The sequence below is a fragment of the Nuphar pumila genome, chromosome 7 (assembly GCF_984573655.1).
Source record: "Nuphar pumila chromosome 7, dmNupPumi1.hap1.1, whole genome shotgun sequence".
Lineage (NCBI taxonomy): Eukaryota > Viridiplantae > Streptophyta > Magnoliopsida > Nymphaeales > Nymphaeaceae > Nuphar > Nuphar pumila.
This window is the reverse complement of record NC_143255.1, coordinates 91,152,376-91,224,464: the sequence shown is the minus strand read 5'-3', so window position 1 is coordinate 91,224,464 and position 72,089 is coordinate 91,152,376. Positions and strand designations below refer to the sequence as shown.

Sequence of the window (72,089 nt, the reverse complement as noted above, 5' to 3'; positions counted from 1 at the left end):
CTATACTCGTTTGGTGTATCCGCAGGAAATGTAAGTTAAAAAAAAGAAGAACTTAAAAGTTATGTGCATTTAATAGGACATGGATATGAAAAGAGGGAAGCTTAAATGAAAGATAATAAAAGGGTTCATGCATTGCACATAAATTATGCATATTCTTGCTATGCATTAGATTATGCATGTTTATCTGTTCCCTTTGTTGTTATATGTTGATCATTGCATGATGTTGATCTCTTTTGCATTTAATTGCCTTATTGATTAAATTTTGATCAATGTTACTTATTTCGTGTTCCGACAAGCTTAATATTTAGTTTATTTTTGCATGGATGGTTCATTGTCTTATGAATTGGTTATAACTGTATTCCTCAAAAATATTACATGGATCTTATTTATGTTCTTTTTCTTATTTGATTCATTAGGGGAACTTGTACGCAAAATTCTTCGGATTTCTGACCCTCTACTTTTATTGGTTTTTCCGAGACGTAGGTAATCAGTGAAGTCGACTCACTTCTGAGGGGATACGAGGGTCACATTTGCTTTAGACTGCTTCACTTACGGACAACGTGGCACTACTTTCGTTTCTTTTAGTTCTTTTTATTTCTTATAGTTGTTACTTCATTGTTGAGTTGAGTATGAGACTCTTATTGATTCATTAATAAAAGAGTTTAGTTGGTTGATCTTGGATGATAAAGGTAAGTTTGTTTGTGGTGTGTGGTTATCCAACTGAAATTGGAACTGTAAGGACCCCAGGTCTCTACGAAGTTTTCCGCAACTTTTAGAAAAAAAAATTCCGCATTTTTCAAAGGTATGAGTTGGGGTCGTTACAGGTTTGGTATCAGAGCCACCACAAGACTTACACTTTTATCATCTTTTTTTCGTCAAATTTCTAATTTTGGTATGTGAGATTTGTCCAGAAGCGTCAGCAAGTCGTGCCTCGTACTGCAGAGCAGTCTTGTTCACTGGTAAGGCTATGATATACTTTTATGAAAGTATATGAACTTCTTATGTGTTTATGGTTCATTTCTTAGTTTTTTTTAAATATGAATTAAAAAAGTGTAATGTGCTTGTATAAATGTATTTATCGTAATTGTGGTAAACATACGGGACAAATCTTAAGGGGGTAGGATTGATAGAGGGTCTAAATTTTTATGAAAAATATGTGCATTGTAGATATCGTATACACGCAAGGGTGCTTCGTCCTCTACTGCTGCTCCCGCAAACTAGCAGGAGCAAAGAGATTTCATGATGGAGGTCATTCATACCCTGACCGAGATCATGACGGCTCAGACAACATAGACAACACAGGCGATGCAAGCAGCTCAGGCCATACAGGCAGCACAGGCTACACAAGCGACCCAAGCGGCACAGGCAGCTGCGAAGGCAGTGACTCGTGACCCTCCTGTTGATATTGCATCAAGCGCGGGTGACGTTTCCTTTGAAAGGTTTCTGAAGTTGGACTCGCCTACCTTTTCAGGAAAGGTCGACCCAGAGGCAGCCGAGAGCTGGGTCGAAGAGATCGAAAGAGCGTTTGATGTCCTACCTGTCTCTGAGGACAAAAAGACACCTTTTGGCACGTACCGTCTAAAGGGCGATGCCAAGAAGTGGTGGGACACCTTGCGAACGGTGAAGTTCGTCGATATGGACGTAATTCTAATGGAGGTGTTTCAGGAGGAGTTCTTAGACATGTATTTCCCCGCGTACACTGAGGAGCAGATACAACAAAAGTTTCTCGACCTAAACCAGGGGAACTTGAGTTTGGTAGACTACACCACCAAATTTCGGAGCCTCGAGAGTTACTGCCCGAACCTATTCAAGAGTGAGAAGGCGAGGGCAATGAAGTATGTGCATGGGTTAAAGGATGGCCTTCGAGTGCGAGTATTGGGAGGCCGACCCACTAGACTGACGAATGCAATTGAGACTGCAACGATCCTGAACGAGGAATGGGAGAGGTTTCAGGGCGACTCGCATAAGAAGGGGAGCAATGAGGGTAGTTCGGCTGAGGGTGCGAGAAAGAACACACAAGCAAGTGGGAAGGAGCAAGGTGGCAAGAGGCAGCGAACCCAACAGGGGCGTCAGCAGGGTGCGCATCATAGACAACCTCAACAGAGACAGCAACAGGGGAAAGCCTAATCAATGTGTCACAGATGTAATGAAAGTCATCCTCAGGGTTTTTGTCCGATGTTCAAGGGAGTTTGCTACCGATGCCAGCATCCTGGGCACATCGCCCCCTACTATCATAACCCGCCAACAACTCAGGGAGGACAACAACATCAGCTACAACAACAACAACAAAAGAGACCTCAGCAACAACAAGGCCAACAAAAGACCAGCAAGAGAGTTTATGCTGTTACGACCTCTACGCAGAAGGATGAGACTGTTTTGATCGAAGGTATCTTCTTGGTTACCGACCACTGAGCTTGTGATATATTTGATTTCCGTACTACCCACGCTTTTGTAGCCATTTTAATTTCGAGGACGAAATTCTTTTAAGGGGGTAGTGATGTAATAACCAAATTTTTTTAGGCATTTATTTAAATATTTTATAATATAAAATTTCATCATAATGTGATTTGGGCCTAGGATCCAAGTCGCGGATCCGAAACCCATAAAGGGGTCTTTACATATATATTTATCTCCTATAAACTTATATGTAGTTATATAAGTGCACAAATTTTAATTAAGCGAACTATTCAAGTGATAGCTATGTATATAATGCATAAAAGGGCTTGGGATCCACATTCCGGATCCAAGACCCAGATAGGGTCCTTATGGATATAGGTAAAATACCCTATATATACATATAAATGATTAAATATATATAAAAATATATATTATAAGGGTATTTTTAGGGGATCAACAATTGGATCCAATCCGTGGATCCATATCGAGTGGGAGGCATGGGTCCAGAGTCGCGGCCGGGTTTGGATACCGAGTCGCAGGTCGCAGACCCAGACCCGACCCTCTCGTAAAAAAAAAACAAAAAAAAACTCTTAGACCCGGGTCGGACCCGACCCGGATCCGTAACCTGGTAGGGTTTTTAAAACCCGATATCGGGTTGTAGTCTTTAAAAGAGGGGGGGGGGATTACAAGAATCGTGCCTAGCAGAGCATCAAGGGAGAAGGGGGGCAGTTGCAGCAGGAGTAACTGAACCCCGTGCTTCTCGGAGGAGGGGAGGGGGTTTCAGTGAGATAAAAGGAGGGGGTGAAGAGGGTTTCACCCTCCTCACTCGGCCCTCTTTCTCTCCTCCCCTCTCTCTCTCTCTCTCCCTTTCTCTCGTTTGGGCGTGAATCGGAGAGGTGGAGGTCGCCGGAAAGCTGCAGCCACCAGCAGCCACCACAGGCTACGACAGATACCCCTGTCACAGCAGCAACGAGGGACGACTTTAGCCGACCCTTCTCTCGCAACGATTGAACCTGCTGATCGACGGAGATTCGCCAAAGAGGTACAGGGTTCTCTCTTGCTTCGGATGAGGATGAGAACATGAGTTTGATTTTCATGTGGTATTTTTGAGAAAAATTCATGGGAAAAGGGCAAATCTAGTTATTTACCCTCAAATGCATGGATGGAGTTTTTGTAAGGCTTGGGTTCACGATGGTATTTTCCATTTTATGTGCCTACCAACAAAAAAATTTTCTGTGTATGTCATTTTTACTCCAATCAGAATTTTATTACATAGAAAATATGGTTTATTATGTGTTTATTCTTGACTGTTTTGGTTTTCAGAAATATCCTACTGAAGGACACTTGAATGATGTTGTTTTGTTAGTGTAAACGAGAATCTTGGATGAAACTTTGATTATGCTTGTGTTCTTGTTCTGGGCATATGAGTAATACTAATACATGAAGCATACGCATAAAAAAAAACGGTAGGTTCATGCATGATGAATATGCATACTATGTGTGGTTGCAACGTGTTTCAAATTCCAGTATTTCGAATATGTTCAACAACATGTGCTGGCCTGCTGGTAACAGGCCCCCAACTCTTTTTTTTGTGCTACATGGCCCAGTTAAGTGGGGTTGGCTAGCTGACAGGCTGAGACTGGGTATGTTTGAGACTAGCCGACTGGGTCGGCTGGGCATGCGGTGAGGGAATTTTATGCTACATCGGTTGTGTCTGGCTGTACAGTGGACCCAGCCGACTGGGGTCACATATCCTCAAAAGAAGAAAAAGAATTTAGATGTCTATAGATAAGATTTTTGTGTGCTAGCAACTTCTTGAAAGAAATTTTTATGACATATTATGTATATATATATGTTATTACAAGCTCGTTACACAGTTATAAATATATATTGTCAAATTAATATTTTTATGATATTGGGCCCTGTGCTTGCTGAATCTGTTTTTTTTAACAAATGAAACTATTTAGCAGGTCCTTATTTGTCACCACATGTTATGCTTATTTTAGCTTGAATAAAAAATTCAGTCTGGTATGCAAAATTTTAGATTTGCTTATTGTAATAAATATGACATTTATTCATGTTAGGAATGAGACAGTCACATGCTTAGAATGGGTACCTTATGCTTGATCATTGTCCTATAAAGCTACTTCCATGTGCATGTGTAACTCGAAAGAGTTTATGTGTTGTTACTTGTACATGATTTCATGAGTGCTCACACCTGTCAGTTCAAAATGATTCATGAATGGGAACCCAGTTGTGAATGACTACACCTAAGCACTGCGCACCCTAATATGATCTGACTTTTCTGTTATCATGGGAGCAACGATTCTTTTACAAAAAGATATATATATATATATATAATATGCAATTTGGAGTGGATATGTCCAAATTTTCTTTGCTTATGGGAATAAAATATGCCAAGTGTATTAGACTTAATCGTATGCATACAAAGGGGTGATATTTCTTATGTGCTTAAACTTGATAAGTAATACTTGTTCGAAATTATTGTTGTAAGCGAGTGTACTTGTGCATATACACATATGAAATTTAGATGCCTTTGTTGGGTAAGAACAACATGGTTGTTTGCATGTTTTAATTGGAATGATTCATGAATGAACTCTTGCATTTGACATGAGTATGTGCATGGCATAAAAGCATGCATTTAATGTAGGTGTGTGAAATTATGCTTATGCTTATGAAATTATTGTTCCATGCACAACTAGCATACATGAATGTGCATTGAAAAGCGTGTGAAAAAATGCATAAGTGGCATACTCTTTATGATTTTTTTTTGCTTATGAGGGCATTGATGGTAAATTGCATCATCAGAGGCTGGGTGAGCTCCGAGAACCAGTGTTCTCTATTTTAGTCATTTTGATGCATTGCGCAAATCAGAAGTGATATTATGGTTTTTACTGCACTGTTCTTTGTTGCTATGGACTATGGTCCCGTGAAGAGCTAGGCATGTTGTTTTGCAAGCTTATGATATTAAACTTTTGCATTTTGATTTGCAAATGTAAAAGAGATATATTAATAACAAGATAAAAGAAAGTAAAGAACAGTGTAACTCATGCCTCTTTGATGTCCCTGCTTTAGTGTGGGACTCTTGGATGTTGCGGTTTGGGGAAACCGTGAGGATACAAAAACTCCGTGTGTGTTGTTGTTGCCCCTGCACCCGATATTGGGGTTTCTTCTCTTGACCACGTTTTTTGGGAGAGTTCGCCACTTTTTCTGGGGGTGATGTGTTTTGATACATCTGTTGTTGTTTTGGTATACCAATAAAGTGGCACCAGTGGATGCTGTTTTCCAAGGTTTCGATGGATGATGATGTTTCCTGATATCGGTCGAGGGCTAAGTTTGAAACTCAGTAATAAAATACAAATTGTGTATTAAGCTACACCGGAAACCCTACTTGACCTCGAGGACTGTACCCATTTGGTGTATCCGTGGGCAATGAAAATTAAAAAAAAGAGGAACTTAAAACTTGTGTGCATTTAATAGAACATGCATATGGAAAGAGGGAAGCTTAAATGAAAGATAATAAAGGGTTCATGCATTGCACAGAAATTATGCATATTCTTGCTATGCATTAGATCATGCATGTTTATCTGTTCCCTTGGTTGTTATATGTTGATCATTGCATGATGTTGATCATTGCATGATGTTGATCTCTTTTGCATTTAATTGCCTTATTGATTAAATTTTGACCAATGTTACTTATTTCGTGTTGCCTCATGCTTAATGTTTAGTTTATTTTTGCATTGATGGTTCATTGTCTTATGAATTGGTTATAACTGTATTCCTCAAAAATATTACATGGATCTTATTTATGTTCTTTTTCTTATTTGATTCATTAGAGGAACCTGTACGCAAAATTCTTCAGATTTCTAACCCTCTACTTTTATTGGTTTTTCCTAGACGCAGGTGATCAGTGAAGTCGACTCGCTTCTGAGGGGATACGAGGGTCACATTTGCTTCAGACTGCTTCACTTACGGACAGAGTGACTCTACTTTCATTTCTTTTAGTTCTTTTTATTTCTTGCAGTTGTTACTTTACTTTTGAGTTGAGTATGAGACTCTTATTGATTCATTAATAAAAGAGTTTAGTTGGTTGGTTCTGGATGATAAAGGTAAGTTTATTTATGGTGTGTGGTTATCCAACTGAAATTGAAACTGTAAGGAGCCCGGGTCTCTAAGAAGTTTTCCGCAACTCTTAGAAAAAAAAATTCTGCATTTTTGAAAGGTATAAGTTGGCGTCATTACAGGTTTGGTATCAGAGCCACCACAAGACTTACACTTTTATCATCTTTTTTGCGTTAAATTTCTAATTTTGGTATGCGAGCTTTGTCCGGAAGCGTCAACAAGTCGTGCCTCGTACTGCAGAGTAGTCTTGTTCACTGGTAAGGCTATGATATACCTTTATGAAAGTATATGAACTTCTTATTTGTTTATGGTTCATTTCTTAGTTTTTTTTAAATATGAATTAAAAAACTGTAATGTGCTTGTATAAATGTATTTATCGTAATTGTGGTAAACAAACCAGACAAATCTTAAGGGGGTAGGATTGATAGGGTGTCTAATTTTTTATGAAAAAGATGTGCGTTGTAGATATTGTATACACACAGGGGTGCTTCGTCCTCTACTGCTGCTCCCGCAAACTGGCAGGAGCAAAGAGATTTCATGATGGAGGCCATTCATACCCTGACCGAGACCATGACGACTCAGGCAACATAGACAACACAGGCGATGCAAGCAGCTCAGGCCATACTGGCGGCACAAGCTACGCAAGCGACCCAAGCGACACAGGCAGCTGCGAAGGCAGTGACTCGTGACCCTCCTGTTGATATTGCATCAAGCGCGGGTGACGTTTCCTTTGAAAGGTTTCTGAAGTTGGACTCGCCTACCTTTTCAGGAAAGGTCGACCCAGAGGCAGCCGAGAGCTGGGTCGAAGAGATCGAAAGAGCGTTTGATGTCCTATCTGTCTCTGAGGACAAAAAGACACCTTTTGGCACGTACCGTCTAAAGGGCGATGCCAAGAAGTGGTGGGACACCTTGCGAACGGTGAAGTTCGTCGATATGGACGTAATTCTAATGGAGGTGTTTCAGGAGTAGTTCTTAGACACGTATTTCCCCGCGTACACTGAGGAGCAGATACAACAAAAGTTCCTCGACCTAAACCAGGGGAACTTGAGTTTGGTAGACTACACCACCAAATTTCGGAGCCTCGAGAGGTACTGCCCGAACCTATTCAAGAGTGAGAAGGCGAGGGCAATGAAGTATGTGCATGGGTTAAAGGATGGCCTTCGAGTGCGAGTATTGGGAGGCCGACCCACTAGACTGACGAATGCAATTGAGACTGCAACGATCCTGAACGAGGAATGGGAGAGGTTTCAGGGCGACTCGCATAAGAAGGGGAGCAATGAGGGTAGTTCGGCTGAGGGTGCGAGAAAGAACCCACAAGCAAGTGGGAAGGAGCAAGGTGGCAAGAGGCAGCGAACCCAAGAGGGGCGTCAGCAGGGTGCGCATCATAGACAACCTCAACAGAGACAGCAACAGGGGAAAGCCTAATCAATGTGTCACAGATGTAATGAAAGTCATCCTCAGGGTTTTTGTCCGATGTTCAAGGGAGTTTGCTACCGATGCCATCATCCTGGGCACATCGCCCCCTACTATCATAACCCGCCAACAACTCAGGGAGGACAACAACATCAGCTACAACAACAACAACAAAAGAGACCTCAGCAACAACAAGGCCAACAAAAGACCAGCGAGAGAGTTTATGCTGTTACGACCTCTACGCAGAAGGATGAGACTGTTTTGATCGAAGGTATCTTCTTGGTTACCGACCACTGAGCTTGTGATATATTTGATTTCCGTACTACCCACGCTTTTGTAGCCATTTTAATTTCGAGGACGAAATTTTTTTAAGGGGGTAGTGATGTAATAACCAAATTTTTTTAGGCATTTATTTAAATATTTTATAATATAAAATTTCATCATAATGTGATTTGGGCCTAGGATCCAAGTCGCGGATCCGGGACCCATAAAGGGGTCTTTACATATATATTTATCTCCTATAAACTTATATGTAGTTATATAAGTGCACAAATTTTAATTAAGCGAACTATTCAAGTGATAGCTATGTATATAATGCATAAAAGGGCTTGGGATCCACATTCCGGATCCAAGACCCAGATAGGGTCCTTATGGATATAGGTAAAATACCCTATATATACATATAAATGATTAAATATATATAAAAATATATATTATAAGGGTATTTTTAGGGGATCAACAATTGGATCCAATCCGTGGATCCATATCGAGTGGGAGGCATGGGTCCAGAGTCGCGGCCGGGTTTGGATACCGAGTCGCAGGTCGCAGACCCAGACCCGACCCTCTCGTAAAAAAAAAACAAAAAAAAACTCTTAGACCCGGGTCGGACCCGACCCGGATCCGTAACCTGGTAGGGTTTTTAAAACCCGATATCGGGTTGTAGTCTTTAAAAGAGGGGGGGGGGGGGATTACAAGAATCGTGCCTAGGGCACGATTCTTGCAGAGCATCAAGGGAGAAGGGGGGCAGTTGCAGCAGGAGTAACTGAACCCCGTGCTTCTCGGAGGAGGGGAGGGGGTTTCAGTGAGATAAAAGGAGGGGGTGAAGAGGGTTTCACCCTCCTCACTCGGCCCTCTTTCTCTCCTCCCCTCTCTCTCTCTCTCTCCCTTTCTCTCGTTTGGGCGTGAATCGGAGAGGTGGAGGTCGCCGGAAAGCTGCAGCCACCAGCAGCCACCACAGGCTACGACAGATACCCCTGTCACAGCAGCAACGAGGGACGACTTTAGCCGACCCTTCTCTCGCAACGATTGAACCTGCTGATCGACGGAGATTCGCCAAAGAGGTACAGGGTTCTCTCTTGCTTCGGATGAGGATGAGAACATGAGTTTGATTTTCATGTGGTATTTTTGAGAAAAATTCATGGGAAAAGGGCAAATCTAGTTATTTACCCTCAAATGCATGGATGGAGTTTTTGTAAGGCTTGGGTTCACGATGGTATTTTCCATTTTATGTGCCTACCAACAAAAAAATTTTCTGTGTATGTCATTTTTACTCCAATCAGAATTTTATTACATAGAAAATATGGTTTATTATGTGTTTATTCTTGACTGTTTTGGTTTTCAGAAATATCCTACTGAAGGACACTTGAATGATGTTGTTTTGTTAGTGTAAACGAGAATCTTGGATGAAACTTTGATTATGCTTGTGTTCTTGTTCTGGGCATATGAGTAATACTAATACATGAAGCATACGCATAAAAAAAAACGGTAGGTTCATGCATGATGAATATGCATACTATGTGTGGTTGCAACGTGTTTCAAATTCCAGTATTTCGAATATGTTCAACAACATGTGCTGGCCTGCTGGTAACAGGCCCCCAACTCTTTTTTTTGTGCTACATGGCCCAGTTAAGTGGGGTTGGCTAGCTGACAGGCTGAGACTGGGTATGTTTGAGACTAGCCGACTGGGTCGGCTGGGCATGCGGTGAGGGAATTTTATGCTACATCGGTTGTGTCTGGCTGTACAGTGGACCCAGCCGACTGGGGTCACATATCCTCAAAAGAAGAAAAAGAATTTAGATGTCTATAGATAAGATTTTTGTGTGCTAGCAACTTCTTGAAAGAAATTTTTATGACATATTATGTATATATATATGTTATTACAAGCTCGTTACACAGTTATAAATATATATTGTCAAATTAATATTTTTATGATATTGGGCCCTGTGCTTGCTGAATCTGTTTTTTTTAACAAATGAAACTATTTAGCAGGTCCTTATTTGTCACCACATGTTATGCTTATTTTAGCTTGAATAAAAAATTCAGTCTGGTATGCAAAATTTTAGATTTGCTTATTGTAATAAATATGACATTTATTCATGTTAGGAATGAGACAGTCACATGCTTAGAATGGGTACCTTATGCTTGATCATTGTCCTATAAAGCTACTTCCATGTGCATGTGTAACTCGAAAGAGTTTATGTGTTGTTACTTGTACATGATTTCATGAGTGCTCACACCTGTCAGTTCAAAATGATTCATGAATGGGAACCCAGTTGTGAATGACTACACCTAAGCACTGCGCACCCTAATATGATCTGACTTTTCTGTTATCATGGGAGCAACGATTCTTTTACAAAAAGATATATATATATATATATAATATGCAATTTGGAGTGGATATGTCCAAATTTTCTTTGCTTATGGGAATAAAATATGCCAAGTGTATTAGACTTAATCGTATGCATACAAAGGGGTGATATTTCTTATGTGCTTAAACTTGATAAGTAATACTTGTTCGAAATTATTGTTGTAAGCGAGTGTACTTGTGCATATACACATATGAAATTTAGATGCCTTTGTTGGGTAAGAACAACATGGTTGTTTGCATGTTTTAATTGGAATGATTCATGAATGAACTCTTGCATTTGACATGAGTATGTGCATGGCATAAAAGCATGCATTTAATGTAGGTGTGTGAAATTATGCTTATGCTTATGAAATTATTGTTCCATGCACAACTAGCATACATGAATGTGCATTGAAAAGCGTGTGAAAAAATGCATAAGTGGCATACTCTTTATGATTTTTTTTTGCTTATGAGGGCATTGATGGTAAATTGCATCATCAGAGGCTGGGTGAGCTCCGAGAACCAGTGTTCTCTATTTTAGTCATTTTGATGCATTGCGCAAATCAGAAGTGATATTATGGTTTTTACTGCACTGTTCTTTGTTGCTATGGACTATGGTCCCGTGAAGAGCTAGGCATGTTGTTTTGCAAGCTTATGATATTAAACTTTTGCATTTTGATTGGCAAATGTAAAAGAGATATATTAATAACAAGATAAAAGAAAGTAAAGAACAGTGTAACTCATGCCTCTTTGATGTCCCTGCTTTAGTGTGGGACTCTTGGATGTTGCGGTTTGGGGAAACCGTGAGGATACAAAAACTCCGTGTGTGTTGTTGTTGCCCCTGCACCCGATATTGGGGTTTCTTCTCTTGACCACGTTTTTTGGGAGAGTTCGCCACTTTTTCTGGGGGTGATGTGTTTTGATACATCTGTTGTTGTTTTGGTATACCAATAAAGTGGCACCAGTGGATGCTGTTTTCCAAGGTTTCGATGGATGATGATGTTTCCTGATATCGGTCGAGGGCTAAGTTTGAAACTCAGTAATAAAATACAAATTGTGTATTAAGCTACACCGGGAACCCTACTTGACCTCGAGGACTGTACCCATTTGGTGTATCCGCGGGCAATGAAAATTAAAAAAAAGAGGAACTTAAAACTTGTGTGCATTTAATAGAACATGCATATGGAAAGAGGGAAGCTTAAATGAAAGATAATAAAGGGTTCATGCATTGCACAGAAATTATGCATATTCTTGCTATGCATTAGATCATGCATGTTTATCTGTTCCCTTGGTTGTTATATGTTGATCATTGCATGATGTTGATCATTGCATGATGTTGATCTCTTTTGCATTTAATTGCCTTATTGATTAAATTTTGACCAATGTTACTTATTTCGTGTTGCCTCATGCTTAATGTTTAGTTTATTTTTGCATTGATGGTTCATTGTCTTATGAATTGGTTATAACTGTATTCCTCAAAAATATTACATGGATCTTATTTATGTTCTTTTTCTTATTTGATTCATTAGAGGAACCTGTACGCAAAATTCTTCAGATTTCTAACCCTCTACTTTTATTGGTTTTTCCTAGACGCAGGTGATCAGTGAAGTCGACTCGCTTCTGAGGGGATACGAGGGTCACATTTGCTTCAGACTGCTTCACTTACGGACAGAGTGACTCTACTTTCATTTCTTTTAGTTCTTTTTATTTCTTGCAGTTGTTACTTTACTTTTGAGTTGAGTATGAGACTCTTATTGATTCATTAATAAAAGAGTTTAGTTGGTTGGTTCTGGATGATAAAGGTAAGTTTATTTATGGTGTGTGGTTATCCAACTGAAATTGAAACTGTAAGGAGCCCGGGTCTCTAAGAAGTTTTCCGCAACTCTTAGAAAAAAAAATTCTGCATTTTTGAAAGGTATAAGTTGGCGTCATTACAGGTTTGGTATCAGAGCCACCACAAGACTTACACTTTTATCATCTTTTTTGCGTTAAATTTCTAATTTTGGTATGCGAGCTTTGTCCGGAAGCGTCAACAAGTCGTGCCTCGTACTGCAGAGTAGTCTTGTTCACTGGTAAGGCTATGATATACCTTTATGAAAGTATATGAACTTCTTATTTGTTTATGGTTCATTTCTTAGTTTTTTTTAAATATGAATTAAAAAACTGTAATGTGCTTGTATAAATGTATTTATCGTAATTGTGGTAAACAAACCAGACAAATCTTAAGGGGGTAGGATTGATAGGGTGTCTAATTTTTTATGAAAAAGATGTGCGTTGTAGATATTGTATACACACAGGGGTGCTTCGTCCTCTACTGCTGCTCCCGCAAACTGGCAGGAGCAAAGAGATTTCATGATGGAGGCCATTCATACCCTGACCAAGACCATGACGACTCAGGCAACATAGACAACACAGGCGATGCAAGCAGCTCAGGCCATACTGGCGGCACAAGCTACGCAAGCGACCCAAGCGACACAGGCAGCTGCGAAGGCAGTGACTCGTGACCCTCCTGTTGATATTGCATCAAGCGCGGGTGACGTTTCCTTTGAAAGGTTTCTGAAGTTGGACTCGCCTACCTTTTCAGGAAAGGTCGACCCAGAGGCAGCCGAGAGCTGGGTCGAAGAGATCGAAAGAGCGTTTGATGTCCTATCTGTCTCTGAGGACAAAAAGACACCTTTTGGCACGTACCGTCTAAAGGGCGATGCCAAGAAGTGGTGGGACACCTTGCGAACGGTGAAGTTCGTCGATATGGACGTAATTCTAATGGAGGTGTTTCAGGAGTAGTTCTTAGACACGTATTTCCCCGCGTACACTGAGGAGCAGATACAACAAAAGTTCCTCGACCTAAACCAGGGGAACTTGAGTTTGGTAGACTACACCACCAAATTTCGGAGCCTCGAGAGGTACTGCCCGAACCTATTCAAGAGTGAGAAGGCGAGGGCAATGAAGTATGTGCATGGGTTAAAGGATGGCCTTCGAGTGCGAGTATTGGGAGGCCGACCCACTAGACTGACGAATGCAATTGAGACTGCAACGATCCTGAACGAGGAATGGGAGAGGTTTCAGGGCGACTCGCATAAGAAGGGGAGCAATGAGGGTAGTTCGGCTGAGGGTGCGAGAAAGAACCCACAAGCAAGTGGGAAGGAGCAAGGTGGCAAGAGGCAGCGAACCCAAGAGGGGCGTCAGCAGGGTGCGCATCATAGACAACCTCAACAGAGACAGCAACAGGGGAAAGCCTAATCAATGTGTCACAGATGTAATGAAAGTCATCCTCAGGGTTTTTGTCCGATGTTCAAGAGAGTTTGCTACCGATGCCATCATCCTGGGCACATCGCCCCCTACTATCATAACCCGCCAACAACTCAGGGAGGACAACAACATCAGCTACAACAACAACAACAAAAGAGACCTCAGCAACAACAAGGCCAACAAAAGACCAGCGAGAGAGTTTATGCTGTTACGACCTCTACGCAGAAGGATAAGACTGTTTTGATCGAAGGTATCTTCTTGGTTACCGACCACTGAGCTTGTGATATATTTGATTTCCGTACTACCCACGCTTTTGTAGCCATTTTAATTTCGAGGACGAAATTTTTTTAAGGGGGTAGTGATGTAATAACCAAATTTTTTTAGGCATTTATTTAAATATTTTATAATATAAAATTTCATCATAATGTGATTTGGGCCTAGGATCCAAGTCGCGGATCCGGGACCCATAAAGGGGTCTTTACATATATATTTATCTCCTATAAACTTATATGTAGTTATATAAGTGCACAAATTTTAATTAAGCGAACTATTCAAGTGATAGCTATGTATATAATGCATAAAAGGGCTTGGGATCCACATTCCGGATCCAAGACCCAGATAGGGTCCTTATGGATATAGGTAAAATACCCTATATATACATATAAATGATTAAATATATATAAAAATATATATTATAAGGGTATTTTTAGGGGATCAACAATTGGATCAAATCCGTGGATCCATATCGAGTGGGAGGCATGGGTCCAGAGTCGCGGCCGGGTTTGGATACCGAGTCGCAGGTCGCAGACCCAGACCCGACCCTCTCGTAAAAAAAAAACAAAAAAAAACTCTTAGACCCGGGTCGGACCCGACCCGGATCCGTAACCTGGTAGGGTTTTTAAAACCCGATATCGGGTTGTAGTCTTTAAAAGAGGGGGGGGGGGGGGGATTACAAGAATCGTGCCTAGGGCACGATTCTTGCAGAGCATCAAGGGAGAAGGGGGGCAGTTGCAGCAGGAGTAACTGAACCCCGTGCTTCTCGGAGGAGGGGAGGGGGTTTCAGTGAGATAAAAGGAGGGGGTGAAGAGGGTTTCACCCTCCTCACTCGGCCCTCTTTCTCTCCTCCCCTCTCTCTCTCTCTCTCTCCCTTTCTCTCGTTTGGGCGTGAATCGGAGAGGTGGAGGTCGCCGGAAAGCTGCAGCCACCAGCAGCCACCACAGGCTACGACAGATACCCCTGTCACAGCAGCAACGAGGGACGACTTTAGCCGACCCTTCTCTCGCAACGATTGAACCTGCTGATCGACGGAGATTCGCCAAAGAGGTACAGGGTTCTCTCTTGCTTCGGATGAGGATGAGAACATGAGTTTGATTTTCATGTGGTATTTTTGAGAAAAATTCATGGGAAAAGGGCAAATCTAGTTATTTACCCTCAAATGCATGGATGGAGTTTTTGTAAGGCTTGGGTTCACGATGGTATTTTCCATTTTATGTGCCTACCAACAAAAAAATTTTCTGTGTATGTCATTTTTACTCCAATCAGAATTTTATTACATAGAAAATATGGTTTATTATGTGTTTATTCTTGACTGTTTTGGTTTTCAGAAATATCCTACTGAAGGACACTTGAATGATGTTGTTTTGTTAGTGTAAACGAGAATCTTGGATGAAACTTTGATTATGCTTGTGTTCTTGTTCTGGGCATATGAGTAATACTAATACATGAAGCATACGCATAAAAAAAAACGGTAGGTTCATGCATGATGAATATGCATACTATGTGTGGTTGCAACGTGTTTCAAATTCCAGTATTTCGAATATGTTCAACAACATGTGCTGGCCTGCTGGTAACAGGCCCCCAACTCTTTTTTTTGTGCTACATGGCCCAGTTAAGTGGGGTTGGCTAGCTGACAGGCTGAGACTGGGTATGTTTGAGACTAGCCGACTGGGTCGGCTGGGCATGCGGTGAGGGAATTTTATGCTACATCGGTTGTGTCTGGCTGTACAGTGGACCCAGCCGACTGGGGTCACATATCCTCAAAAGAAGAAAAAGAATTTAGATGTCTATAGATAAGATTTTTGTGTGCTAGCAACTTCTTGAAAGAAATTTTTATGACATATTATGTATATATATATGTTATTACAAGCTCGTTACACAGTTATAAATATATATTGTCAAATTAATATTTTTATGATATTGGGCCCTGTGCTTGCTGAATCTGTTTTTTTTAACAAATGAAACTATTTAGCAGGTCCTTATTTGTCACCACATGTTATGCTTATTTTAGCTTGAATAAAAAATTCAGTCTGGTATGCAAAATTTTAGATTTGCTTATTGTAATAAATATGACATTTATTCATGTTAGGAATGAGACAGTCACATGCTTAGAATGGGTACCTTATGCTTGATCATTGTCCTATAAAGCTACTTCCATGTGCATGTGTAACTCGAAAGAGTTTATGTGTTGTTACTTGTACATGATTTCATGAGTGCTCACACCTGTCAGTTCAAAATGATTCATGAATGGGAACCCAGTTGTGAATGACTACACCTAAGCACTGCGCACCCTAATATGATCTGACTTTTCTGTTATCATGGGAGCAACGATTCTTTTACAAAAAGATATATATATATATATATAATATGCAATTTGGAGTGGATATGTCCAAATTTTCTTTGCTTATGGGAATAAAATATGCCAAGTGTATTAGACTTAATCGTATGCATACAAAGGGGTGATATTTCTTATGTGCTTAAACTTGATAAGTAATACTTGTTCGAAATTATTGTTGTAAGCGAGTGTACTTGTGCATATACACATATGAAATTTAGATGCCTTTGTTGGGTAAGAACAACATGGTTGTTTGCATGTTTTAATTGGAATGATTCATGAATGAACTCTTGCATTTGACATGAGTATGTGCATGGCATAAAAGCATGCATTTAATGTAGGTGTGTGAAATTATGCTTATGCTTATGAAATTATTGTTCCATGCACAACTAGCATACATGAATGTGCATTGAAAAGCGTGTGAAAAAATGCATAAGTGGCATACTCTTTATGATTTTTTTTTGCTTATGAGGGCATTGATGGTAAATTGCATCATCAGAGGCTGGGTGAGCTCCGAGAACCAGTGTTCTCTATTTTAGTCATTTTGATGCATTGCGCAAATCAGAAGTGATATTATGGTTTTTACTGCACTGTTCTTTGTTGCTATGGACTATGGTCCCGTGAAGAGCTAGGCATGTTGTTTTGTAAGCTTATGATATTAAACTTTTGCATTTTGATTTGCAAATGTAAAAGAGATATATTAATAACAAGATAAAAGAAAGTAAAGAACAGTGTAACTCATGCCTCTTTGATGTCCCTGCTTTAGTGTGGGACTCTTGGATGTTGCGGTTTGGGGAAACCGTGAGGATACAAAAACTCCGTGTGTGTTGTTGTTGCCCCTGAACCCGATATTGGGGTTTCTTCTCTTGACCACGTTTTTTGGGAGAGTTTGCCACTTTTTCTGGGGGTGATGTGTTTTGATACATCTGTTGTTGTTTTGGTATACCAATAAAGTGGCACCAGTGGATGCTGTTTTCCAAGGTTTCGATGGATGATGATGTTTCCTGATATCGGTCGAGGGCTAAGTTTGAAACTCAGTAATAAAATACAAATTGTGTATTAAGCTACACCGGGAACCCTACTTGACCTCGAGGACTGTACCCATTTGGTGTATCCGCAGGCAATGAAAATTAAAAAAAAGAGGAACTTAAAACTTGTGTGCATTTAATAGAACATGCATATGGAAAGAGGGAAGCTTAAATGAAAGATAATAAAGGGTTCATGCATTGCACAGAAATTATGCATATTCTTGCTATGCATTAGATCATGCATGTTTATCTGTTCCCTTGGTTGTTATATGTTGATCATTGCATGATGTTGATCATTGCATGATGTTGATCTCTTTTGCATTTAATTGCCTTATTGATTAAATTTTGACCAATGTTACTTATTTCGTGTTGCCTCATGCTTAATGTTTAGTTTATTTTTGCATTGATGGTTCATTGTCTTATGAATTGGTTATAACTGTATTCCTCAAAAATATTACATGGATCTTATTTATGTTCTTTTTCTTATTTGATTCATTAGAGGAACCTGTACGCAAAATTCTTCAGATTTCTGACCCTCTACTTTTATTGGTTTTTCCTAGACGCAGGTGATCAGTGAAGTCGACTCGCTTCTGAGGGGATACGAGGGTCACATTTGCTTCAGACTGCTTCACTTACGGACAGAGTGACTCTACTTTCATTTCTTTTAGTTCTTTTTATTTCTTGCAGTTGTTACTTTACTTTTGAGTTGAGTATGAGACTCTTATTGATTCATTAATAAAAGAGTTTAGTTGGTTGGTTCTGGATGATAAAGGTAAGTTTATTTATGGTGTGTGGTTATCCAACTGAAATTGAAACTGTAAGGAGCCCGGGTCTCTAAGAAGTTTTCCGCAACTCTTAGAAAAAAAAATTCTGCATTTTTGAAAGGTATAAGTTGGCGTCATTACAGGTTTGGTATCAGAGCCACCACAAGACTTACACTTTTATCATCTTTTTTGCGTTAAATTTCTAATTTTGGTATGCGAGCTTTGTCCGGAAGCGTCAACAAGTCGTGCCTCGTACTGCAGAGTAGTCTTGTTCACTGGTAAGGCTATGATATACCTTTATGAAAGTATATGAACTTCTTATTTGTTTATGGTTCATTTCTTAGTTTTTTTTAAATATGAATTAAAAAACTGTAATGTGCTTGTATAAATGTATTTATCGTAATTGTGGTAAACAAACCAGACAAATCTTAAGGGGGTAGGATTGATAGGGTGTCTAATTTTTTATGAAAAAGATGTGCGTTGTAGATATTGTATACACACAGGGGTGCTTCGTCCTCTACTGCTGCTCCCGCAAACTGGCAGGAGCAAAGAGATTTCATGATGGAGGCCATTCATACCCTGACCGAGACCATGACGACTCAGGCAACATAGACAACACAGGCGATGCATGCAGCTCAGGCCATACTGGCGGCACAAGCTACGCAAGCGACCCAAGCGATACAAGCTGCACAGGCAGCGACTCATGACCCTCCTGTTGATATTGCATCAAGCGCAGGTGGCGTTTCTTTTGAAAGGTTTCTGAAGTTGGACTCGCCTACCTTTTCAGGAAAGGTCGACCCAGAGGCAGCCGGGAGCTGGGTCGAAGAGATCGAAAGAGCGTTTGATGTCCTACCTGTCTCTGAGGACAAAAAGACACCTTTTGGCACGTACCGTCTAAAGGGCGATGCCAAGAAGTGGTGGGACACCTTGCGAACGGTGAAGTTCGTCGATATGGACGTAATTCTAATGGAGGTGTTTCAGGAGGAGTTCTTAGACACGTATTTCTCCGCGTACGCTGAGGAGCAGATACAACAAAAGTTCCTCGACCTAAACCAGGTTAACTTGAGTTTGGTAGACTACACCACCAAATTTCAGAGCCTCGAGAGGTACTGCCCGAACCTATTCAAGAGTGAGAAGGCGAGGGCAATGAAGTATATGCGTGGGTTAAAGGATGGCCTTCGAGTGCGAGTATTGGGAGGCCGATCCACTACACTGACGAATGCAATTGAGACTACGACGATCCTGAACGAGGAATGGGAGAGGTTTTGGGGCGACTCACATAAGAAGGGGAGCAATGTGGGTAGTTCGGCTGAGGGTGCGAGAAAGAACCCACAAGCAAGTGGGAAGGAGTAGGGTGGCAAGAGGCAGCGAACCCAAGAGGGTCGTCAGCAGGGTGCGCATCATAGACAACCTCAACAGAGACAATAACAGAGGAAAGCCCAATCAATGTGTCGCAGATGTAATGAAAGTCATCCTCAGGGTTTTTGTCCGATGTTCAAGGGAGTTTGCAGCTCAGGGAGGACATCAGCAGCAGCTACAACAACAACAACAAAAGAGACCTCAGCAACAACAAGGCCAACAAAAGACCAACGTGAGAGTTTATGCTATTACGACCTCTACGCAGAAGGATGGGACTGTTTTGATCGAAGGTATCTTCTTGGTTACCGACCTCTATGCTTGTGATATATTTGATTTCCGTACTACCCACGCTTTTGTAGCCGTTTTAATTTCGGGGACGAATTTCTTTTTAGGGGGTAGGGATGTAATAACCAATTTTTTTAGGCATTTATTTAAATATTTTATAATATAAAATTTCATCACAATGTGATTTGGGCCTGGGATCCAAATCGTGGATCCGGGACCCATAAAGGGGTCTTTACATATATATTTATCTTGTATAAACTTATATGTACTTATATAAGTGCAAAAATTTTAATTAAGCGAATTATTCAAGTGATAGCTATGTGTATAAGCATAAATAAGCTTGGGATCCACATTTTGGATCCAAGACCCAGATAGGGTCCTTATGGATATAGGTAAAATACCCTATATATACATATAAATGATTAGATATATATAAAAATATATATTATAAGGGTATTTTTATGGGATCCACGATTGGATCCATATCGAGTGGTAGGCATGGGTCCAGAGTCGCGGTCGGGTTTGGATCCCGAGTCGCAGGTCGCAGACCCAGACCCGACCCTCTTGTTAAAAAAAAAAACTCTTAGACTCGGGTTGGATCCGACCTGGATTCGTAACCTGGTAGGGTTTTTAAAACCCGATATCGGGCTGTAGTCTTTAAAAGAGGGGGGGGGGGGGGTTACAAGAATTGTGCCTAGGGCACGATTCTTGCAGAGCATCAAGGGAGAAGGGGGTCGGTTACAGCAGGCATAACCGAACCTCGTACTTGTGCATATACACATATGGAATTTAGATGCCTTCGTAGGGTCATAACGACATGGTTGTTCGCATGTTTTAATTATAATGATTCATGAATGAACTCTTGCACTTGACATGAGTATGTGCATGGCATAAAAGCATGCATTTAATGTAAGTGTGTGAAATTATGCTTATGCTTATGAAATTATTGTTTCATGCACAACTTGCATACATGAATGTTCATTGAAAAGCGTGTGAAAAGAATGCATAAGTGGCATACTCTTTATGATTTTTTTTGCTTATGAGGGCATTGATGGTCAATTGCATCATCAGAGGCTGGGTGAGCCCCAAGAACCAGTGTTCTCTGTTTTAGTCATTTTGATGCATTGCGCAAATCAGAAGTGATATTATGGTTTTTACTGCACTGTTCTTTGTTGCTACGGACTATGGTCCCGTGAAGAGCTTGGCATGCTGTTTTGCAAGCTTATGATATTAAACTTTTTCATGTTGATTTACAAATGTAAAAGAGATATATTAATAACAAGATAAAAGAATGTAAAGAACAATGTAACTCATGCCTCTTTGATGTCCCTGCTTTAGTGTGAGAATCTTGGATGTTGCGGTTTGGGGAAACCATGAGGATACAAAAACTCCGTGTGCGTTGTTGTTGCTCCTGAACCCGATATTGAGGTTCTTTTCTTGGCCACGGTTTTAGGAAGAGTCCGCCACTTTTTCTGGGGGTGATGTATTTTGACACAGTTGTTGTTGTTTTGGTATACCAATAAATTGGCGCCAGTGGATGCTGTTTTCCATGGTGTCTCCGACTTTGGATGTTGTTTTCCAATGTTTCGATGGATGGTGTTGTTTCCTAATATCGGTTGAGGGCTAAGTTTGAAACCCGGTAATAAAATACTAATTATGTGTTAAGCTACCCCGGGAACCCTACTTGACCTCGGAGACTGTACCCGTTTGGTATATCCATGAGAAATATAAGTTAAAAAAAAGAGGAACTTAAAAGTTCTGTGCATTTAATAGGACATGCGTATGAAAAGATGGAATCTTAATTGAAAGATAATAAAGGGTTCATGCATTGCACATAAATTATGCATATTCTTGCTATGCATTAGACCATGCATGTTTATCTGTTCCCTTGGTTGTTATATGTTGATCATTGCATGATGTTGATCATTGCATGATGTTGATCTCTTTTACATTTAATTGTCTTATTGATTAAATTTTGATCAATGTTACTTATTTTGTGTTCCCTCATGCTTAATGTTTAGTTTAATTTTGCATGGATTGTTCATTGTCTTATGAATTAGTTATAACTGTATTTCTCAAAAATATTACATGGATCTTATTTATGTTTTTTTTTCTTATTTGATTCATTAAGGGAACCTATACGCAGAATTTTTCGGATTTCTGACCCTCTACTTTTATTGGTTTTTTCCAGACGCAAGTGATCAGTGAAATCGACTCGCTTCTTAGGGGATACGAGGGTCACATTTGCTTTAGACTGCTTCACTTACAGAAAGAGTGGCTCTACTTTCGTTTCTTTTAGTTCTTTTTATTTCTTACAGTTGTTACTTCACTTTTGAGTTGAGTATGAGACTCTTATTGATTCATTAATAAAAGAGTTTAGTTGGTCGGTCCTGGATGATAAATGTAAGTTTGTTTGTGGTGTGTGGTTATCCAACTGAAATTGGAACTATAAGGACCCTGGGTCTCTGAGAAGTTTTTTGCAACTCTTAGAAAAAAAAAATTCTGCATTTTTCAAAGGTATGAGTTGGGGTCGTTACACCTGGATACTGGAAGCACTATTCATGTGGCAAACGACAGGAACTTGTTCAAGTCATATGAAGTAGTGGGGGAGGGATGCAATCTCTTTATGGGAAACTCTTCCTCAACTAAAGTGCTCGGAAAAGGGAGTGTGAAAATTAAATTAACCTCCGGGAAAGTCCTAACACTTGAGAATGTCCACTATGCTCCAGAAGCTCAAAAAAATTTAATCTCTGTAGATCTACTGTCACGAAATGGCTTTAAGATTATTATTGAGTCTGGGATTGTAACTGTGACCAAATGAAAAATCTTTGTAGGAAAAGGGTTTGCCACTGGTGGTATGTTCAAGATGAGCATAAATGAAGCTACTACTTCTGTTTATATGGTTGACTCCTATTTTCTTTGGCATTCAAGATTAGGACATATAAATTCTCGTTGCATTCATAATATAAATAACTTTGGTCTTCTTCCTTGTCATGTTAGAATAGAACATAAACATAAGTGTGAGACATGCATTCAAACTAAGCTAACTAGACTCTCGTTTCTTAGTGTAGAAAAGAATTATAAATTGCTTGAATTAGTGCATTCTGATGTATGTACGATGGATAATGTTTTAAGTCGTGGTGACAATAGGTACTTCATTACCTTTATAGATGATTACTCGAAATTCTATTATGTTTATTTGATGAAACATAAATCTAAAGCATTTTCCAAATTTCTTCTTTATCTTGCTGAAGTACAAAATAGGTTTAAAACAAATATTGTATATTTAAGAACAGATAGAGGAGGTGAATACTTAGAAAGAGAATTTTATAAATTTTGTGGAGATAATGGCATTATCCATCAAACTTCAGCACCTAGAACTCCTGAACAAAATGGAGTAGCAGAAAGGAAAAATAGAACACTTGTAGAAATGATGAATGCTATGCTTCTTAATACGGGTTTGCATTCCAACTTATGGGGAGAGGCTATACTTTCTTCTTGTTATATTCTTAACCGAGTTCCTTATTCCAAATCTGAAAAATCACCTTATGAATTGTGTTTTGGTAAGAAACCTAATCTTAGATATTTTCGTGTTTGGGGTTGTTTAGCATATGTTAAAATTTCAAAAAATAAAAGGAAGAAGGTTGAACCTAAAGCATTTAAATGTGCATTTGTTGGGTATGCTGAACATAGTAAAGCATATAGATTTCTGGACATTGTTAATGATGTTATTATAGAATCTAGAGTTGCATCTTTCATAGAACATAAAAATGCATTTGATTCTCTTCTTGATGACAATCACATTACAATAGATGGACATCCTGTTAATGACATGATTGAATATTCTAATGATTGTGCTGATGAACCAGAAACTAAAGTTAGACACAATAAACGCATTAGAAAACCAACTAATTTTGGTTCTGACTTTTATACATTTCTAATTGAGAATGATCCTGTGTCTTTTCAAGAGGCTATGTCTTCTCAAGATGCTGCCTTTTGGAGAGAAGCTATTAATGATGAAATAGAATCAATTATGTCTAATAATGTTTGAAAATTAGCGGATTTACCTGTTGGTTGCAAAACTATTGGCTGCAAATGGATTTTCAAAAAGAAATTAAAAGTTGATGGTACAATCGATAAATTTAAAATGCGTTTGGTTGCAAAAGGCTTTAAATAAAAAGAAGGTATTGATTATTTTGATACTTTTGCTCCTGTAACCAGAATATCTATTATTAGAATTCTGAATGCCATGACTGCCATATATAAGCTTCAAATCCATCAAATGGACGTGAAAACGACCTTTTTGAATGGATAATTAGATGAAGAGATATATATGGAGCAACCTGAAGGTTTTGTGCGCAGAGTTTGCAAACTTGAGAAGTCCTTATATGAATTAAAGCAAGCCCCTAAGCAATGACATAAAAAATTTGATAGTTCTCTGGTACATAATGGTTTTAAAATTCATGATGCTGACAAATGTGTCTACAGTAAAGTAGATAGTAGCTCAATTATTATTATCTGTTTATATGTTGATGATATGCTTATTTTGGGTAACAATAGTGAATGCATAAATCAAACAAAAAGATTTTTATCTTCCTTGTTTTGTATGAAAGACTTGGGTGTTGCAGATGTTATTTTAGGAATCAAAATTATAAGAAATAAAAATGACATTGTATTATGTCAATCACATTATATTGAGAAAATTCTTACAAAGTATGAATATCTTAATAGTTCACCAGCATGTATCCCATATGCTCCAAATATGAAATTGAAATATGCCAGTGTTGGTGCAAGTGTTCAACAATTAAAATATGCCAGTGTTCTAGGTAGCCTTATGTATGCAATGAACTGCACAAGGCCTGATATTGCCTATGCAATGAGTAAAGTGTGTAGAGACACTAATAATCCTGGTCATCAACACTGGAATGCAATGAACATGATTCTTAGATATCTAAAGCATACTTTAGACTATGAAATTCACTATACTGAGTTTCCTATTATTATTAAAGGGTATAGTGATGCAAGTTGGAATACCGACTTTGAAGATTCCAAGTCAACGAGTGGTTGAGTTTTTACCTTTGGTGGGGGAGCAGTTGCATGGGGGTCTAAGAAACAGACATGTATAACTCATTCTATAATGGAATCTGAGTTTATTGCTTTGACATCGGCTTGTAGAGAAGCTGAATGACTTAAGAATATGCTAGTGGATATTCCACTAGGTGAGAAGCCTATACCTGCTATTTCAATGTTTTGTGATAGCCAATCAACTATATGTAAAGCAGGTAATATGAAATACAATGGAAAGTCTAAACATATTAGTCTAAGACACAATTTTATAAGACAAATGATTGATGACAATATTATTTCATTGAAATATGTGAAGTCATGTTAAAATTTGACAGACCCATTTACGAAAGGCCTTTCGAGAGATGTCATCAATAAAACATCGAGGGGAATGAGAATTAAGTCAATTAAGTCATCACCTAAGGATACCCAACCTAGAGCGCTGGAGATCCCACATGCATAGGTTCAATGGAAAACGAATTGGTGAATGACAGATATTGAGCATATTTATGTAAGCCCATTACTGATGTGTGCTCATGAGCTGTAACTAATACGAGGGTTGAGCTAATAGCTCTTAATGAGTTTGTAGGCCTTAAGGCTGGGTTGTGTGTTACAGTACACCTAGACAAACTCACCTATATGAGTGTAGAAATGTGAGTCGTTTCTTATGAGAATTGACAATTCTCTAGAGCACTCGTGAATCCAGAGAAGCACAAGGCTCTAAATGTGCCAACATGAAATCCACACAATCGAACTTTTGGAAACCTATGTATGATTGAAAACTCCGTTAACAATATAAGGAGCTAAGTTCAAGGTAAGTCCACTTAGCACCTTGGTTACTTTAGGTTTTCTTTCAAATAGTGGGGGTTCAAGTCATGCAGACACTCTCACTGATGCATAAGTTTTTATGCAAGCCAAATATATTTTAAAACTAGTGGGGGATTGTTAGGAAAGTTTTTAAAAAAATATTAAATCTTGATGATTTTGTTTACTACCAAAAGTGTTTTGAAAAACGTTTAGTCCCATATCTAAGAGAGAAAAGTTTTTCAAGAGGTTTAAATAGAGAGTTTGTTATCTATTCTTTACTTTGGTAAGCCTTGAGTCTTTAGGTGGATTGTGGACGTTGCTGCGCATCGTGCAGCAACAGACGCGTCGTTCGCGCACGCGCGCACGCAAGGGCGCTTGAGGCGCAATGTGGCATTTTGATGACGCACTTTGCACTTCACACGCTCGCAGCGGTGCGAGGTGAAAATGTCCGTTTTGGATTTTTGGTTTTGAGATATTTGGCCGTTTGAAAGGTTTTAATAGCATTTATATTGAGTTTATGTTGCATTGTGACTGTTGGATGATTTTAAAGGCCTTTGATTGACAGTCAAAGGTGGGTGACCGTTCAAGGACCTTTTCATCCTATTTTCAAACCGTCTAGATTATGGCCATTAATTTCATTTATCTCAAAACGTTTTGGCCTTTCTCACAAGTCTATAAATCTCTTCCTTTTCCGTCTTTTGAATCATCAGAATTTCTGACTCTCCAGTTTTCTCCTTTCTTTCTTCTCAGTTTGGCTTGCAGAGTTCATGTGTGGGAGAGGTCATCTGTTCTTGCGAAGCAGTGACTCTCTTGAGGTTCAAGCCTAGTTGTATCCTGCGAACTCAGTCGTAACAAAACCCTTTTTTGCATCTTCGGAATTTTCAGAGTGGGGTGATTGAAGTTCTAAAGATAGCGATCTTAAGAACGTGCCTCTAGGCTTGAAATCTCTTTTCTGAAATCCATTTTTCACAAGGTTGGAATAACAAAATCATCATGGGTGGTGGTGATGGTGGAGCTTTTTTGACATGGTAGAGGTGGGTGATGATGTGAATAAGATAGATGGTGGTGATAGATGTTGGAAAATCATTGTAGAGGGCATTTTTTAGGAGGTAGTGGTGGTGGAGATTCTTCGGCATTGTTTTTTTGGTTGGGAGGTGGGTGGTGGTGGTGAGATGGATGGTCGTGGTGGTGATCATAGTGAGATGGATAAATAGAATCCACAAATTTTTTTTGGAAACATTACTCCACCCCCTTACATGGAGGAATATTTTATATCAAAAAGAGTACTTTTTCAAAAAACTCAACCAAGAGAAATTTTCTCTTGTTTGAAAGAGTTGAAAAACTCTAAGAATTTTTCATTTTGTATCACTTTTCCTATGTTTTTAACACTTTCAAACGCGCTCTTAGATTTTAACTCACAAGAGGTTACACTTATTTGGTAGGTGCTTCTTGTGAATGTCATCAAATTGACCAGAAGTCACAAGTTAGAAACCCTCAAATGACATTCCTTGTTGCAAGGTTGAAGCTGGGCCTACTTTGAGTGGGCAAGGAGGACCTCAAAGCTTTTGATAATAGGAAGCCAGTCAATGTGCAAATGGGTGATGGGGTTTTTGAAAATTAAAAAAAAAAAACTTTACTCAATTTAGATCATGTCAGATTATAACAATAGCCTTCATAATCAAATGTCCAAAAGTTTTACCTTATTCTTCTTTATGAAAATGAACAAGTATTTTTAATAATTACAAAGAACAACAGAAAACAAAAAAAAAATCACGTTTTTTCTCTTCAGATGACCCGAGGTCCTTTTTGATAGGTTTTAGGAAATCTATGTCTATATCAGTAATTTCACAATAGGGAGAGAGGCTTATTCTTGACATTAGAGGCAAAAAGTTGCCTCTAAATGCAGTTTTCCAATTTCTCGTATTTCATGAATTTGGATCTTCAATCCATATCTGATACATTTGAATATGGATCTTAAAACGAGATCCGAATGTATAATTTGTTTGGATTCAGAATTGTGTGGTCCAACTTTTGGATCCTAATATATAGTTATTGTTGGATATTCTATGCATGCAGTGGGATATGGGGCCTAGGCCTCTAAGCAGCCGGTCTAGGTTAAAATTTCATGGCCCTCGTTCTTTTCACAAGCTAAAGTGTAGCGACTCCTGAGAAGCGGCTCAAGAGAAGTTGAGGCCTTAGGCATATTTGATTGAAGACCCATATTTCTTCATTTTTTTGATTGGAGGCTCTCAGCATGCCATGTTTGATTGAAAGCCCTCAACATGTCAAATATATATATATATATATATATATATATATATATATATATATATATATATATATATATATATATATATATATATGAAATTCCACTAGAGGGGGGGTGAATAGTGAAATACGATAAAGATCGATAAAATAAAATAATCAGGCAATAAGGCACAACACATAAAACACATAATTTATACTGGTTCGGTCAATACCCAGACCTACATCCAGTCCCCAAGCAAACCACTTGAGCTTTCCACTATAACATCCGAGTCACCAGATAAATAGTACAACACCCTCTTCCTCAGAGGTCTTCTTCTCTCAACAGAGAAGGACAACACCCTCTTTCACAGAGGTCTTCTTCTCTCAACAGAGAAGGGCAACACCCTCTTTCATAGAGGTCTACTTCTTTCAACAATGAAGGAAAACAGTGAATAACAGAGTTACAATACTTCCTATAGAACCTTCAGAATGATATGAATGCACGAATGAAGGATTCTCAGAATGTTCTGTTTGTCACTCAGAGGATACTCTTTGTCAAAGAGCTGGACTTGACTTTTTCTCTTTTCTTTCTTTTCTTTTTCTCTTTCTTTTTCAAGGCTCTCTTTTCAAATATAGAATAAGAATTTTTCTCATTGTAAGCTCACATGTCCATTCCATGTTGAATAGTTTGTTTGAGTGTGTTTATATAGCTTTTAAAAAAGTAGTCGTTACATTTTGAAATCGTAGCCTTCTTGAGATGTGAAATGATATGTCATTTCAAAAACATCTTTAGAGAAATTCGAAAAAGTCTTTTTCCATAAAAGTAAAATATAGGGTACACTAGTCGTTGTAATATTTTAGGTAATACATATTTTATGTAAAAAGTCTATTTCTTACAATAGTACATTGAACGTTGGATAGTGGTTTTGTCTTTATTCTAATTAATGATTTGAGGTACATAAGTACTTCTTTACTTTAAATGAGTGTAAGTACAATGAGTGCTTTGAGATATTTATTTGTACATAGTCATGTCAAGTGTTTTCTTTATGTTGTGTTTTTCAAAGTCTTCAGAGAGAATGAGGACTACAAGAAAGTCGACATTCTTGAGAAGGATATTTTAACAAGGATTTCTTACAGGAGGTATTTAATGCTATATAAAGAGAATGATGACTTCAAGTAAGTCGACATTCTATGGGTTTGAAAAAAGGTAACTAGAGTCCTTTATTATATTTGTTTTCTTTGTGTAGTCGATTTTCATGTTTTGCCTTTTTCCTATATTTGAAGACATTTCTTTAAAGATGGTAACTAGAGTCTTTTCAAAACCTTTATTATATTTGTTTTCTTTGTGTAGCCGATTTTCATGTTTTGTCTTTTTCTTATATTTGAAGACATTTCTTTAAAGATGGTAACTAGAGTCTTTTCAAAAACATATTATATTTGTTTTTCTTTATGTAGCCAATTTCATGTTTTGTCTTTTTCCTACATTTCTTTTCATGTTGTCTTGTATATGATGTAAGGTACAATTATTATATTTTGAAATCATGTCAAAATACCTTTTTCATAAAGGGTTGTAAGAAGGTACAATTATTAGTTTTAAAAAAGGAGCTTTTTGAAACTATCTTATACTTTTATGATATAGTTTTTATGAATGAGTATGTAATATGCAATATGCATGTTCCTGAAGGTTCTGTTACATATGACTCTAAAGAAGAAGAAAATCTTCATCTTGAGGTAGCCGATCTCTTCAGTTGATCTTTAGGAATGCATGGCTCATCAAGCTTTTTCTTCAAGGAGTATGATTGCACTAGTTGTACTTGAACAAGAAGTCTCCATCCTTTTTGGGTGAGATATCCTTGCATCAAATACTCGTTAGATTTATGGCAAAAACATATTCAGTCATAATATAACATTTTTCAAGAGGACATATGATCATATCATATAAAATCAAATACGACAGTGTATCATATTATGTGACATCAAAACAGAGTTTCTCAACATTCTCCCCCTTTTTGATAATGACAAAATATGCTCCCCCTGTCAAAAAGACATTATGCATAGAAATAATAATATGATAAAATATTGAAAAATGTTTAAAGAGAGTTATTTCTCCAATAATGGAGACAGTTTTTCTCCCCCTTTGTCATAGACAAAAAGGAATGGATCAGAGTAAGAGAGTTATTACAGACCAATAATAAATATTACAGTAAAAAAAAATAAGTTTATCCCGAAGGTGGAGTAGGGTGATGTGTTCGGTTGACTTGATCCGACTGGAGGGTCTATAGAGTTTGCTGCAACGAGGCTTGACGGCGAAAAATACGATCCTGAGAACGCTGGACATCCATCAGAGCAGAGAAGTAATTGAAGGTGGATGTTGGATCTTCTTTATTAGAGCCGGGCAGGTGCAGGGACCTTAGATTGAAGGTAGTAGCATCGAGGACCTGAGAGGGATGGAGGATAACTTCGTTGTGAAGGGGTACTTTGAAGTATTTTAGGATGGGAGTTATAAAACACCCGAAAAGCAGAGGCTTGAATTTTTGATAACGAATAAAAAGGTCGAAAAGAATGGAGGACCAGTTTATCAGAGTAGAAGAAAAAATTGCGTAGATAAGGAGGGAGATTTTTCATGGAACTAATCCCTTGCGGGGAAGCTTGGGATAGATGTTGTGGAGAAGAATCTGGGCAAGTAATTGAGCATGAGGTTGAAGATTCCTCATGTGCCAGGGAAGTTGGTAGCAGTTGGTGCAGAGAAGAATTTTTCGAAGTACCGATCGTTCAATTGGTACTATGTTGTTGAGGTCTGTGGCGGTGGAAGGTAGGTTTAGAATTCTACCTAGGTCGGAAGCATCGAAAAACATTAGCTTTCCTTGGACTTTACTGGTGATTGTAGTTTGTTCATGATCAGAAGAAAAGTTTGTATAGAATAGTCGAACTAGTTTAGGATAGTAGGCAGCTTGGGATGAAGATCCTAGTAGATGTTTGAGTTCGGGGAGATAGCTGTCTAGGTCGAATAGCATGAAGTCTTCATAGTGAACTAATTTTCCTTCATGAATGGGTCGAGAACAAAGTCAGTTGTAGTCATGAAAAAGACTTGGATACCTAAGATCTGCAACAGTGATTGCAAAGTTTGAAGAGGAAGCCATTGCAAAAGGAAGTTGAGAGAGAAGGAGTTTGAAATTATGTATGAAGATAGTGAGCTACGAGTGGATTGGTGAGGAATGAATCAGTCGATTAAATAGAAGAGAAAAAATAATTGTGACAATAATTGAATGACAATGGAAGTGAATGATTTTTGGATGTAGTTTGAATAAGGAAATACATGAGTTGTAAGTTAAGGGGCTTGTGAATGACAAATCAAATCAATGGTGGAAGATAGTGTATCATATTGGTATGTAACTTAAGAAGGACATAGATTTGAACAAATATACTATGGGAGAGTGTATCAAGTAGTGAGAAATGTCATGAATGGAGTATGGAGTGACATATTGAAGAGAGTGAAGAGAATAATGGCCTAATACAACAAACAACTTTTTCTACATGAGATTACTTGATGTGGAAGCATTCCAAATTCGTGAAGAGTGATTTTGGAATAAGACAAACAAAGACGAGTGAGTGAGAGGCAATAATTTGTTATTTAATAAGTATATATTTTGATATGTGTGGAAAAAGAATGAATAGACATAAAGAAGGGTGATACGAATATGTGGTTTGAAAGATATGACATTTTTGAAAGAAAAGAATGCCTTAAAAAATGTGTCATGATTAATGTGTCTTCACATTTGTATTGTTTTATGAGTATACGTAAAGATGAGAGGGACATACTTTGACTATGAATAGTGATGAGACAAAAAGATATTTATGAAAGAAGAGTAATAATTGCTTGTATAAGAAATATTTTTATGGATATGCGTGGAAGGAGTGAGAGTAGTCATAGAGAAAAGTGAGATGACATATATGGATTTTCGAGTAGGATAAGAAGTAATAAAAAATCATGATTGATAAAAGACATAAAGTTATGATTGACATGAATTATTGTTTATTTGATAAACATATTTTTAAAGAAACTCGATTTGAGGAAGTTCATAGAGAATAAAGTTAAGTTTTAAACTAGTAAAGGAGTCATAAACACGGTTTGACAAGAATGGAGACTCAATTTGTATGAGAGAGAGAAAGTACTAAAGGTACTCATGAGAATAAAAATAAAGGACAAGGTTTTAATGAGTCTCTATTGGAGAGAGATATAAAATGTATGAGAGAGTGATGGTCACGGATGAAAAGGAGCTTCGTATAATATAGAGAGAGAGGAAAAAAAAAAAGGTGATACAAAACGTACTAATGGGTGGAGTACAAATACTTTTTGTAAAAGATGTAAAGCATGAAGAGATGATAATAGATAGTTCTTTAGGCTATGATATAAAAGATGATATAGTAAAAATTTACGTGAGATATAATAGAGTGTACGTAATCTATGATATATTAAATGATATAGTAAAAATTTACGTGAGAACATAGCAACTAGATCTTTTAGAGAAAGGTAAAAGAACCAAAATAAACATTCGATTTTAACTAATAATTTGAAAAGCAAGAGTTCTCATAAACTAATATGTTTTCATGTTGAAGGTGAATCAATTTATCGTAAGAGAAGTTTTCACAAAAGGACAAAAATAATAAAGGAGTTATGAGATGAGTGATGTGAACAATGTTATGATAGCTTTTAATATAATTAGTCTTTATGGATATGAGTGAAAGGAGATAGGACAAGAAGTCATAATGGATGTGTACTTGAAAAGATGACAAGTTGAAAGACATAAAGAATGTGTCTTATAAGAGTTTTAAAGTGTACGTGAATATGAAAATCTAGTTTGACTAACAAAAATCGATAAGAAGAAAAATTTTTAAAATAATATTTTAACAAAACTTATAAGAAGTATTATAATAAGTGTGATTAATTTATAAGTCACTTAGTTTGCATATTCCTAGTTCTCTTCTAATTCGTGTAAAGTCTTCATGTTTCAATGGTTTAGTGAAAATGTCTGCTAACTGTTGATTAGTGGGTATGAATTCCAGTTTAATTATATTGTTTAAGACTTGTTCTCTTAAGAAGTGGTGTCTTATTTGAATGTGCTTAGTTCGTGAGTGTAAAATAGGATTCTTAGATAAGTTTATCGCACTAGTATTATCACAGAAAATAGTTGTATTTTCAAAATTTAAACCAAAATCTTTTAAGGTTTGTTTCATCCAGATAACTTTTGTACAGGCTAGGCTAGCAGCAATGTATTCGGCTTCAGTAGTTGATAAAGATACACAATTTTGTTTCTTACTGAACCATGATACAAGAGAGTGCCCTAGCATATGACATGTTCCACTTGTGCTTTTTCTGTCAGATTTACTTCCAGCAAAGTCAGCATCGCTGTATGAGATTAAATCAAATATAAAGGATTTTGAATAGAATAATCCAAAATCAATTGTGTCTTTTAAATATCTCATTATTCTTTTTACAGCCTTAAGATGTGATTCTTTTGGATTTGACTGAAATCTAGCACACAAGCAAACACTGAACATAATATCTGGACGGCTAGCAGTTAAATAGAGAAGTGATCCTATCATACCTCGGTATACCTTTGTATCAACAGACTTACCATTTTCATCTTTGTCCAAAACAGTAGTAGTGCTCATAGGAGTAGATTTTGAAGCAGTTGAGTTCATGTTGAACCTCTTCAGAAGTTCACGAGCATACTTAGACTGATTGATGAAAACTCCATCCTTGGTTTGCTTAATATGCAGTCCAAGAAAGTAGGTGAGTTCTCCCATCATACTCATTTCAAATTCTTTCTGCATGGACTTAGAAAATTCTTCACAAAGAGTGTTGTTAGATGATCCAAAGATGATATCGTCTACATATATTTGAACAATTAGGGTAAGATTATTCACTATTTTTACAAATAATGTAGAGTCTGCTTTGCCTACAGAAAAGCCAGTTTTTAACAAAAAGGTTTTAAGTCTATCATACCAAGCACGAGGTGCTTGTTTTAAACCATACAAAGCACGTTTGAGTTTGAAAACATGATCTGGATATTGTTCATTTTCAAATCCTGGAGGTTGTTTTACATAAACTTCTTCATTTATAAAACCATTTAGAAAAGCACTTTTAACATCCATTTGATATAATTTGAAATCCATATAGCTTGCATATGCTAAAAACATTCTAATAGATTCAAGTCTAGCAACAGGAGCAAATATTTCATCAAAATCAATACCTTCCTTCTGGTTGTATCCTTGAGCTACTAGTCTTGCCTTATTTCTTATAACATTACCTGTTTCATCTAGCTTGTTTCTGAAGATCCATCTTGTCCCAATGATTGGATGATCCTTTGGTCTTGGTACAAGATCCCAAACTTCATTCCTTTGGAATTGATTCAGTTCTTCAGTCATGGCTAACATCCAGAACTCATCAATGATGGTTTCATCAATCTTCTTTGGTTCAAGTTGAGAAATGAATGTCATATTTGCAATCCGTTCTAGCCGAGCTCTAGTCTGAACCCCCTTTGTTAGTTCTCCCAAAATCTGCTTTTGAGGATGATCTTTGATATCGATAAATGTTCTTTGATGATCATCTTCATTAGACTTAACTGTGTTATATAAAAATAAATCTGTACTTTCAACATCATCATCGTTAGTTTGCTTATGAACAGATTGATCAATAGATTCACAGAAACTAACATGCATAGATTCTTCAATAGACTTAGAACACTTATTGAAAACCCTGTATGCTTTACTATGACTTGAATATCCTAAAAATATGCCTTCAATAGATTTAACATCAAATTTATCTAGGCTATCTTTTGTGTTTAGGATAAAGCATTTACAACCAAAGACTTTGAAATAGTCTATTCTTGGAGTTATGTCATAGAATAGTTCATAGGGAGTTTTATTTAATAAGGGTCTAATGAGAACTCTATTAGTTATGTAGCATGCAGTATTAACAGCTTTTTCCCAAAAAGATTTAGCAAGATTATTGTGTTGGAGCATAGTTCTAGCAGATTCCTGAAGGGTTCTATTCTTTCTTTCTACTACACCATTTTGAGGTGCAGCTCTAGGAAAGGCAAAGTTATGAGAAATACCATGCAAGTTACAAAATTTTTCAAAAAGTTCATTTTCAAATTCTCCTCCATGGTTACTACGGATTTTAACAATAGAACAAGATTTTTTATTTTTGTAATTTTTTACATAAAATTTCAAATTGACAAAACGTATCACTTTTGTTTTTCAAAAATATCACCCAAGTAAATCTTGAGTAGTCATCTACAATGACAAAAACGTATTTATTGTGATTATGACTAGCTATCCTAGAAGGACCAAAAAGATCCAGGTGGAGAAGCTCTAAAGGTCTTTTGCTTGAAATGATATTTTTTGATTTGAAAGAAGATTTTGACAGTTTTCCTAATTGACATGCATCACAAAAATAATCCTTTTTAAAAGATATTTTGGGTAACCCACGTACTAACTTATCTTTAGCTAATTTAGACATGTATTTAGAATTGACATGACCCATTCTCATGTGTCATAAATGTTGAGAGTCATTATTAGCTATGAGGCAATGTTTTGTGATGTTTTCTAGGTATAGTTCATATATATTATTTTTTCTTATACCTTTTAAGATAATATTTTCGTTGGTGTCTGCTATAAGACAAGCATTATGATTAAAGCTAATTTTATAACCTGTATCACACATTTGACTAATACTTAGAAGGTTATGTTTTAAGCCTTTAACCAGGAGAACGTCTTTGATAAGAGGTTTATCTATATTTCCAATATTACCAATACCTATTATCAAACCTTTGTTGTTATCACCAAAGGTGACGGTTCCTCCTTTTTTATGAAGAACAACAAAGAGGTCTGAATGTCCAGTCATGTGTTTTGAACATCCACTGTCTAGAATCCACCTGTTCTTCTTGTTTGGAGCCTGCAAATCATTAAGTAAAATTTCTTTTTGGTACCTAATCGGGTCCCTTTTTGTTAGACCTTGGAACCCATATCCATTTGGATTTGGGTTTGTCTACAACCTTAGAGGAGTTAAAAAAATTAACATTATAATACTCCTTATTTGGTTCAGACGAACTTTTCACAAAAGTGGTCTTTTGATTCATACAAGAAGGCTTGTTGAAATGAGAGTAGCCAATACCATTCTTGTAGAAAGAGACTTTTTGAGAAGATAGGAATTTATCCAAGTTCTCTTTTCCTTTAGTAAACTTGAAAACCGTTTTCATAAGGTTTTCAGTTTTACTTTTTAATTCTGAAATTTCTACTTGCAGATTTTTAGTCTTGAAGCTAATAGATAAGATTTCAGAAGTAATAAGAAGATTTTTCTTTTTCAACTCAGAGTTTTCACTGTTGAGTTTTTCATTTTTCTGGGAAAGCTCTAAATTTTCAGATTTTAAAGTTTTATTTTTGAAGCTTAATTTTCTAGATTCTTCAAATAGTTCTTGAAAAGCATCTAGAAGTTCTTCAAAGGAAAAATCAGAAATTTCACTTACAGAGCTTTCGTTTGCCATGAAGCACATGTTTGCAGTTTCGGCTTCATCATCACTTGACTCTTCACTGGTGAATGGTTCTGAGTCATCCCATTGAGCATGCAGAGCCTTTTTCTTGAAGAACCTCTTCTTTGGTTCCTCGGTCTTGGACTTTCTTTTGAGAAGGGGACAGTCACACCTCAAGTGACCTGGCTTATTACACTGATAGCACATGAGATCTTCCTTAGGATCTTTTCTTTCCTTGTGCTTGTTTAGAAGCCGGTTCCTTCTCATAAAGCGCTGGAATTTTATGGTTAGTAGCGCAATTTCGGATTCTTTATCTCAGCTTTCATTCTCAGATAGAGCTGGAAAAGCTAGAGTTTTCTTTATCGGTTGTTCTTCTTCCCTTCTTTCTTTCATGTGGACTTCATAGGCCATAAGATTGCCTATTAAGTCGTCCAGAGTAAGCTTAGATAAATCTTGAGCTTCTTCAATGGCTGTAGTCTTTTTCTCCCAATCAGTTGTGAGAGATCTCAAGATTTTCTTCACCTTTTCTGTCTGGGAATATGTTACACCCAGAGATTTCAGATCGTTGGTGATGTTGGTGAATCTGGTAAACATCTCTGTGATGGGTTCATCTTTGTTCATTTTGAACAACTCATATTTTCTGACAAGAGATGAGATTTGGCTTCTTTCACTTTGTTGGTTCCTTCATGAATAACCTCCAAAGAATGCCAAATATCATATGCAGATTCACATATCACTACAAGAAAATAGGTTGTTAGCGACGGACGTTAGCGACGGAAAGATTCCGTCGCTAGTTAGCGACGGATTGGCGAGCGACAAATATTCGTCGCTATTATCACTGAATCTTAAGAAAGTAGCGACGGAAGATAGTCCGTCGCTAATTAGCGACGGATGTTGCGACAGATTGTTTTGTCGGTACGATCGCACCATTTACCGACGACGTTAGCGACGGAAACTAGTCCGTCGCTAACTAGCGACGGATGTGGCGACAGAATATAATCCGTCGCTATTTTCGTGAATTTGATTTTACGTTGGCTTAGCGACGGAATTAATCCGTCGCTAAGCCGTCGCTAACTTTCGAATAACCCTAATCCCAACCAGGTTTTCCTTTTCTTCTTTCGCTGCTCCTGCGCCGGTCCCGCTCCCGCCGTTCGCCGGTCCCGCTCCCGCCGTTCGCCGGTCCCGACGTTCGCCGGTCCCACCGTCCGCCGGTCCCACCGTCCGCCGGTCCCACCGTCCGCTGGTCCCACCGTTCGCCGCCCGGAGAAAGGTAACGCCCTCCCCCTCCCGTTTCCGGCAAGGGGTTAACCCCCTGCCGGAAAACGCAGGGGGTTAACCCCCTCCCGGTTCACACAGGGGGTTAACCCCCTCCCGGTTCACACAGGGGGTTAACCCCCTGCCGTTTCCGGCAGGGGGTTAACCCCCGTTTTCACACAGGGGGTTAACCCCCTACCGTTTCTGGCAGGGGGTTAACTCCCTCCCGGTTCACATAGGGGGTTAACCCCCTGCCGTTTCCGGCAGGGGGTTAACCCCCATTTTCATGCAGAGGGTTAACCCCCTGCCGTTTCTGGCAGGGGGTTAACCTCCTCCCGGTTCACACAGGGGGTTAACCCCCTGTCGTTTCCGGCAGGGGGTTAACCCCCGTTTTGACGTAAGGGGTTAACCCCCTGCCGTTTTCGGCAGGGGGTTAACCCCCTTCCGGTTCACGCAGGGGGTTAACCCCCATTTTCACGCAGGGGGTTAACCCCCTGCCATTTCCGGCAGGGGGTTAACCCCCTCCCGGTTCACAGGGGGTTAACCCCCTCCCGTTTCCGGCAGGGGGTTAACCCCCTCCCGGTTCACAGGGGGTTAACCCCCTCCCGTTTCTGGCAGGGGGTTAACCCCCTTCCGGAAAACGGAGGGGGTTAACCCCCGCGTTTTTCGGCAGAGGGTTAACCCCCGCGTTTTCCGGAAGGGGGTTAACCCCCTGCATTTTTCGGCAGAGGACCCTTGCCCCTTGCCTTTCCGGTAGGGGGTCGACCCGGGCAGGGGGTCGACCCCCTGTCGGAACAGCAGGGGAGTCGACCCCTTGTCAGAACAGTTTTTTTTCCGTGGTGACTTCATTTTAAAAAATTGTTTTTTTGTGCAGATTTCTCAACGGAACCAACTCGTGCTCGGCCACCTGTGGTAAGTAAATGACAAAAACAATGCAAATCGGGTAAATACCCGTGGTGAGTAAGTGATGCAAACGTATCACATGTTATTTAATTTATTGAATGCAGCACTTTATTGTTCACACACTCACTTAGTTGTTGATATCTAGGACTGCTTTGTTGGAGTTCGGAGATCATGCTGAGCATGATTTTAATGTAGAAATATGGAAGTGTTCTTATTTTTGGAGTACGGAGTCCATGCTAAGCATGGTAGTAGTTAGTGAGATATTGAAGTGTGTTTGCTGCAGGTACATGTTTGCCATTTATTTGATATGAATGATTATGATGTATTGCAATATTTGATGTAATTGTATCCATGCTTGCATGTAGTTACTTTCAATTTGATTTTGACTTCCATGTTAAATTTTATAATAAAAGCATGCTTCAAATGATTGTATCATGTCATTAATAGTTTGCACATGAAAATATTAAGTTATCAATGCATGCATCAAAATTCTTGTTATTGTTTGACATAGTATATTGCATGATAAATTTGATATTTTCTTCATCGTCGCATTCTGATTGTTTTTTTCTTAATTCGTTAGGATACTATTCGTAACATCATACGACAGAATGACTGCAAACCGTGAATGGATGTACCGTAGGATAGTGGACAATGAGTTATCGCATGAATATATGGATGGTGTCGATAGTTTTATTGAATTTGCAACGGCGAGTGTCAGTACGGTAGATCCCACAGGTCGGATTAGGTGTCCCTGCAAGATTTGTAAGAATAATCGATTTGTAGAACCTCATGGCGTTAGACATCACCTATACAGGAAGGGTTTTGTGAGTGATTATCAGAACTGGGCGTTTCATGGAGAAGAATTTAGAAACGATTTTGATGCACGGGTGAATGTGGTGCACGATAATCCATATACGAATTTGATATTTGATGCTGCAGGAACAGAACTGGGTTCTGCTATGAGTTCTAGTGATGTAAGAACTGTCGTAGATGAAGAATCACCAAACGATGCAGCTAGTAGATTTTATGATTTACTTAAAGATGCTGATGAGCCACTTTGGAACGGTTGTGAGAGTCACACTATCTTGTCTGCAGTTCTTCAACTAATGAATTTGAAGTCCGAGTATAATTTGAGTCAATCATGTTTTGACCGTTTGTGCATGATTGTGAAGAGTATGTTGCCTAAAGATGAGAAATTGCCACAAAATTTCTATCGTGCGAAAGTTATGGTCAACGCTCTAGGTATGGGTTACAAAAAGATTGATGCTTGTCCAAATCACTGCATGTTGTATTTCAAGGAGCAGGAAAACGACATATCATGCCCGTCATGTGGGCATCCTCGGTTCAAGCCAAAGACAAGAGGCAATGGTAGCACGAGATCAAAGGAAGTTTCATACAAGTCGCTCCGCTACTTTCCTATCACTCCTAGATTGCAGCGATTGTATATGTCTTCAAAGAAAGCTAAACACATGAGATGGCATGCAAATAAAGTTCGACACGATGAAAACAAGATCACGCATCCTGTTGACGCTGAAGCTTGGAAGCACTTTGATCGTACTCATCAGAACTTCGCAATGGAAGTGCGAAATGTTAGACTCGGTCTATGTACAGATGGATTTAATCCATTTGGGGGTAGATCAACTCCATACTCATGCTGGCCAGTATTTGTAACTCCATACAACCTTCCACCAAGCTTGTGTATGAAACGTCCAAATCTTTTCTTGTCTCTGTTGATCCCTGGTCCGACCTCACCTGGCCAAAATCTTGATGTATATCTAAGGCCATTGATTGATGAATTAAAAGTACTGTGGGATGACGGTGTTACCACGTATGATGCCCACAAAAAACAAAATTTCAACATGAAGGCCGCTGTTCTATGGACAATCAGTGACTTCCCTGCATATGGTATGTTATCTGGTTGGAGCACACATGGGAGGTTGGCTTGTCCGTACTGCATGGAGGATTCCAAAGCTTTTAGATTGAGGCATGGAAGGAAGCCTTGCTGGTTTGATTGCCATCGTCGATTTCTACCCAGCGATCATCCGTTCCGACGTCAAAAGAATGCATTTACAGCAGACACAACTGAAATGGAAGGTCCATCCTCAAGATTGTCTGGCATAGAGATTTTAAGAAGATTGCGATACATTCCAAATGTATTAACAGATGCCCGCAGTCCTACACCCTTCCGTGGATTTGGGAAGGAACACAATTGGACGAAAAAATCTATTTTTTGGGAACTACCGTATTGGCCGACCCTATTGATACGACATAATTTGGATATGATGCATGTAGAGAAAAATGTGTTTGATAATGTGTTCAATACAGTAATGAATATTAAAGGAAAAACGAAGGATAATCCGAAGGCCCGTATGGATTTAAAATTAATATGTAAAAGACCAGAATTGGAACTCAAAGAGTATAATGGCAAAGTACTGAAACCAAAGGCGAAGTACGTGCTCGGACCTGATCAAATAAAACATGTATGTCAATGGTTGAGACAACTGAGATTTCCAGATGGATATGTCTCTAACATTGCTCGGGCTGTGAAGATTGACGATGGACAGTTATATGGGTTGAAGAGCCATGATTGTCATATCTTTATGCAACGATTGATACCCCTAGCATTCCATGATATGTTAGACAAACCTATATGGGGGGTATTGTCTGAGTTGAGCGGATTTTTCAGAACATTGTGCGCATCGGAGGTCATTGTATCAGATGTAAAGAATCTCGAGGACTCTGTCATCACCACTGTTTGTCTGTTAGAAAAGATATTTACGCCAGCATTTTTCGATGTTATGGAACATTTGATCATACATCTGCCATATGAACTAAGGGTTGGTGGCCCTGTGCAATATCGATGGATGTACCCATTTGAAAGGTATATGTTTTTTTATATTTGTCTCTTTAATGACAGATATTTAAAATTTGAAATGTATATTCTTGTCAGATGCATGTTCGACCTAAAAAAAAAGGTTCGTAATAAAGCAAGAGTAGAAGGCTCTATTTGTGAGGCGTACACTTTAGAAGAGATTTCAAATTTCTCATCTATGTACTTCGAACCTCATATTTCAACACGTTACACATGCCCGCCCCGTAACGATGATGGAGAACAAGTAACTGTAGCTGACAAGCTGTCGATATTTCAACGACTTGGGCATGCATTTGGTAGTTGCCGATCAAGGCTATTGACAGATCGAGAGCAAGATGCAGCACACATCTATATTCTTTTTAATTGTTCAGCGATCGACCCATACATCGAGTAAGTATATGTATATGCAACTCAATTATAAATCCTTTTATGTTCTATATGTGGATACATGGCTCGGTAATATAAGTATTTGTGGTTTGCAGACGATTTGATCTGGAGTTGCAAAGCAAAGTTTCACATCTCACTAATGCAGAAGTACAAAAAGAACGTGAAACTAAGTTTGTGGAGTGGTTGAAACAGTTGGTAAAGAAGCTAACATAAATTTTGTACTTATAAACAACACTAAGTTACTTAATTGATCGTGATCACAATAATTGTTTATGTCTGTGCGTAGGTTCGCCATGGTGATGTTAAAGATCAAGGAATATGTGATTTAGAAAATGGTCCGACCAAAGTTGTGCAATGCTACAACGGGTATATCGTAAATGGTTATCGATTCCATACAAAAGACTACGGTATAAACAAATCAACGATAAATAGTGGCGTGTGTGTCAAGGGTAGCAGCTACGGTGAAAATGAACATGATTACTACGGTGTTATAGAGGAAATAATGGAGTTGACTTACTTAGGCATGAATAACAGGGTTACGGTATTCAAGTGTCATTGGTTTGATCCAACTGCAACAAGACTCGACAAAGCTTCAGGCATTGTGGAGGTGAATCATAAATCCAGGTTTGGAACATATGAACCATTCATATTAGCCTCGCAAGCTCAACAAGTTTATTATACTTCATATCCGAGTATAAAAAAGTCAGATAGAAATGAATGGTGGGCAGTTTGCAAGGTGAAATCCAAACTATACCCCGAGTATGATCAGTTACAAGAAGATGAGTTAGCTGAAGACAGTGATTACTATCAATCAGATGATGTCTGTGACTTCGCTTATGGTCACGATGTTGCGCATGATATGCATGTCATATCTCCATTGGCTGATGAAACATTCATAGAGGAATGTGATCCAAATGATGTACCAAGTGGATGGGCAAACAATGAAGAAGAAGAAGAAGAAGAAGAAGAAGAAGAAGAAGAAGAAGAAGAAGAAAGTCAAACTAGTGACGAGGAAGAATTCTCAAGCTAGTGAAAAAAATCTTATACTACAAACCTCTATTTAAATGCATTGTAATACTTGATGTGAGTTGTATTGCAATACTTGGTGTGAATGATTAAAAATTTTATTTCAATGTATTGTAATACTTGATACGAATGATTCGAATGCATTGTAATTTATCTGAATGTATTATAATTTATGCAATTAACGAATGATTTGAATTAGTGCAATACTTGATGTCAATGATTTGAATTATTTGAATGCATTGCAATGCTTGATGTGAATGACTTGAATGCATTGTAATACTTGATGTGAATTATTTGAATGTATTGTATGACATATGTTATTTGTTAGAATATGGTTCGTGGAGGTTATAGTGGTCGCTCATCCAGTAGTAGCCAGGCTCAACCTTCATCTTCACGGGCTCCTGTGATAGGTATATCATATAACTAATTAGATGCTTGATTAGTTCAAATGCACATTCTGAGAACTTGGTGTGTATTTTTTTACAGATGATGTTGCGCCTGTATACGACCCACCTACACCAGTTGATCGCACAAGTCAACAGCCAACACAGGAAACAGGGTCTTCACAGGCTGGCACAAGAAGACTCATTCGAATAGTGTATATCGATAATCGACCGTAAGTATTTTGTTTTCAATTATTGCATATCTTTTAAATATTTTATATTGATATTTACTGTGTAACAATTCATGTGCAGCACGAGGTTTGAGCCACAAGAAGTAGTACGGGAGATTAGGAATTCACTTCTTCAACATCTACCAGGACCAGTTGCTCAATGGAAAGAGTACCCAAAGGAGGTATTAGACAGATTGTGGTCCTCATTCATGGTATACAGTTGTTCCTCATAGTTAATGTGTTTCATATTTAATTTATTTAAGCAATGTCTACTAACTTTCTGAAAATATTTGTAGGCTTCGAATCGCTTTGCAACTACGGTGGAAGAAAATGATGCAAGGAAGGTGTGGCAGAAGGTGGCTGCCAATCGATTTGCAGACATGCTGCACACTATGAAGACTGCAGCAAAAAAGCATCTGGCGTAGTAGATGATCCATTACTGTGGAAGGGCCATGGTCCTATTACTATCAGGAGAGATTACTGGGATGAAATGTGCGATATGTGGGCGGGAGATGCATTTAAAAATCGCTCTGCGAAGGCTTCACAAAATCGATCGAAGATGCCCGAAGCCCATCTACACACAGGTGGATCTAAGACATTTGGGAGCCACCTAAAGAAAATGGTAACTCATCAATATATAATATTAATTTTATAAGTATAGTTGCAAATTTGTGTACTAAATCTTTTGTCATTTAACTTCGCAGGAAGCAGAAAAAGGAGGCAGTGTACCATATAAGGATGTGTTTGTAGAAACACATAAACGGAAGACCACGGGAGTCTTCGTATCAGAGAAGGCGAGAACGACAACGGTATGTATTAATTCTATTAATAATCATTGCAATATATATGCAAGTCATCATAATGTTATCATTAATTATTAATGAATACTTTAAACATTATTTTGTAGGAGGCATATGAGCAACAAATGGTAGAGCGATATGGTGAAGACGCTACTCAGCATCCATCATTTGATCCTACAGCATGGGTGACTGCAGCAGGTGAACCCAAAAAAGGTCGCGTGTTCGGGTTTGGGAGTAATATGAACACTTCACCAGTTATTGGTTCTTCCAGTTACGGCTCACCAACTTCTTGCGCCGACATAAGCTCCAAGCAGCCGACTATTCTTTCCGGTGATGATGTACGCGAGATCATTAATGAATCACTGAATAACTACTTCCAATACACCGTCGCCCCCTTTCTCCGAAATGAGATCAAGGCCGCTGTTCAGGATAGGGGATCTTCGATTCCAGGTCCCTCTCAGGTATAATCACATATATAGTTTTTTTGACTATCTTAAAGCACATCTGAGCATGGTAGAATCACATATAGAGTTTTTCTAGATGCCTTAGAACACATATGAACATGCTATAATCACATATTCAATTTTTTTACTGCCTTAGCACACATATGAGCATGATAGAATCACATATATATATATTTAACTTTTTGTCTGTCTTAGAGCACATATGAGCATGATAGAATCACATATAAAGTTTTTTTGATTGCATTAGAACACATAAGCATGCTATAATCACATATTCAGTTTTTTTACTGCCTAAGAACACATATGAGCATATTATAATCACATATTCTGTTTTTTGACTGCCTTAGCACACATATGAACATGCTATAATAACATATAGAGTTTTTTAACTGCCTTAGAACACATATGAACATGTTATATATCATTTATGATAGAATCACATATAAAATTTTTTGCTTTGCCTGCCTTAGAGCACATATGAGCATGCTATATTCACATATTCAATTTTTTTACTGCCTTAGCACACATACGAGCATGATCGAATCACATATATAGTTTTTTGCTTGCCTTAAAGCACATCTGAGCATGGTAGAATCACATATAGAGTTTTTTTATATGCCTTAGAACACATATGAACATGCTATAATCACATATTCAATTTTTTGACTGCCTTAGCACACATATGAGCATGATAGAATCACATATAGAGTTTTTTTATTGCCTTAGATCACACATGAGCACATGATAGAATCACATATAGTGTGTAATTTATTTCATTATATTTTGTTTATCAATACTGACTGTTCTTTTCTTGTGTAGGCTGCTAGCGATAATCAGGGTAGTGGAGCTGAAGGGACAGATAAAGACAATGAACAAGAAGACGCACAAAATCTTGGCGATGATTAGAGGACTGTGTTGAAGAAGTTCTATTTTTTTTATTTTTCCTAATTGTAATTGTTGAATTGTAAATAATTAAACTTCTTAGTTTTAAGGTGGAACGATTAATTATTATAGATACTTGTTATATGAATTTTTTTGTGTGGTTTGTTTTTTATTTACAGGAAATATAAATTGTACAGTTCTCCGTAATTAATTTTTAAATAAATTTTTTTTGATTTTTTTTCGTTTTTGCGACGGATTAGCGACGGATGATTCCGTCGCTATTCATATTAATCTAGCGACGGCTTAGCGACGGAATTAAATCCGTCGCCACGCCGTGGTCGCCGTTTAGTACCGGCGGATTGGCGACGGAATACAGCGCTCGTTATTCCGTCGCAATTAGCGACGGACTTGGCGACGGAATAATTCCGTCGCCAGTTAGCGTCGAAATATTCGCGACGTAAGCATACTGTCGCCGCGTTGTCGCTAATCCGTCGCTAACATGGTTAGCGACGGATTAGCGACGAAAGGTGGTCGTCGCTAATCTACTGCTCTGTTGTAGTGTATAGATATTCTATTGAATTCGTTTTGATCAATGGCACAATATAAGGCATTCATAGCCTTAGCATTTAGGTTTGCCATTTTCTTTTCTTCATCAGACCATAAGTTATAGTCTGCGGATAGAGATGTGTATGGATGCTCAACAATTTTCCATACAGCAAAATCTATGGATTTGAGAAATATAGCCATTCTGCACTTCCAGTATCCATAGTTGGAGCCATTGAAGAAAGGAGGACGAGATGCGTGTTGACCTTCAATATCACGAGCATAAGAGGTAGATGCCATTTGTGCTGGAAGACTTGTTATGTCGAAACCAACAAACCTGCTCTGATACCAAATGAAATTCCACTAGAGGGGAGTGAATAGTGAAATATGATAAAGATCGATAAAATAAAATAATCAGGCAATAAGGCACAACACATAAAACACATAATTTATACTGGTTCGGTCAATACCCAGACCTACATCCAGTCCCCAAGCAAACCACTTGAGCTTTCCACTATAACATCCGAGTCATCGGATAAATAGTACAACACCCTCTTCCTCAGAGGTCTTCTTCTCTCAACAGAGAAGGACAACATCCTCTTTCACAGAGGTCTTCTTCTCTCAACAGAGAAGGGCAACACCCTCTTTCACAGAGGTCTACTTCTTTCAACAAAGAAGGAAAACAATGAATAACAGAGTTACAATACTTCCTATAGAACCTTCAGAATGATATGAATGCACGAATGAAGGATTCTCAGAATGTTCTGTTTGTCACTCAGAGGATACTCTTTGTCAAAGAGCTGAACTTGACTTTTTCTCTTTTCTTTCTTTTCTTTTTCTCTTTCTTTTTCAAGGCTCTCTTTTCAAATATAGAATAAGAATTTTTCTCGTTGTAAGTTCACATGTCCATTCAATGTTGAATAGTTTATTTGAGTGTGTTTATATAGCTTTTAAAAAAGTAGTCGTTACATTTTGAAATCGTAGCCTTCTTGAGATGTGAAATGATATGTCATTTCAAAAACATCTTTAGAGAAATTCGAAAAAGTCTTTTTCCATAAAAGTAAAATATAGGGTACACTAGTCGTTGTAATATTTTAGGTAATACATATTTTATGTAAAAAGTCTATTTCTTACAATAGTACATTGAACGTTGGATAGTGGTTTTGTCTTTATTCTAATTAATGATTTGAGGTACATAAGTACTTCTTTACTTTAAATGAGTGTAAGTACAATGAGTGCTTTGAGATATTTATTTGTACATAGTCATGTCAAGTATTTTCTTTATGTTGTGTTTTTCAAAGTCTTCAGAGAGAATGAGGACTACAAGAAAGTCGACATTCTTGAGAAGGATATTTTAACAAGGATTTCTTACAGGAGGTATTTAATGCTATATAAAGAGAATGATGACTTCAAGTAAGTCGACATTCTATGGGTTTGAAAAAAGGTAACTAGAGTCCTTTATTATATTTGTTTTCTTTGTGTAGTCGATTTTCATGTTTTGCCTTTTTCCTATATTTGAAGACATTTCTTTAAAGATGGTAACTAGAGTCTTTTCAAAACCTTTATTATATTTGTTTTCTTTGTGTAGCCGATTTTCATGTTTTGTCTTTTTCTTATATTTGAAGACATTTCTTTAAAGATGGTAACTAGAGTCTTTTCAAAAACATATTATATTTGTTTTTCTTTATGTAGCCAATTTCATGTTTTGTCTTTTTCCTACCTTTCTTTTCATGTTGTCTTGTATATGATGTAAGGTACAATTATTACATTTTGAAATTATGTCAAAATACCTTTTTCATAAAGGGTTGTAAGAAGGTACAATTATTAGTTTTCAAAAATGAGCTTTTTGAAACTATCTTATACTTTTATGATATAGTTTTTATGAATGAGTATGTAATATGCAATATGCATGTTCCTGAAGGTTCTGTTACATATGACTCTAAAGAAGAAAAAAATCTTCATCTTGAGGTAGCCGATCTCTTCAGTTGATCTTTAGGAATGCATGGCTCATCAAGCTTTTTCTTCAAGGAGTATGATTGCACTAGTTGTACTTGAACAAGAAGTCTCCATCCTTTTTGGGTGAGATATCCTTGCATCAAATACTCGTTAGATTTATGGCAAAAACATATTCAGTCATAATATAACATTTTTCAAGAGGACATATGATCATATCATATAAAATCAAATACGACAGTGTATCATATTATGTGACATCAAAACAGAGTTTCTCAACAATATATATATATATATATTTATTTATTTATTCGAGGCACTCAAATATCAAAGAGGCCAGCCGGCCCTGGGGTAAGCCTAAAGAGTATGATGCTATCAAAACAATGATTGTAAGTACAACTGGCAGAGCAACACGACTAGCTTTTTGAACTTAAGAGTGGTTGAACCTAGGAGTGGTTTCTTAGTGTAAATATAAAACAAAAGATGCTTCACTCTAATTCCTAAAATGTTTGTTTTATGGTAAAATCATAACCCCAACTTGGGCCAGACCTGGATCTGATTACAGATTCACAATGGCTCCAACTTGATTTTTGTTGGATATTTGATCTGATCTAGCTTGACCCAAGTATTTTGTACACATTTTAGTGAAAATAAACCTCTTGAATTATATGAATCTGGGTTTGAGATTTCATTTTTTGACCCGACAAAATGCAATCCCGTCGCCACCACCATCTGAAAACTAGTTATTTGGTTAGATTTGGGTACATCCTGATGGATCAGATACCCAACCCATTGGCAGCTCTACCTAGAAGGGTGTGATTTGGCCACAAACTCTAGATCTGGATCCATATTAGTTCAGATTCGAACCGTACCTAAATAAGGGCCTTATCAATTTCAGCCCGAACGGATCAGATCAGTCGGATATTCATCCAATCCATAATCTGGTTCATCTTCAATCCCATCCATTTCTGATCCTACAGAGAGAGAGAGAGAGAGAGAGAGAGAGAGAGAGTGTTCCCCATCAAATCAATACCGGGATGAGTGCAAGCGTGAGCCTCGCGGGGGCGTTGCCCGCCGGGAGCAGAAGCAACCGGCGGCTCTGCTTCTCCGGCCCACCTGCTCAACGCCTTCGCTGTTTCGTCTCTTGTACAACCAGAAACACAAACGTGGTGAGAGCCACGACGGCCGGAGATGGCCCAGGGGAGAGCGCAAACGAAGCCCATCCGGCACCATCGACTTCCGCCGATACAGCTCCCAAGCGGGAGAGCGCCGGAGGGGTTGGATTCGGCGGTGGCAAAGGAAGCAGGAAGAGCAAGGTCGTCCGCTGGGCGCCTGTGCAGAAGCCGTTGATTCAGCCGGTGGCGACGGGGAAGGATGAAGGTGGTGGTGCTTTGCCGGAGCAGGAGAGGGCCTTCCTCCTTGGGTGGCTCGCTCTCGGGTTTCTCATCCTCGTCGAGGGCATTGCTTTGGCAGCATCAGGTATTGGCTGAATTTTGATGCCAGGGCTGGGAAACGAAACGAGCAGCTCGCCGATCGGCTCGTCGAGCCGAGCCGATATACGAGCCAGCTCGTTTAGGCAAATGAGCCAAGCACAAACATGGCAAGCTCGGTTCGGTTTGGCTTGTTTTACACATTATATATTTATATATTATAAATTGTATGCATATGTTATATATAATATGCATATTATGTATGTTTTGCACGTATTTTGCATATATTATATACGTTTTATACATTATCAAGCTTAAAAAAATACTTAATTTTTAAAAAACGAGCTAGCTTGTGACCAGCTCTCAACTAGATAGGGCTCAGGATCGTCTCGGCTCGGCTCCTGACAACCTGTGTACCCGTAACGAGCCGAGCCCGTACAGCCCAAACTCGGCTCGTTTACCGTGGCCTTGCTGGAGGTTCCGTAAAAAAAATCAGAAGATCGCTTCCTAGGAAGCGAGGGAAGCTCGCTTCGAAAGCACGAACCTACAAGTTTCTTTCGCGCTTCCGAAGCTTTATAAGTTTTGGGAAAAATGGAAAGATTTTTCTATCGAAAAATTGAACTTCCTTGATATCATTTTTTTTCATGTTAGACGATTTTTTTATTCACCTTCTTATTATTCTAAAATATGCATATACAGTTATTGTTTTTAAAGCCTTAAAATCCATTTCAAGCAAGAGACATCATATCTCCTTCCATGCTTTTACATGCTAAGTTGGCGTTTGGATGCACCCGTTCATGTCCGAATCTGGAATAAGTTGTGAAACTGCATTATAAGGCATAATCTAGCATCCCAACTTATCCAATTACCTAGATAAGTTGGTAAACTGCATTATGAAGCATAATGTAGAATTCCAACTTATCCAGTTATCTAGATAACTTCGGACATTGCATTATTGTGCTACCATCGACGCCCTTCTATCTCTAGTAAGAAAACCAGGCACGGAGGACGGGCCTAAGTGTGCTGTAGTCATCCTCTACAGGAAGCCGGCCTTCTTGGCTTCCAGAACTCACCGAGTGATGGAGTTGTTTATCACAGGTTCTAGAGTATAACGACCTTAAAAAAAAAAAGGGACAGTCTCTCTGCTTTCTCCTTTCTCCTTTCTCTTCATGCTTATCTTTTTATAGCCTGTTGCTGTTTCTTCACTTATCTCCCGGATTTACTTTTCCTAGTTCTATGACTATTAATAGGATCTATGAATCAAATTGATGCAAATTGTTCTATCCTACGCTGACCGGAATTGTCAACTTCTTTGTGCTGCATAATATGATACAGCTGCAAGTTGTGCAGATTTTCTTGTTTGATGGATTTGTTGATATATGTTAGCAGAAAACTAACACTACAAATTAAATGTGTTCTTGTACTCCTGCCTTTCGACTGGTGATAGCCAATTCTCCGCTCACAACTGAGGAACTTGGTCATGTTTCTTTTTTGTCATTGAGGAACTTTGTGATGTTTCTGTTGACAATGGAACAAATCTTTAGAAATATTGGTCCATGGATTTACTCTGCCTATGTGCTTGTAACTTTTCTTGTCTTACTGTTTACAAGCATATATTGCAATCTAATAAAACTTCTCATTCCCCAACTATAATTGTGAAAGATACTATATTATAATCAAGGTGTCATACTAAACTATATAATTCATGCTTTGATAAGTCTGTGCCCTGACTCCTGGGCATGGAAAACTCTCCTCTCTCGGCCATTGTGTTAAGGAAACCATAGCACATATCGATGTCATTTTGGAGAAGGTAGACAGGTCACCCTCTTTCAGTCCTTTGTAAACATATCTATGGCCTCATAAGCAGATGTCCTTCCCATATGGCCATCCTTGAGAATTTCATAGGCAGAACAAAGTTGATCTCTCTCTCTTTTCTGCAGAAAAAGGATGGGTTTCTTCGGACATATCTATCAAAGAGAGTTTCCCCATGTTTCTTGTATGTAAAAGAAGCATGGCAGCCCACACTTTGTCCAGTAAAATTTTCCTTTTTCCACTTGAATCAAATCCACATGGCAACTGTTATTCTTCTTCTTCTTTGAGAGAACAAGAGAGAACTGGCTTCAGGAGTCTCATGTCTTTTTTCCCCTCAATAAAAATGTCTATCCACACTGTTTAAAACTCTTTCCATTTTATGTGAAACAAAACTGGGCCATAACCTGGCAGTCAGGCCTCCTACCAGCCTAAAATGAACATAAAGGCAAAAGGAAATTGCGAAACACATGGTAGCATAGATGTCGACTGGCAGACCCAAGGGGTTTGGCATAGTGGGATGGGGCCTAGACTGTTTGACGGGCAGTCTAGGTTCAAATCCCATGGGCATCACCCCACTGCGTAGGCTGAAGCTTGGTGACTCCCTGGGGTCGAGGGGTAAGCCCTCAGAGTTCTACGCCAACATGGACAGAGACCGCAAGTACGGCAGGCTGAGCCAGCACGGCTAGGTCTCTGTGCCTGGGGCTGTTTCTCCCAGTAAAAAGAAAAATAAAAATAAAAATAAAAGAGATGTCGACTGACATTAATGTGCATGTCCTCACTTGCACCAGTTATGCATCTTTTTCATCTGTATCTCTTCCTGAGCTAAGTATCCAGTGCCATCCAGATTGTGTGTTAAAGGAATTGATAAGCATGGACATGCAAGATTAGCAGTGTATTTTGATGTAATGTGCACTTCAGATTTCAAGTAATGAACCAGCTTCTAGAATTTATGTTGCAGTTTACCAGATTGTATTCTTTACATCGTTCCACCAGTCTTGGTCTTCAGTGGGATCTTTTGCTTCACTTGTGATTTGGCTCCATTAAGTCTTGAAGCTCTTTTACAGGATTCCAGTACTGCAGTTTCCTTTTTCAGTTTGTTTGAATGTAGAACTGCTCAAATATGTGGTACTGCATATCCAGCTACTGTAGAATGTGATGGGATTGACACTCTTAAGTTCTTCCCCCAAAATGACAAGCTCAGTTGTTCAGGCCAATTATGGGTTACTTCCTAGATTGCAATCCTGTTATTTACTACTGGTTTCTTCTCATCCACCCTTTGCAAAACAGGTTCAACCATAGTCACCAGAAGCACCCTCTTAGGAGGGGGAGCACACTTGCCAGGTAGTGCACTTCCAAAGCAGGAAGCGCATGCGTCCCCTGGAAGGAAAAAGTGTTGGGGAAACTCACTTCCCATTTTTAGGAAGCACACTTCCTATATTATAGGAAACATGCTTCCCACTCGCTTCCCCCTCGTTTCCTTCTTGTTTTGCATGTTTTTCATATTAAATTTATTATTTTTTGCTTCTCCCTTGACTCTTGCTTCCCATTTTCTCCCCCCTTGCTTTCCTTTTGTTCCTCCATCGGCTCTTGCATGTTTTCTTTTTGGTTTCTCACTCGCTTACATAATCATTTTCAAAACACATTCTACTTCATGCTTCATACTACTTTTTAACACTCTGGTGCTACTTCCCACATCGCTTCCTGTGTCCATTTTCCATCCTGGTAACTATGGGTTCCACATACCAACGGGGGCTCTGCTTGTCTGGTAGGAGAAGCTAGTTGCAGGTTCAAAACCCAATGGTATAGTTGTATAACTGGTAGGGGTCTGCCTAACCCTAGCTTGCCTTTCAAATAACAAAAAAAACTATAGGTTCCACACACATGCACTGAAAAAATAAATGCTTGTGCCATTCTTTATGTTCAAATTATACCTAGCAAGGTAGCTGATGGTTTTCAATTTAACCAAGGTATTAGGGAATCAAGTCAACCATCATCACATGCTAAAGTATAAATATTCGTGTCTTAGATGACCCCTTTTCCACTGAAATGCCCAGCAGTGAATCAGCACCTCATGGATTTATTTCCAGGCTGGTGGGCTGAGATCTTACAAATGTCAGCACCAATAGCCTCCTTTTATGGTATATAGCAGATAGAACGAATGTTTAATCATGATTAGTCTAAATCTGTTAGAAGTAAAAGAAGAAAATAAAAATCTTAGGCTGAGTGCTTGATCATGACTGCTCTAAAACTTTCAGAAGAAAAAACATTGCTTTGTGCTGAGCATTCTATCTTAATCACTTCCCCAAAACTCTAAGAAGAAAAAACATTATCTTAAACCAAGTGTGCTCTTTTGCAGGTTTCTTACCTGAGGAATGGGATAGCTTGTTTGTAAAGTATTTGTATCCATCGTTTACGCCAACAGTCGTCCTGTTTTTAGGCGGCACGGTTGCATATGGAGTGTTTAAGTATGCAAAGGCAGGGCAGAAAGAAAGCTAAAAAGAGTGAGTTGTAATTTGAAAAGTCTTGCCTAGTTTAACTATGTCCAAGTGAAAGTATATGGAGTAATCTGTGACTGCTACAACTAACGATGGAAGGCACCAACATTGCTTCTGCTGTTTCGATCTGCTCCCTATCGTCAAGATTGTATTGTTAAGGCCAAGCAGCAAAATATGTGAAGCTTAAGTTTAAGAAATCCCCCTGAAATTTTAGTGAATTGTGTCCATCCCGTATTTAACAAAAGCTGTTGTAAGGTATGCTTGTGTATTATTGCATACAGTAGCTTGCACTGTTCTGATGTAGGTCCATGTTTTTGGTGGTTGTGCAAGATCATGCCATACAAGCTGCATTCTCAACTTTCAGATGCTTTTGTATACTTCACACCAATAAGGTACACAAGTTGGATCTTGTCTCAGCATTTAAACCCACAAGGGCCTTCAGTCCTCAAATTATAATCAGTTTATAGTTAATACACATGGAGCAACTAAATAATTTGTCCGAGAGAATGATATCACAGAGAACCAAAAAAGGAAAAAAAAAAAGACTAATATCATCGATCACCCATATACATATGCTACAAAGAGCATGCAGTCAAAATTTTCGTAAGGAATGTTCGTCCTCCATTTGGTCCTCTACCTTCAAAAGTTGTATAGCACTTCTCTGTTTCAAGCCATTTAAAGTTGAGACAGGTGGAGATAAATATGCCTACCACAGCCAAGTTCTCTCCTAACCCAAAATAGCTAAATAAAGCAATTTGAAAACGTTTTCTTTCAATAATTTCTGACCATATTGGCGAAAGTAAAGTATTAGTAAGATTTAAGTTATAAATTTACTCTTAAAGACAAGAAACATTACCCCCAAAAATAGAAGAGGTCAAGTTCTGTAAATCATAATAGCCATGAATGTTCTCACCTTCGTACCCATGTTGAACGCACAAAAGTTTTCATCAGAGTAATACTTAGCATATTTCATGTTACACTAATTGGCAACCATGCCACTAAAAATTGCAACTCAAATAGGTTCTCCTAAGAAGCCTCATCTCAAATAATCTAACTGCTACTAACCAGATAAAAAGAAAATGAGACTAATGTTCCTTTAACAAAATCACATATAAATTACATTATTGCAAAAATTCCTCTAACTCAACATTAAGTGTAGACAGCGTGGTTTCCTTTCTGCAAAATCTAGATTATAAATTTTCATTTGCTTCACCACCTATTGCTTGGTGGCTTAACTTTGTAAATCCTCACGATCCAGTTTGATGTTGTGAAAGCCTCCTCAAGATGTTCAAGCTTCACGTCTTTATTTCCAATTTCTACCCCCCGGGCCCGATCCCAACTGCATGCCAGTGCAAAATAAGATTGAAAATTTTGTATCGAACAGGTATGGGCATCAAATACTATTGTATACTTGGGCTGCTAGAATGATAGAAGAGGAAGCTATAATATGGTAAGTAATTACCCTGGAGGTCTTCCATACTCTGTGTGCAGCTCCCCAAACCGATAGTAGGAAAGCTTATACCTATTGAGTAATTCAAATGCAGATGATTAGAGAACTGAATTGAGTTGTGAGATATAAAGCAGTAGGGCTAATTTCACTGGAAGCAATATTCTTATGTTATGAAAGTGGAAAATTGCAGTCAAAATGCTTATATACAGCATCAGAATGCCAAATGGATGCGTCAATACCTTCATGATCCTCCACAAATGCTAGCAAACTTCGGCATATGAGATAACTAAAACCATAGTATCTATGCACAGAAGCATTTACTTGAGATACACATCTTAAAAATTGCACTAAATGGGATATGATGCATTTGTAAGGTGACAGGTTAGCAAACCCACTATAGTTGACATCAAGCAGCAATTTGGTTTACATCATTCGAGTTGAATGCCCTTGGTACTTTGACCTCATACACAAAAAGATAAATAATCCCTAAAGCTCAGAAGAATGTATAAGCATTTAGAGGCAAGAATAGGTCAAACAAAACATAATTTAGTAAAGAAACAGTAACATTGTGCCTAAAAAACGCACAGCATCCTATCCTCAGACTAAAGTATAATAAACATCCAAAGAACAAAGATATCCAGGCCAGAAACTTATAAAACATCCTAAGCATGGTCAGAAATCAATAATGTTGCATAGACATGAAAGTGGTCCAGGCCAGAAACTTATAAAACATCCTAAGCATGGTCAGAAATCAATAATGTTACATAAGACATGAAAGTGGTCCAAAAATGCCAGAATGATGGTACAAATAGAACCAGGCTCCTAAATGAATAAAGCTCATTAAGGTCTACGTCATTAGATGAGACAACAAAACTTTTCTCAACAGCAAAAATACATGCACCAGCACCATAAATCTGCTTGAAACCAAATAGTTGGACTCCTAGATGGTAATGATTGCCACATTCCAAACCATTATATAACAAAAACGATAATTCAGGACTGGAAATATAAAGGGAATCAGAGAAATAAATGAGGAAAAATATTAGCAACTAAGACCGTCTCAACTCCTAGAGGGAGGGCCTTGGAGGCAGCAGTCATCTAATAATCCAAAGCCAATCTCTATTCAAGAATACTCCGACACACTCAAAAACTAAATTATCTATAAAATGAGGTGTCAAAACCAATCATCAGATGGTATAAGTCAAACTAAAAACTTGAGCTAGTGCAATTCCAACAAGATTCACATGCAACCCATGCAAACAAAAAATCAGTGGAAAACTAGTTCTTGTCCAAATTGGCTAAAAAGAACCATAATCATTGGCTCAACATGCATGAAAGAGAAATTACACAGAAGATAATCACAAAACAAAAACAGCAGCATAAAACCTTTAAATCCACTCCATAGATGAAATTATTTGAACTGAAAAGACAACAAACTAAATGTTCTTAATCAAAATGATCAAATTATTGCAGAAGAGTAGAGGGAAACACTAAAGTGCAAAATGTCGTTAGGAACCAAATGATGACGCCCTCCCAGATTTAGTAACTCCTTTTGAAATGTTTAGAGATGACAAAAGGGCGGGTTGCAGAAGACAACTCAAATGGGAAACCATGAAAACCTCAAAACAACAGTTATAGCAGCACAAAATCATCAAAATGATGCACAAACTTGAATTGGTCCTGCAAAAAAAAATGGTGATTGATATCAAGCTTAGACAGAAGGCAACCGAAAATCAAACAACCCAATAGCTTATTCCATGTCAAGATGTGGGCACATCTATTGCATCAACAAGATGTTCAAACTTTCTCATTGACAGAGGTTTCCTTTCCCTCCCCCCACCCTGCTACTAATTGAAGTGATTTGTTTAAGTCAACGTTGACATACTAATATGCAGAAGCCACTCAGCATGGTTGAGTATGAAGCATAGCTAATGCAGTAATATCCTTGAAATCATTTGTTATAAAATCTTGATACCATGTCAAGCCCAGACTATCTCAACCACATGCTTTCATTTCTCTTTTTCACAGGCATCTGCCTTCCAGTAACAAACCCTGTGCTTTTATTCATACACATTTTATGGCCTGTGTATTTCATCATCACATACCACTGGTCTGTGTTTTCACACCAAAAAGCTTTCAACAGTTGAAGGGAACACAAAATTACCCATTTGATCTTGTGTCTTTCACATTGTACAAGGAATAAATCCAAAAATGAAAAGCAGAGAAAATTGGTATACTAAACACAACACAGACCACTCTTTCTAGTGGATATGCACTTTTTGGTGTGAAAACAATAATTGTGACAGATGAGTGAGCCACTATTGTAGATCAGAATGGTTATGCACTTTTATTTTGTTACATTTCATAAATCAGAACATTCAAATTTTTTACCTCAGAACTTTTCAATAAGTTATTACTAAGGTAGCTTTCAAGTATGTCAGTGAAAGTTTAAGGAAACAAATAAAATATCACCATAAAAGCAGAAATATCTAACAGTCCCACTTACTTCTGAACATTTATACTCACAGAAGATCTAAATAGTTCCAGGGGTACAAACCTTAAAATTGTCACAAATAAGTCTCAGGTATAAGCACCACAAATAGGTCCCAGACTCAAGTTGCACACCTTAAAAAATCTCACTTTTGAGCATCCAGCATGCACATATAGTTTTGAAGGTAAACTCGTCTAGTGTTTAGTTCCATGTCATCAAGCAACAACTAGTTGCTGCAGATAAAGAAGTGGCCCTATATCTACAGAAAAAAACAGAAGATAAGATGCCCTATGACCAAAAGCTCCATATTCACCTGAAATTTGTAGCCACTTTATTTCAAAGTTGAGCGTATAAGAAACTTAACAGAGATTCCAAAACCTCAAGGAATTATGGCAAACATGATTTTTCCAAGTATCAACTTTATACAATATCAGACAAAGAAATAAAAAACTAAAAACAACCATTAGTGGAAGGCTACTTATACATAGCACATCATACATGCCTTCGAGTGAGCATGTGCATTAGCATTCAGTATTCTAAGTCTGATAAATACAGAAAACTGGAAAAAATATCCTATTCAAAGTATATGCAATTATACAGGATATATATGTAAAATATGAAAGCTTACAAAAGCTAGATGTTGAAGTTCTCTTTTGTACTTTGACATGTAACAAAGAAAAATGTTGAACCAATAAATTGATATGACCATATAAACATTAGGCAGAAAACAAATTGACAAACCAAAATTAGTACAACTTCATCTCTCTTCTCAAAAACAAAAGGGTACAAAGTTTCAACTCAAATTTAAGTCAGCCCTCAACACAAAGCCAGAAGTTGACATACAAATCAAAGAAACTTACATGAGACAATTCAACATCTTTGGAGCTGCCCCTTTGTCAACCCGGTATTCACCATTCACAAGGTAATCTGATTCTTTAATGACTGGGAATACTCCTCCTCCAATGCGTACCATCCACAAAAATCTAATTTTAGAACATCAATGCATCCTTGGTGAGAAAGTTGCAGCAAGAAAACAAAAAATATGTAGCATCTAACAGATGAAATAAAGCAACAATTCACAACTCAGGAAGTTTATCCGATCACTTACTTGTTTATATCATCTGAAGAATACCCTGTAACACCTCCAAAAACAACAAGCACATAATCCACATCCAACGCTTGCATTATCTCATACGCCTCATCTTCATATGATGACATCGCACGTCCAACAGTTGCAATGTGTGTATTGTTCCATGTGTTGTTATCCACAATTACAGTTCTGTTTCCCATGGCAGTTATCTGATAACCATAATCCCACCATGACATCACTTTAGCATCCGGAGGTGTATTCTGGCGCAGCCAAAAGTAGGCCTCACGATAGTCATCAAAGATAACCCTGCCACCATGGGCACCCCTTGCAGCCAAGACTATGGAAGGTGAAGAATATGCCTCTGATGTGACCCATGTGCAGTGTATAACATATCTGGATAGTAAGTAAAATGCAGCTACAAGTAGAGCAATAGCTCCATCTCTTTGGAAAGGAAGAGATGAATCAAGTGATGCCTGTCACAAAAACAAAGTTCAATGTTAACCTGTTAATATATGCAAGTGGAAATTAAACCATGGTAAAATGCAGCTACAAGCAGAGGAATAACTTCATCTCTTTGGAAAGGGAGAGATAATTCAAGTGATGCGCCTCACAAAAACAAAGTTTGATGTTAACCTGTTAATGTATGAAAGTTCAAATGAGACCATCATCCTAACTGTGTCACACCTTATACTACTGGTTGGCGTTAAAAGCCCTACCAAGTTACCAACTCCATGCAAGAGGAAGCAGTTCATCATAATGAGAGAACATAACAATAGGAAGAAAAAGGAAGCCAAAAGGGGCACAAATGGAAGCAATTAGCTTAGGCATTCTGTAAAAGGAAAGTACATATATGCTGCAGGAAAAAGATTTTGCTTGAGAATAGGTGTACAGGAAGATTATGAAGCACTTTGTATCAACAATGCTAAATGGTAGATCAAAGCGTCAAATATTAAGCACCATTCTCAGGTTCTTGACTATATAGCTCCAGTTGCCAGTCTTTTTCTTTTGAGAAGACTTTAAGCTATTTTCAGAATAAACTCAGAATAACTAAATTTCTCACAAAAATTCAGGTGAAAATGTCATGAAAAGACTGCGAAATTGACACTGCTTGTAAGCATCACAAGTAAACATTAAATTTTTTAATTTTCTATGAAAATAATTATTTCTCGGAATTTTCTTTTTTACTAAAAAACTTTGCTGATTTCTGAGAAAACCACACAGTTGTTAAATTCCTAAAGAATTCCCTTGCCAATAGTAGCCCAGTAAAAATATTAGTACCTATCAGTAGAGTGAATCCCAAAGACAATTAATCAACCATGAACTAAAATGAATACTCAAAGTATAAATCATATCCTCTTAGGAAAGTGAATAAATGACAAAAAAACCTGTTTAAGAATATAAAACCATGATGCTGACCTTAGAGCTTTTCTGGCTGACTGTGCCCTTGCTGGAACCAGAATGCAGAGGCTTGGCTTTTGCCCGGAGCAAAGATGTTAAATTTTTTAAAGTGGCAGACACTGCAATAGCACTGATGAGACAGACTGCAGGAGTAGCTACAAGAATCAAACGAACCATCACACCAGCAAAATACATGCTTGTGAGACCATATAAAACAATAAATATTGTGGCATCTGATAAGCGTTTAAAGCAGAAGTAAAGTCCAGCTGGGAACAGAATAAGCAGAATGTGAAAATCAAACATAAAAGAAGACCAAGCTGTCGGCTGATGCTCAGACACTGAGGCAATAATTGGAATGTGATCCTTTGCATATGTTGGATCAAGTAGGGAATAAAAGCGTCCTGTCCATGGGGATATATAGCCTGATGCCATGCCAACTCCAAGTGCAAGAACACCCACTGCTACGGCACATGTCACAGTGATCCTCAAAAAGGCTTGAAATAACTTCGCATCATCCAGAAGATACTTGACCCAGTCTAGGAAGTAAAATACCTAAACAAAGAAGAAGAAAAGTGCATGCAAATCAGAACCCAAATCTGTTTATTGATTTTTCTTACAGACTTCACAGTGGGCAATATTAAAGTTTAAAATAGAAAAGAAATGCCTATCAGAGAGTAAAGATCTCCTTACAGAGCACAAAAAGATTAAACTTTCATAACAGGAACATGACAGATGACATGCTTATAAAAACAATAATTAGTATATAATTCAATATGATACAAGCAGCAGAGTCTACTTGAGTATAAAGATAAAAATTGGTTTATAATTCAATATGAAACAAGCAACAGAATCTACTTGAGAAGAGCAAATAGTTGTCAATTGTTCAAAAACATACGATCTAGCACAATCAGAATATTGAACGCAAAAAACATACTCACATTGTATGTACGTGCATGTGTGCCTTTAGTGCATAAGCAGGGCAAGTTTTTTGTCGCTCATAGCAATGAATAAAACAAGTTATTTGGAAATATTTTGAAAAAAACAGAACCAAATGATCTGAATGAACAGAAAACATTTTAAAACCATTGCATATTGTACAAACATGTTGCGGACCACAGTAGGATAGTCAAAATATCAATGGCTATTCATAGCAAGGGTACTATATAAGCACTTTGGGAGAGTGGCTCTGGCTACATCTGGGCAGTATTAAAAATAAAATTAACATTGTAGCACCATTAAAATATCAACACATATATGAGGCAAAAAATACTTAAGGTAGATTTAGAAGGGACGAGTAAAAACCCTATACATTTATGCACTTTTGAGTGGATCATACAGCATATAAGGTATCATCATGGTTCCCTTGATCAATTCACACGTAACATGATACAAATCAAGCAATTTAAAAGCCATACTGTTTTTCCTTAAAGCAGGACAACAATTGATAAACCAGTTTATATGAATGTACGATGATCTAGAAAATGTACATAAATACTGAATCAATTAATCTGAAATGAAAACCATCACAAATGCATCAACATGGTCTGATTTAGCCTAGGTGCATAAATACATGAGATATACATATCCATACAAAACTTATCACATGCAAACTTATCATTTAGTCTCTGGACTTTTAGTATTTAATAGATAATGAATAATTAAAAATGAAATTTTAGATAAAATTCAAAACAACTTTTGGAGAAAATGTTATGATAATATCATGACATTTCAGCATTTTTAAAATTTACAAATCCAAAACATTTTGATTTCCATCTTCCTTATAATTATAATACTGGTGATGACTCCATATTTGCCAAAAAAGTTTTCTTTAGGTTATCATCACCAGTTTGAGCAGCCTCTTCAGAATCAAACTAAAAAACATATCCTTTTGATAGACCATATGCTGTTGCAACCTTGCAAGAGAAAATGCTTCCAAATGCAGAGAAGGCATCATACAATGCCTTTTGGTCAATTGCCTGATTAACCTTCTTAATAAATATGTTCTCAGATCCATTTTTTATTGATACTAGGGTCTTTGTGTGAATACATGATATGGACAGAATTTCCATTGGGTGGAGTAAAGTTCACCACTTTCAACGCCCTAGCCGCATCTTGGGTATGCTGTAATTGACACAGGCATAACCAAGGAGCAGCATTCTGAGATCATGGCAGATGTGAACCAACATTACCTGTCCCAACTGGCTGAAGAGATCACTGAGCAGTGAGCCTGTGACGTTCAACTCCAAGTTTCAAGGTACAAGGACAATAACAGGAACATGTCGGTCATGTTGCTACTTGCTCCCCAGTGTGATAGCTGTCACAGCCATCTGACTAGGGATGGTAAACGACACAAACAAGTCAAGCTTGGGCTGTTCGGACTCGGCTCATGAACTCACCACAAGCCGACCCGAGCCCGGGCTCATTACAAGACAATCACAAGCTGGCCCATTTTTTTTAAGTGTTTTCTAAGCTTAATAATATATAAAATATACATAATATATGCAAAATACATATAATATATGTATAATTATATAATGCATGTATACAACTTATATAATATGCAAAACGAGCACATATGAACCGAACCTGTCATGTTTGTGCTCGGCTCATTAACCTAAACAAGCTGGCTCATAGCTTGGCGGCCGAACAGCAATCTCATCTTGTTTCCCAGCCCTACATCTGCCCAAGGAGAGGGCTAGTTGAGGTTGCCTCTGAGCCTGTGGCATTCCGATTTCCTTCCTTTACCTCTCTGCATGCTTGCATTTCCCAAGACAACAAAAAATAATCTGGTCTAATCCATCTGCCACAGCCCACGTCCGATTTTAATTTTAGTGGCAAAAGGATTGAACCTGTTTGCATGAGTGCCTTTATATGCTTGCATGCCAAACCTGTTCGCATGAGTGTCTTTATATGCTTGCATGCCGATCCTATGAAGTATGCATGCACCCGTCGAACCAATGAGAACAAATGCCACCTGATCTCCATGCATGGAACAGCTCAAACAAAGAAACTGGGCCCAGTCTGTCTGAATTCAGGTAATCTGCTTTGGAGTTTAGTTTGAAAAAGATATAAAATGAATATGTCTATGACTCTATATGGAAAGTGAACCTATGAATTTGTGGCATCACCCTCAATATCATCCTTCTTCATTGATTTGTTTATGTCTGAAGCTTTAAATCGGTTTCTTTTTCTAGGTTTTTATTTGTTACCCCTAATCTGATTTATTCGCCATGGATAATTCAAACAAACTCCAAGAAAAAAATTGAAATACTTCAACAACAGGTCCAATTCAAAGTGACATGGCAAGCAGGAAAACTACAAAAGAGAAATGTCCATAACGGAAAGGAAGTCAAAGACCAAATTCAAACTGCCAATCCCAGTATTTTAGCACCACAGATGATAATATTAGACTATCAGTCATTGGGAAGAAAATCAATCAGGAAAAGTTCAAGATAACATCAAACCGGCCAGTAAGGAAAAGCTCAAGATGACATCAAACCGGTAAGTCAGGAAAAGCAATAAAGCGGAAATACTCCTTACCTGCATAAGGAAGAATACGCCCATTGCAGCCATATGCTCCCCTGACTGAACATGCTGAAACCCAACAAATCGAATCTGCATTGCAAGTAGCATTCCCAAAATATACATACAATTGTAGGCTATGTACAACCTCATCGAATATCGCCCGGTGACAAGTATCACAAGAACATAAAGTGGGATCAAGTTGATTATGAAGATGTACCCTCCCCATGCAGAAACCATGTAGAAATACGAGAATGCTGATGCCAATGACCACGCCAAGGATCCCGTGTTCACTGCCTTCACAAACAGAAAGAACGTCAGCAGGAGGGCAAAGATTGCCACACCCTCATTATCATATGAACCTGCAACCGATCTGGAGATGTAACCAGGGCAAATTGCAATGAGGACAGCCGCTACGAGACCAGCACCCGAGTCCCAGAGCTCCTTCCCGAAGAAGTAGGCGACCAAAGTGGTGTTCGATGCGAAGAAGGGTGCCGTCAGCACGCATACCTCACGTATGTGGACAGCAAAGCTGAGGAAACGAACCAATCGGTAGATCAAGGCAGCGGTGACCATGAGACCAGGGAAGAGGGTTCCACCAATAATCCGCCCCAGAGGGTACCAACTCTCCGAATCGAACCAGTTCCAGAACTCGTAGAACCCATTATCGGTGAGGAAGACAGTGGTTCTGTAATTGAAGTAGGGATCAAACTCGTGGATCATGCTCTCGTACCGGAGGACGCTGAACAGGCGGACGATGAAAGCGAGAATGTAGACCAACAAGAGGATCGCGAACCGCGTGAGAAGCTCTTGCTGTTTGGTCTTGAGCTTCAAATTCCCCATAGGGAATTTGAGGAGATCGGCTTTCAGGACAGAAGAAGGCACCGTTTCACCCATGGGAATCGAATTTTACGGATCCTCTAGGCTTCCTCAGTTCCCCATAACCCTTATATTCACGAAATCGAGGTTTCGATCACGAAGCTACTGCACTGTTTCAGAGATCGCAACAAGAAACGAGCAATCTTTCCTATCCGAATGCCGGAAGAGAGAAACCCTGGATTTGTGAATCTAGAGTTTTCAAGCTTGGGAAGAAACCCTAGATTCGCAAAATAAGGGCTTCGTCGTGAACGGAGTTCGCTATTTCTGCCACTGTCGCCCCTGAAACGATGGATCAATACTCTGAATATGGAAGGAAGACGAATTTGGGAAGAAAAACCCTAGATTTCTGAGACTAGGATTCTGGGGAGGGAAGAGGGTGAGGGATTGCACCTTGATGACCGTCGATCTCGGGAGATGGACGGCGACCAGAAGTCCGCCTCTTCCGCGGATTGTTCTCCGGACGGGGAGGGAAAGAAAGGGGGCGAGAAGGAGAGCGCCGATGGCGGGGTTTATCGAGGGTTTATAGATGAGGGCGTCCTTGAGAGTATTTTTGGTATTTTCGGCAAAGACCGCAGGTTGGAGTGGATTAAAAATTGGGTAATTTCCCGATACGAATTCACCGTTTTACCTGAAATTCTATGTCAGACTCGGTATGGTGACTACTGTAAGGGTGCAAAGTGGTTGGGTTTGGTCGAACCCATGATCCAAGTGCGGTACCTTATTCACAGTTGTACAGATGCGGATCTTAAAAATGACATCTGAATGTGAAACTGGATCAGATTCGGATCGGTTGAATTGGATTTTTTGCACTATACGTGATTAGAACGGATCTGAATCTGATTAGTCTGATTTAGTATTAAATGTTCATTGACATCCAAACCTGAATCTAACTAAGATTCGAATCCGATTAAGTGTAAATGTCCGGTTTGAGATTAGTCAGATCCAGATTTGGTTCTTTCTTTTTCATCTGAATCCAAAACAGATTAGGTCAGATTTGATTAAATTGAATCCAATAGTGCTTAAATCCAATTCAAATCCGACTCGTTGGCATCCCCAAAATTTTACAAATTATACCTAGATTCATGTATTAATCGGACCTTCGGATCTGGACCCGAGTCTTCTTATTTACCATACTCAAACTCTATAGGGTTTGGTCCTAGTAAACCCGACCCATTGACACCCCCTACCCACTAGGAAAAATGGGGATTAAAAAACATGATTTAAAAAACCAAGTTTATCATCAAAACGACGCAGAAACTTGGTTATAACCTCAAAACCAGGTTTCGAACAGTTTATTCTCAAAAACTGAGTCATCCAAACAGTAATATAGTCAGTTATATCAGATCACATATTTGACAAAAATCATAACCTATTGGGTTGGGTTCGGGGGTGAACCTGAACAACATTAGGGTTTTGCAATGCCCTTCTTTATGATCACATGTTTCCATTTTTATGATATTTGTTTCTCAGAATACGGAAAAAGCCAAAAAGAGAAAAGAGGAAAGGTCTCTTTAACAAATGGGTCGGATCCAGGATGGGGTTTGCAATTTTTTAGCCGTTTTGTATCCTATTCCGATCCAAATTTCATGTATTTAGCTGTTTTGGATCCGAACAGTTTGCACGCCCCTAACGGGAATCGATCCATTTCCGAATCTCTTGGTTTTCTCCGTAAGTACCAAGATTTTCCCTTATCCGGTTCTCACACATATCGTATCGTTTATTGTTTTCCCACACCGGGTCATATGCATCCGAGTTGAAACTTCAGATCATCAGCTTCATCTCTCTCTCAATTTCCTCCTCCCCAACCAACCTCTTCAGTTCATTCCGACTTCCTATTCCCCACCCTCCCTCTTCACTCCCACCAGTGTGGGTGCTCTCTCTCTCTCTCTCGCAGGAAAAAGGAAAAACACCGGCCACGCAACCATGCTAAGGAGAATCATCGCCTCCCCATCTCCCCTCTCTCGACTATTCCTCTCCCCACCACCGACCCCACCCGTAGTCGGAGCCGCACCCTCCTCTTCCTTCCTCTCTTGCCGCTCCTACGGTCTCATCCCCATGGTGATCGAGCACACCTCCCGCGGGGAGCGCGCCTACGACATCTTCTCCCGCCTGCTGAAGGAGCGCATCGTCTGCATCAATGGCGCCATCACCGACGACACCGCCGCCCTCGTCGTTGCGCAGCTCCTCTTCCTAGAGTCCGAGAACCCCGCGAAGCCCGTCCACCTCTACATCAACTCCCCCGGCGGCCTCGTCACCGCCGGCCTCGCCATCTACGACACGATGCAGTACATCCGCTCCCCCGTCACCACCCTCTGCGTCGGCCAGGCCGCCTCCATGGGATCCCTTCTCCTCGCCGCAGGCCGTCCCGGTGAGCGCCGCGCCCTCCCCAACTCCAGGGTCATGATCCACCAGCCATCCGGCGGGGCCTCCGGCCAGGCCACCGACATTGCCATCCACGCCAAGGAGATCCTCAAGCTCAGGGAGAGGCTCAACGGCATCTACGCTAAGCACACCCACCAACCCATCGAGCGAATCGAGACGTGCATGGAGAGGGACCTCTTCATGTCGCCCGACGAGGCCAAGGAGTTTGGCCTCATTGACGAGGTCATCGAGCAACGCCCGATCTCGCTCGTCACCGACGCCGTCGGCGACTCCTCGGCCCCGGCTAGTGGAGGGGAAGGAACAACAAGTGGAAGTGGTGGGAGCAAGGAGAACTAGACTGATTCAGTGATGGCTTTGTGGGGTTCTCAGTAGGTACTACTTCATCTCCGCTATGCGTTTCCTCTGCTCTCTCTCTCTCTTCTTTAAGGCATATAATTTAGTGAGTTTTAGTGTTTTTTGTTATATTTCTGGGGTTTTTAAGACGACGAGGAAATTCTGGTGTTTTGATTGTATGGGTTTGGTTGATTCTAGAAGCATAGCCACACAAGTGTTTTCTTTCCTCCTGTTTTTCTAATTTTTGGAAAGAATAATTAAGGTCTGGAAATGGTGATGGGGATCAAGTTATTGGGTTATTTTCAAAATTTGTGTTTGGTGGTGGTGTGTGTGTGGGGGGGGGGGGGGGGGGGGGTGCCGGGGTGAGGCTGCGGTGATCTCATTTTCTGTCATTAGTTGTTGGACTATGCGATGTTAATTGACACATAATAAACTGAGACTAGAGGTTGTATTTGTAAAATTAGTTTCAGATGCAATGCATGACTCATTTCATTTGATTATTGTGGTTTATTGATGTCTTTGTTTCCTCGTACTTTTATAGTTATAGTTATTTGATGATGATTTTAGCTATACTAGCTTTACATGCTACACATCATAAAGAAATTGACAAATGGTGAGAATTTTTTTGGGGAGGGTATTTCATGATGAAAGTAGTGTGCTTTCAGTTATCCACAGGTTGTTTAACGCAAACACAAATTATAGCTTCACATATTATGCAGTATTGGGACTTGTTTGGTGGGAAAATTTATTGCAGATTCACGATTGGGTCTTGTATACATACCTTTCAGTTTTAATACTGGTTGAAGTCGTCTGAGCTACATGCAGACCATTCTTATATCAGGATTCATTATCTTGTTCTTGTTATGTAATTTGTACATTTGAAGCTGCACCTTCTTATTGCTAATGTTTGATAAATGACATCACAATGCCACACGTTTTTTTCTCCCTTCATTTTATGTGGGAGGCACAGTATGGGTTTGAAGGTAATCAGAAGATATCCTGGTGTGGTATGATATTGTAGCATGTTAGACCTGAGGATCTTGGTGTATTGTTCAACCTTTAAACGACCATACACTAAGATTCAGTTAAAGAAAAGAGAAGAAGATTGGCTGATTCAAGGATCAATGCCTTCAAATCTTTGAACTCAAAATCTCTCTTCCAAAAATGATACTTTTTCCCAAGTTTCTGAAATCAACTTTGGCATATACCAATACTTTTGACGCTTTGTTGACTTCCAATCTCAAACAATGCCCTTAAATCTGTGAACTCAAAATCCATATTTGAAATTAAGAATTATTCCCAAGCAGTTGAAATTATTACAGGGGTGTGTGATCTTGCATTTGTAGCAGGGGCAAAACCAGAAAATTTATATAGGGGGGGACGGCCACACACACACACACACACATATGTATATATAATTGCATAGAAAACTATAGGCATTAACCTAAATTTGGGCAGGTTAAGGCTTGTCTTGGGCTCACTCATTTACATAACTGAGTGAAGCCCGATTTGAGACTTAATTAATTAGTCTCGTCTACTTAAATGAGCAAGCCCAAGCTCTAAGCAAATCTCATGTCCCAATTTGATTTGGGTTTGGATTAGGGTCTGGGTATAGGTAAAATATGCACCCATATGGGTCAATAGACTTTGTTATGTTCTCTAGCAACTACTAGGGGACTTCAGCAGGCGTTATTTAAAAAATGCCATCTAGACTATAAAATCCCATTCACATCATTCTTCTTGTAAACATTGATCAACACATTAGGTAGTTTACAAGACCAACAACCACACCTATAAAAAACTTAACATAAATACTCACATTGGCTATATTGAATCAAGCAGTTCCAAAATCCTATTTGACAACAAAAAGGTATTAAATTATTTCATTGTGTCTCATAAACCATTAAGGATCGTAGGATATTGATATGAACCAGCAATTGATTAAGGAAAGCAACAATGATCAAGTAGCCAAACCATCGAGAATTAGAGGATATTTTCATATGATATGAACCAGCATTTCATTTAGAGAAAGCATTGAGGAATGAGGATCAAGTAGCCAAAGCAAGATATGCTTTGAGCAAGAATCAGTCCATCAATGTAATACTTATTTCTGATCATTGTAGAGGGCATTCCCATAAAAACAGTCATGAACATATGTAGCTCCCTTTTTCTCTTTCCCCTACAATACTACATATCACATTCCAATGCTAACGAAGAGTGTGCATGCATCAACTATTAATCTTTCATACCAGAAAAGGACACAAAAAGAATTTAGTACCTTCAACTGAATCTGCATGTCATTGAGGAAGCACAGCCCTTAAGTCATTGTATAAGTAGAAGTACCTTCCACTCTCACTGTCCAGATCATGACGTACAGACAATGGATCTGGCTTGCACATCTAAATTGACCTCACAACCTTCTTGGACGGGCTGAGGAAAGGAAGATGCAGAACGTACCATAAACACGTGCTTTATCTAGCACCTAGTTTTAGGGCAGACCCACATAACTTATATGGGTCCAAGCACCATATAAGCCTAAGGTTTTTTTTCTCTTGGGGGCTAGGGCCCTTGTACCCCCTTCTCATGGTTCCACCCCTATGTGCATATTATCAATATTCATATTATGCTTTGACTACTATCTCAAACAAAAAGGGCAGGCATGTAGATAGACACTAGACAGACAAATATTTCTTTATGACAATTTGTTTTTGAATTTTTCAAGAGAAGTAGTTTTTCTCCTAGTGAATCTTCCGAGAAATTATCCTGCCAAGAATAACCCTAGAAAAAGATTGGTTGCATGTTTGTATCAATGGTTTGTGCTTTGGCCAACTTTCCAATCAGTGCTTGAGATCTTCCTATACTTTCATCAGCTCATGCATGAAGCATATGAGATACAATGTGGATGGGTAACTAAGAGTCGACATCTGATGATGAACCCAAGGAGATTGATAGTGATTGATTAAGATCCAATATCTTAATTCCCTAGAATATTACACGAATTGATGATTGCTAATTTGCTACATATTGAGGGATACTATTGATGGTAGTAGAATAAATGCCAACTTTTTGTTAGATGATTGAATTTTTTATTTTCCTCATGGATAGTTGGATAAAGTGGAGAATACTTATTCTTGATTCTTGGCCATTACAAGGGAAAATATGTATCCACTAAGTTACTTGATCTGTTCCTTTTTGGAGTGGCTTTCAAGGGAACTAGCCATGAAGAGGAAAGTAATGAAGGGTAGAGGATGTGCGATAACTGCAAGATTTGCTTTGGAATCCGTGCTCTGCACATACAAGAGAAAAACAGAGAGAATGGCTTCAATATTGGAAATGTCCCATCAGTAGGGATTAGGTTAGATGTTGTCTATTGCATAATATATAAGGGGTTTACAGTAACCAAAATACCCTAGTATTCAATGTAAGGGACGTGCAAGCTTAATATAACTGAAATGATCAGAATACCTTCAATGTAAACAAATGTACACATATTTGCTAATGCATAATCATTAGTAAATATGTGTTCCTAATACACTCGCTCAAATTGTGCATGGGAAAGAACCGCAGACAGTTTGCTTTTAAGTTTTAACCACCAATGACAATATGTAAATAATGTTTTAGTAAATAAATTGACATACTCCTCCTCACCTCAATTTAAAAGTGATAGAATTTTCTTGTCTTCCACCTTCTCTTTCACAAAACGCTGGTCCAAATTCTACATATTTTATCTTCCCATGTTGGATGGGATTAGTAGATATAGCCCTTGCACTTCGATTATCTCAATATAGCAATTATTTGCCAATAGTTTGGTATAGCGAGAAAAGTAAATGCCAAGTCTACAACACCTCAGCTATAATTTCCTGCCATGGTCTAATAAACTTTGGTATTGAACAGAGTTACAGTTGTTTGTTGTTTGCTTGATCAAGAAACAAGGTGGGAGCCTAAGTAGAACCGTATCTTGTCATTAACCTCTTGGTATCAGGATCACCTCCCCAATCTGCATCTAAACAGTTAAGCATAATGAGATATACTTCATTTGCCGATCAAGCCACCAAAAAGTGTTCTTTTAATATACCTTAATATTCTCTTAGCAACATCCACATAACTCTTTTTTGGATTATGCTGTGAGACTTGGTTAAGTAAATACACCAAATCTGGCTGTTGAAGGTCAATTACTGGAGAGCCCCAAGTCCCCAACTAGGCTCCTAAACTTCTTGGATTCTTCCATTGAATTATTGTCCTTCCTTTCCTTATCTTTCCTTTGATTCCTGCAATTTTCAATAAGTCCAATGTGTAGTCATGACTCATACTGAATCAGGGTTAGCGACTCATGATTTTGATCAGTTTGGATGCTGAAGTAGGATCTTTATGGGCCTAAATCCTTCATGGTGAGACTTATATAATTTATCCTTTAGCTGCTCAATGAGGGCTGCACTACTACTAGTGAGAATAATATCATTAACATAAACAAGAATCATAGTAATGTCAAGCTCATCACAATGTTCAAATAAAGTGTAATCATACTAACTTCGTAGGAACCCAAAAGGATGAATAATAGTGCTAAGAGAATCAAACTAGACTTG

The 72,089-nt window shown here is 38.6% G+C and overlaps 3 protein-coding genes and 1 long non-coding RNA gene across 6 annotated transcripts in view; 3 read left to right on the top strand and 1 right to left on the bottom strand.

Annotated features, from left to right (window-relative positions):
• Positions 1 to 44,676: 44,676 nt before the first annotated feature.
• Positions 44,677 to 45,857, top strand: LOC149832460 (uncharacterized). Its single transcript, XR_016433106.1, has 2 exons — positions 44,677 to 44,843; positions 45,666 to 45,857. It is a non-coding gene; the product is annotated as an uncharacterized LOC149832460 (long non-coding RNA).
• A 3,333-nt stretch (positions 45,858 to 49,190) lies between these two features.
• Positions 49,191 to 54,432, top strand: LOC149832459 (protein LPA2-like). The gene is made up of 2 exons (XM_090014496.1): positions 49,191 to 49,703; positions 53,823 to 54,432. Exons 1-2 carry the CDS (start codon positions 49,262 to 49,264, stop codon positions 53,960 to 53,962), a joined length of 582 nt encoding a protein of 193 aa, XP_089870622.1. The 5' UTR covers positions 49,191 to 49,261; the 3' UTR covers positions 53,963 to 54,432.
• A 397-nt stretch (positions 54,433 to 54,829) lies between these two features.
• Positions 54,830 to 65,280, bottom strand: LOC149832458 (dolichyl-diphosphooligosaccharide--protein glycosyltransferase subunit STT3B). Of its 2 annotated transcripts, XM_090014495.1 has the most exons (7): positions 65,182 to 65,264; positions 63,931 to 65,070; positions 60,409 to 60,942; positions 59,011 to 59,465; positions 58,763 to 58,885; positions 55,424 to 55,483; positions 54,830 to 55,300 (listed from the first exon to the last, which is right to left on the bottom strand). In XM_090014495.1, exons 2-7 carry the CDS (start codon positions 64,807 to 64,809, stop codon positions 55,171 to 55,173), a joined length of 2,181 nt encoding a protein of 726 aa, XP_089870621.1. In that variant the 5' UTR covers positions 64,810 to 65,070; positions 65,182 to 65,264; the 3' UTR covers positions 54,830 to 55,170. The 2 variants fall into 2 exon arrangements, with proteins under 2 accessions (XP_089870621.1, XP_089870620.1); XM_090014494.1 differs by having other exon boundaries at positions 63,931 to 65,280.
• Positions 65,281 to 66,652: 1,372 nt separating this feature from the next.
• Positions 66,653 to 72,089, top strand: part of LOC149832457 (uncharacterized) — a 10,385-nt gene continuing 4,948 nt past the window's right edge. For both annotated transcript variants that reach the window (XM_090012467.1, XM_090012468.1), the window contains exon 1: positions 66,653 to 67,545. In XM_090012467.1, the coding sequence (XP_089868593.1) occupies positions 66,715 to 67,509 (795 nt within the window). In that variant the 5' untranslated portion in view covers positions 66,653 to 66,714 and the 3' untranslated portion in view covers positions 67,510 to 67,545. The remainder of the gene's footprint in view (positions 67,546 to 72,089) is intronic.

Coding starts and splice junctions, on each gene's coding strand:
- LOC149832459 (XM_090014496.1), top strand. CDS start 49,262: ATGAGTGCAAGCGTGAGCCTCGCGGGGGCGTTGCCCGCCGGGAGCAGA. Junction 49,704..53,822: donor CATTGCTTTGGCAGCATCAG/GTATTGGCTGAA, acceptor GCTCTTTTGCAG/GTTTCTTACCTGAGGAATGG.
- LOC149832458 (XM_090014494.1), bottom strand. CDS start 64,809: ATGGGTGAAACGGTGCCTTCTTCTGTCCTGAAAGCCGATCTCCTCAAA. Junction 60,943..63,930: donor GCGTATTCTTCCTTATGCAG/GTAAGGAGTATT, acceptor TTCTTTGTTTAG/GTATTTTACTTCCTAGACTG. Junction 59,466..60,408: donor TCAGCCAGAAAAGCTCTAAG/GTCAGCATCATG, acceptor TTTTTGTGACAG/GCATCACTTGATTCATCTCT.